General features: G+C 41.8%; 1 long non-coding RNA gene across 1 annotated transcript; it reads left to right on the top strand.

Annotated features, from left to right (window-relative positions):
- The first annotated feature begins 41,641 nt into the window (after positions 1-41,641).
- On the top strand, positions 41,642-55,532 carry LOC140706417 (uncharacterized). Its single transcript, XR_012086059.2, has 2 exons — positions 41,642-41,835; positions 54,838-55,532. It is a non-coding gene; the product is annotated as an uncharacterized LOC140706417 (long non-coding RNA).
- The last annotated feature ends 16,557 nt before the right edge of the window (positions 55,533-72,089 follow it).

The following is a 72,089-nucleotide window of genomic DNA, read 5'->3' as shown; positions in this document are numbered from 1 at the left end:
CCTCCTCCTCCTCCTCCTCCTCCTCCTCTTCTTCTTCTTCTTCTTCTTCTTCTTCTTCTTCTTCTTCTTCTTCTTCTTCTTCTTCTTCTTCCTCCTCCTCCTCCTCCTCCTCCTCCTCCTCCTCTTCTTCTTCTTCTTCTTCTTTCTTCTTTCTTCTTCTTCTTCTTCTTCTTCTTCTTCTTCTTCTTCTCCTTCTCCTTCTCCTCCTCCTCCTCCTCCTCCTCCTCCTCCTCCTCCTTCTTCTTCCTCCTCCTCCTCCTCCTCCTCCTCCTCTTCCTCCTCCTCCTCCTCCTCCTCTTCTTCTTCTTCTTCTTCTTCTTCTTCTTCTTCTTCTTCTTCTTCTTCTTCTTCTTCTTCTTCTTCTTCTTCTTCTTCTTCTTCTTCTTCTTCCGGCACCATTTTGACAGTATGGTGTGTGCATATAATCTTTTCCAGCGAGTCTTCTTTTCTCATGAGTTGGCCAAAGTATTGGAGCCTCAGCTTCAGGATCTGTCCTTGCTTTAGGATAGACTGAATCAGGGCCCCAGTATTTTCATTTGTACATTTCTTCACACCTTTAATCTAATATAGGCATTAGATACATGCGTGCATCAGCCACAGGCACAGTCCAATGAATACATTTGCTGAATTGACCAAAGCTTGTGAATGTTTTTCAAGTGGATGTTTATAGCTGTTTATATCTTCAGACATGCATCTTGTTTTGCACCTATCTTAGTTCTTCAAAGACTTTGTAAGCCTTGCAAAGGTGTGAATTCTCAAGGCAAAGATTAGTGTTTGTGTTTGTGTGTGTGTGTATGTGAAAAAGCCATCAGATACCAAAATATTTTTTTCTCAATCAGGGCAACTGCATCTATAAACTACAGTATTTTCCTCCAAGGGTTGTGGGAATTTGGTGAAATACAAAATGGTGGATCACAGTCACCCACTGCTATCACCATGCCTTCCAAGATCAAGGATGTCACCAGAACAAATAAAGGTCTCCACCCGTAGCTGCTTACCGATGGCCATCTTTTGAGCATCAAACAGGTTTAGAGAGTAGGAGGATGACTCTAGCATCTCCTCATCATCTCAAGCACCATTGGCTTTGCCAAATGCCCAACTGCTGGATCTGCTGGGGAGGTCCTCCTCCATGTCCCACCATTGAGAATAGTGGTTTAGGTCTCTGGCTTCAGTTCCCCACTGATCCTCCTTGCTAGGGGGCTGGACTTGATGATCCATAGGTATCTTCTAATCTCTGAAGTTCTAAGATAATATGGGGAAGGTCCACCCCTACTGCAGAATTCCCTCATCTCAGAGATTCAGCTGGCATCATTTTAGAGCAAAGTTGAAATGTTCTTATTTATTAGAGTCATTAGGGTATCAGGATCGTGGCCTGCACAGGATTTAATGCAATGGTTTCAATGCTTTAATTTTGTCTTTTAAACATTTTACTTTAAATTGTTTCATGGTCTCCTATTGTTTTATATGGGTCTGTAACTTACCTTGAGATCCTGTGATGTAGGGCGGGCTATAAATGTTTTAAATAAATGCCTAAATTAAAATATGCTTAGTCTCCTGCTGAGTATCTGGGCTTTTATTTTCTGCCAATAGTAAAGACTAACAAAGACTTAATGATTTGCAGCCAAACCATGGAAGATTCAAGCTGAACTGCTCTGTGGGCATCTACAAAAGTTCTGCTACTTTTCCTGCGTTCACCTCCCTCCCTTGCCCTCTTCCAGACCTGGACGAGATTTGAAGCAGCATTCCATCTGACTTCTGTGGCCATCCTTGCGTAACAAATGAACTACCTCCGGTCCTAATGTTAAAACTACTTACCTGTGTCCCTACTGATGTACCTTGCAGCAAATACACTTGTGCCTCAGACATTCATGTTCTGTTTTTAACCTCCGTAATCTGCCAGTTGACGGCTCTAGCCCCTCCCCTTGTTCCTCTTCTGGTACACTCTGCCTTCCAAACGAGAACACAGATGCCAAAGTCACCTCCTGATTTTGTGGATGCTTCGTATCAGATCTCAGCTTCTCGGAATCATCCTTAATATAACAACACTGCAAGTCACCATTCCAACGCATCGTTCAGCTTTGTATGTTCTTGGTGAGAAAGAAAGAAGGTGGGGCAAGCCAAATTCACAGCAGAGATACGGCCCAATGTTTTGTCCTACTCTCACACCATCCAGCCAGTCTACAGTCTGTGCAAGGACCAGAAGAAGAGACGGGGAAGATTTGTTTTCAGAACGGCAAGTCTCAGCTAGCAAACTGGTTCCAGAATTCCGGACGTTGTCCAAAATGCACATGTTTCTGATATGTGAATAAAACCTAGGCAAGATTAGAGGTGTGCCATTAGTTTCTTTCACTTGCCAAACCCACACCTGAAGACGGCCCGAGCAGGAAGCCTTCCTGGCACAGGACAGGCCAACCTGTGGCCTAGATGCTTTTTTAGAACAGGAAGTTGCCAAGCGCATTTCTCAGTCTATCTTCGGCCATGAAGGTTTCCAGCCAAGGCCTTTCTTCAGGTGGGGGCACAATTCAGGTGTACATCTGGCAAGTGGAATTCCCAGAATGGGATTTGGAAGGTTTTTTCGATAATAATAATAATAATAATAATAACAACAACAACAACAACAACAACAACAACAACAACAACAACAACAACAGAAACAAACAGCAAAATCAGTACTGTATATGGTACACATGGGCACTGCACTGACCTCAACAGTTACCTTTACTGAGTTGTGTGGAATTGAATAAATGCAAACAGGGGCACAGTTCAGACTAAACCCCACCTCTCATTCCAAACAGTTAGATGACAGAGTGCCAGATCATATTTTTAAAATTATTGTTATCCCCATCTAAGTGATCTACCAAAGTATATATCTCATAGAAGTGAGCAGTCATCAGGCATCCATAATTAATACAGTACAGGACTTCACTTAGAAATGTAGCAATGGGGAGCCTTCCAAAGCCTTCTTATGCCTATTCTGTTGTATACTTTTTAGTGCTTTAGGCTGTACTCCACTAAGTTATTCCTTTATGATTAGGCATCCTCCAGTCTCAAGAGACTAGGGTAACATGCTCTGAATGGAGGACTTAGAAACGAGTCTAGTGTGGCTGAGAAGGCCAATTCGAGAGTGACAATCCCTTCCACACTGAAGACAAGTCCAATCTGTCCCCTGTCCAGCTCCCTGATTTTGCTGCTTTTCTGACTGCCTCTTGGCCTCAGCCTGCTGGACAAGTGCCTATTCAAATTGGGAGAGGCCATGCTGCACCGCCTGCCTCCAGGCTGAATGCTCAGATGTCAGGGTTTCCCATCTGTTGAGGTCCATTCCTAAGGCCTTCAGATCCTGCTTGCAGATGTCCTTGTATCACAGCTGTGGTCTCCCTCTGGGGTGCTTTCCCTGCACTAATTCTCCATACAGGATATCTTTTGGAATCTGACCATTAGCCATTCTCACGACATGCCCAAGCCAACTTAGACATTGCTGTTTGAGTAAATTTATCCCTACAGCCTATGTAAAGTAGTTATTCTAGCCAGAGACAACTTTTCCTTCCCTCACAGATGTAGACAGAATTGTTCCCTGAACAGTCAGAACATTTGGAAATGTTCTTTGCTGTGACAACTGAATTATACTGTATCAGTTATGTCAGTGCTTCCCAACCTTGGATAACCCAGGTGATCTTGGATTGCAACTCCCACAAATGCCAGCCAACACAGCTGGTGGTGAAGCCTTCTGGGAATTGCAGTCCAAGAACATCTGGGCTATCCAAGGTTGGGAATCACAGGATTACATCATCACTACAACCACATTACAGCATAGACACAGAGGTGCCTTACTAAGTCAAAACGTTTGTCCTGTTTTGCTGTTATTTGTTGTCTCTTTAGCTGCCTAGGGTCCTTGTAAGAAGAAAGACAGCATAAAACTATTTTAAATACAATGAAATAAATGAATATTCTTACCAACAACAGTCTTCCAAGGTCTCAGACATGGGTCTTCTCTGATTCTCCTGCTCTCTTCCTGAAATGGAGATTCTGAGGGTTAATTCTGCCATTTTTAAGGCCTATGGTGGGGTAAATATAAACAGGATGGAGGAATAATTATAAGAGACAAGTTGTTTTCAATTATAACTTTCAAGATCTGAACCTTCTACATCAAAATTCAGCAAAATGACATTTTGGAAAATCCCTATATACCTTCCTAGCGAGCGCTCTTGACTTGTTTAAGGCCCCAGTGACTTCTAGTTTTGAAATTCACAAACCTGGGTGAGGGACTACCGTTTAAAAAATTAAAAATGGGAAGAGAGGGATGTTAGGAAGGGTCAAGGATGGCCCTTCATTGTCCAGGGGATGTGAGTGGCTCTGGAACTTCATAAAGAATATGCTGTGCCATAGCGCTGTGGTTCTTTCACATGCACACGATGCACGAAGGTCTTCAAATCCCCCAAAAAGAAAAAGATAAAAAGAAAATAAAAAGCTTCAAAGTTCCAGCATTCTCTTTTCCTTTCTGAATATGTAGTTAATAGAGAAATAAGCAGAACGGGTCTGATTTTTGTGGTCTTTGAAACACCATCCTCAAGTTGCGGGAAACCGATTTGCTTTCAATTAATTCTTTAATTAAATGTCAGCCTCTGTGGCTCCGTTTCCTTCCTGAACAGTGGCAGTTTATCAGTGTGTTCTCACTGGCTAATACAAATTAGAAGTGAAGAGGAACTAGAAACCACTCTAAGGCTTTAATTAAAAATAATAAAGCTAAGGGGCAGCAGTTCCACAATTATTATTATTATCAAGCACTGTGTGTCACCCGGTAGAGGCTGATCTGTCATGATGCAATCCAGGCTGAACACCATTTATTTTTACACATCGGCATGAAGACACAGTGTACGCCAAAGTGCTTATGGGAGCTAATCTTGCCTTTTCTCTGTGTATATATGGATTTCATAATTTCGTTTGACTTCTGTACTTACTACCTCTCAAAAGGTTTCCGAGCATTTTAGCCTGAGTTTGCCAAATAACAAGGCGCTATAGATTATATTTCACCACCTGTGTACACTATTCACATGCAACAGGATTTTTCTGAGCTCTGGGGTGTACACTAGAGATGGGATTATTCGTATTCGGCGGTGTCTTCGCTCTCCCTTCCAATCACTCTGGAGCTCACAATCGATTATCCATTCCTGGAAGAAAGAGGGAAGATGAGCCTCCCTGCCAGGCTGACGAGTGGATATCAGACCACGAGCTTTGGAGGGATTAGAAGGGAAAGCAGAGCTGGTAGTGACAGATACGTGAGTGGACGGACCCTTGTCACATCCAGCAGTGCAGGGACATTCATATAACCCCCATCTCTAATGCACACTCATCAGGTGCCAATGCTGGTAGGTGCCTCAGGTGACAGAGTACAGGAGGTGGCAAATGCACCACTCCCATTGCCCCAAGAATTGCTCCTTGTGCTTTCGTAAGCTGGCATTGTGGGCAGTTTTGCAGAACTCCTGAACCACCCAGCCTAGAAAGAATCATGCCCCCCCCAATTGAGTTGGAAGCACCCCTGCAAACTTCCCATATACTGCCACCACAGAAGATCAAGGAAGCTACGAAGGCTCCGACTGTAGTCAAAACCAGCTATTTTGTAAATGCCTGGTGCCAAGAATCCCTTGAAACCAAAGTGTTATGTGAAAAGTGACTTAAGAAATTGTGTCCTTTCTAATGCCTGTAACTAGAATGGGTTCTAACCAGCGATCTCTCTCCCCATTCATAAAACAGTCATGTGTAATAAAGCTGGGTAGTGCCTACCTCCTTCTTCTTCTTTGGTGACAAAGCCATCAACCACGGTTTGCTACGGTATGTACATACTTTGCTTCTCCAAAGGAAAAAGCAAACAAAGAAACACCAGTTTTCTACAGGGATAATTTGCACGAATTGGAAAGACCTCGTTGGAAAAAGAAATAACACCCTCAGTCTCGTCTGGAGATGAGGAACTTTGTGAGACTTGATTGTTCATTGTTGAGGTGTCGCATCAAACTGAAACAGCCCAAATGTAAGCAAAGAATTCAGTGGAAGTTTTCACATCCTTAGAACAGAAGGTGTTCAATATAGGTGGGCCAATAGTCTCATTCAGTAGACGTCAACTTCCACTCTTTCCCAGTTAAGTTATCATGGAAGGTTCAACAGGATATATGACTTCAGTCCTAAAAGGAGATGGCTCTTGCATGAATCCACTATAGCGCCAAAGAGTCACAGTTGGAGATGAGCACAAACCTGAAAAATTGTGGTTCGTGGTTGGTCATGAACCATGAACCGCAACCCATTACTAACCAACCAGAGAAACTGAAGCAAGGACCAGTTCAGTTGTCAGTTCATGCACAGTGGAGGGTGGACTTACCTTCTCCTGGTGTACCACCACCACACCGCTGTTGCTGCACCGATAGGCTGGGGTATCCAGGATGATGAAGATGGCAGTGGCAGAGAAGGAACAGGAGGAGGTGGTGGCAGGACCAAGGTAGGGAGCCAACGGGGGCAGCGAGAAGTGGGAGGGGCCATCCGTTTCACCAAAATGAAACACCAGATGGGGGGGAAAGTTCAACTTTTCATTTCAGCAAAATGGAATGCATGAGCCGAACCACCAACTGAACTACGAACCAGCCCGGTTCATGTGGTTGGGTCTTTTTTTCCCAGTTCATAGTTCGGTTTGTGCCCATCTCTAGTCACAATAGATGATTGCTAATTTATGCTTAGCAGAAAACCTCCTCTCCATCCTGTGTTTTTTCCTGTCTTCCTGCCCCCTCCTGCTTCTGTCTTCCGTTGTGATGGATGAGAGTTCAAGCCGTGAAACGTACTGTCAGACTAAAACTATTTGTCAAAAGAGTCTGGCAAGAGACTGTGTGCTGATCCCAGGACTGAGTCATGTCTTTCCTTCTGTCAAGGATGTCGCTGTTATTTGTCATCGTCTAGTTTATCCACCAAATCGGGTTGCGACTCTGCTTCCCGAGGTCAACGGGTAAGGGAAAGAGGCTGACCTCCAGGAAGACAATCAAATTACTGCCAGCGTCAAGGCAGCTGAAAAAGCAGTCTTTCCAGCGTTTGGAACTCTTGAGCCTGACTATGAGAAAATCTCTGGTGCACAGAGTCCCAATTAGCCCAACAATTCTTCAAGAAAAAGAGTGATGAAGCTCAGGATCTGGAAGTCAGTCTGGTCTTCTGGTGTGTGTGTGTGTGTGTGTGTGTGTGTGTGGGTGTGTGTGTGGGTGTGGGTGTGTGTGTGTGTGGGTGGGTGTGGGTGTGGGTGTCTGTGTCTGTGTCTCTGTGTGTGTGTGTCCTAGTCCCCGATTTCCCCTAATGGCTAATGCTCCTTCCCCATAACACAAATGTTCCCTGGCTTCACAGTTTTGATGTGTATTTTCCCCATCGCCAAAGGTTGAAGTACCTCTCCTAAAATTTAATTAATCAGGACTAAACTGAGGCATAATTTATCATTGTGTTTTTGCTGGTGGTGATTCTAAAGGGAAAAAGGTGCTTTTTCTCCCTGAGTGGTGTTTCTGCATCTCCGCAAAACCTGCAACATTTTAAAAAATGGAAGAATTCTTGCCTTGTTGAATAAACAAATAAAACTTCTACCACCAGATAAGTTCTTTATGTCTTTCTGATCATTCTACCTGTCCGGCTGTGTCTATGCCTGACATATGCTTTTAATCTTTTCCATGTTTTAATGTTCTAATCTTTTAATGTAATTTTAAATCATGTATTGTTTAATTTGTCTTTTAATATTTAACTTATTGTTTTTTTAATTGTGTGAATTTTAATGTTGTGAGCTGCTTTGGGTCTTTTTTGGGAGAAATGTGGCTTCGTCTTCTTCTTCATCATCATCATCATCATCATCATCATCATCATCATCATCATTATTGGCACTATCATTACCAGCACCTTCTCGGCAGCTGCCCCCAAACTATGGAATGCCTTCCCGACTGAAATTCATCTGGCGCTGACGTTGATGACATTTCGGTGCCATGTCAAAACCTTCCTGTTCCAGAAGGCTTTTAATTGAAATAATATTAGCTGTGGGTCCTGATGATGGCAATTTTAATTGTATTTTAATTGTATTTTAATTGTATTTTAATCATTTTATCTTTTATTGTATTGAATTTTAATTGTTGTAAGCCGCCCAGAGACCTCTGGGTAGAGTGGGTGGCATATAAATTAAATTAAATTAAATTAAATAAATAAATAAATAAATAAATAAATAAATATTATTATTATTAGTAGTAGTAGCATTGTTGTTGTTGTTGTTGTTGTTGTTGTTGTTGTTGTTAACAACAACAACAACAACAACAACAACAACAACAACAACAATAATAATAATAATAATAATAATAATAATAATAATAATAATAATAATAATAATAATAATAATAATAATAATAATAATAATAATAATAATAATAATAATATGCTTCAACAAAGGGAAAAGCCATCCATGTGACACAGAAACAGGAGTTCTGTGCTAGCATCTTGGCAGAGGAAACTTCACATTGCAGATTGGGGCAGAAAGCCACCTTTTTCTGTGCCCTAGGCAGCAAACTCTTCTGGGTCATCTCTGTTGTCCCCAAATGCACCAGCGACCATACTGTGGTTTCAGATGAAAGAACTTGCAAAGAGCCACTCTGATCTTCTTTGTTAGCCTTGCTTTCTGAACAGATTCTGCAAGCAGAGAAGCTGCTGGTTATCAACCGCGGCTGCAGTCCGACACGGCGTCCCCAGGTTCCACTTTAATCCCTGTTTCCTAATCTTCGTGTTAACCAAGGAGAGAACAGCAAATGGAGCCACAAACCGTTGGATCTTGTCCCATTATTGGGTTTATGCAAAACATGATTGTGGGATTTGGGGTTTTTAATCGAAACATTGGAGGATTTAGGGAAGGATTTATGTAGTTCCCTTGTTCTTCGGAGGCTTTGGTTGCATTTCCAGACACAAGCTCTGCAAAAATGGAAAGCTTTTGTACGGTTCTTATAACAAAAACATGCAGCTAGTATTACAATAACAGAAAGAGCAGCTGGATCCAGAAAGGCAGATTAATATGCTAATACCCAAAGAGTAGATAAACTAAATATTTAAGATCCATCAGAGATTTATTTGCTGGCCTCCTAACAGATTAGTTTCATGTGTTAAATCTTATTCTAGCTGCCTTTCAGTTCTCCGGATCTGCAAAACTTTAGCACACCTAGGTGACACCTTGGTGAGTGCCTCGGATATAGACATGGCCCGTTTCCAAGGATATGTGAAAAATATCCCCTTTATTTTGGAAGATACTTACGCTTCTCTGTGTACTGGCATATGATGTTTAAGATGCTTATCTGAGTTGTAAGCCTTTATTATTCCTTTGATTGTTAGAGGCTGCAATTCCCATTTGGAGGAGAAAGGCAGAGCATCGGTCTAGTAAAAGAAAATAATAAACAAACAAATAGGTTTCAATGCTGCCAAAGTACAGATGTGGGCTTTTTTATATATTTTATAAAACAAACAAAAGAAGACCTCACTTGCCATGTCTTGTTCTGAGGAAGATCCATGTCTTCTTTGCCTTCCTTGATTTTGTGTGTGTGTGTGTGTGTGTGTGTGTGTGTGTGTGTGTGTGTGTGTGTGTGTGTGTGTGTGTGTGTGTGTGTGTGTGTGTGTGTGTGTGTGTGTGTGTGTGTGTGTGTGTGTGTGTGTGTGTGTGCTGTCAGTAATAGAGCATACAACTGTGAATACAAACTGCAAATTAGTGGGAATTTACCACTATGATTCATGCCATTATACATGTATGTGTGTGTGTTCCGTGTCGTCAAACTGGAACTGACTTTTAGCATCCCTCACAGGTCTTCCAGGTAAGTGACATATTTAAGGAGTGGTTTTGCCTGTTCCACTCTCCCAGTGAGGTTCCCTGGCTGAATTTGAACTCTGTTGTACTAGTCTGTCACTCCATTCACGACACCATCCTGGGGATCCTTAGAAATTTCTGGAATAATTCTCATTATTACTGCTAATATAGTTGTTGTCGTTGTTGTTGTTTCCCTCCTCACTTATCCACCTCCGTCTTGTCTTTTAAGTTTCTAATCCCAAGGTCAGGAACTTTTTCTCTTTTTTACTTTTAACCAATCTAAGCTGCTTGGGAAGTTACTGGCTGGTTGAAAAATAGGATCAGTGTACTCGAAAGAAATAATAAGTAATAAATTAAACATCAAGTCATTTTGCATGTGCAGTAAATGGCATCTACAAGAATATGCTGATGAGCTGGCGCTATCCATCAAGCCATGCTAATTGATTTTTTTATTATTCAAGGCCCCTCGTTTATTAGGGAAAGGATCTGAATGAACTTAAACAAATCAGCTTATATCTTAATTGCATTCATTACCTCACTTTTCCCTCGAGATAATCAGAGCAGTGGATACTCCTCCCATCTTTAGTATAACCCTGCAAGGTAGACTAGCAAACTTATCAGCAATTGGATAAGCTGCCAATAAAGTTATCTAATGAATCTTAGGTTTGGAAGAGCTGGGAAATTTCTGGGCTAATATAAGCTGTTATACTCCCAGCCAACCCATCCCCAGTCACCACCTAGCTGTTACCCCACACATAAAAAAATAAGAAAAAGAAAAAGGGGTCGCTACTATATTAGCGACAAACCTTGACAGCATCTTAAAAAGCAGAGACATCACCTTGCCAACAAAAGTCCGAATAGTCAAAGCTATGGTTTTTCCTATAGTGGTATATGGAAGTGAGAGCTGGACCATAAAGAAGGCTGACCGCCAAAGAATTGATGCTTTTGAATTGTGGTGCTGGAGGAGGCTCTTGAGAGTCCTCTGGACTGCAAGGAGAACAAACCTATCCACTCACTACCTTGGTGCATGCGCTCATAATCTCGAGATTAGACCACTGCAATGCGCTCTATGTGGGGCTACCTTTGAGGCTGCTGCGGAAATTGCAGGTGGTGCAGAATGCGGCGGCCAGATTAATTAGTGGTGTGAAAAAATACCAACACATTTCACCCACTCTAGCCGCATTGCATTGGCTGCCCATCCGATTCCGCATCGACTTCAAAGTGTTGATGCTTACCTATAAAGCCCTAAATGGTTTAGGCCTTCTCCCACCAAGATCTACCCGTGTCACTCGTGCAAGCCAGGAGGTGAGGCTGAGGAGCCTAACGCCGAGGGAGGCCCGGAAGGAAAAGACAAGAAATCGGGCCTTCTCGGCCGTGGCTCCCCGCCTCTGAAACAACTTACCTCCTGAGACTCACGGGGCTCCCTCGCTGGCTACCTTCATGAACCAATTAAAAACCTGGATGTTTCGGCAGGCCTTCCCATCACATAACTCATGACCTCCTTCTTTCTCCCTTACTGTGCTATGTTTTGTGTTTTCCCATCATAATGTAGTGTTTTATGGTTTAGAATTGTTATTTACATGTTTACTGTACTATTTTTTAAGATTGTTAGCCGCCTAGAGTGGTCCTCGATTGACCAGATAGGCGGGATACAAATAAAATAAATAAATAAATAAATAAATAAATAAATAAATAAATAAATAAATAAATAAATTCTAAATGAAATCAAGCCTGAGTGCTCACTGGAAGGACAGATCCTGAAGCTGAGGCTCCAGTACTTTGGTCATCTCATGAGAAGAGAAGACTCCCTGGAAAAGCCTCTGATGTTAGGAAAGTGTGAGGGCAAGAGGAGAAGGGGACGCCAGAGCACGAGATGGTTGGACAGGGTCATCGAAGCGACCAACAAGAATTTGACCCAACTCCGAGAGGCAGTGGAAGACAGGAGGGCCTGGCATGCTCTGGTCCAGGGGGTCACAAAGAGTCGGACACGACTAAACGACTAAACAACAACATGAGAGGGCTGGAGAGGCGGATTCAGCAGCTATATGAAGGTTTGGTGGGAGAAGGAGGAGTCAGATAGAGATTGGGATGAGATGCAGATAGAGATAGGGGCTGGTTAGTCAGAGAGAGAGAGAAAAAACAGATACTGAGAGAGATAAAGCTGGTTAAGAAAATAGGAAGAGAAGGGGATAATGATATTGCAAGAGAAAAGTATGTACTGAGAGAACTGTTAATGATTTGCTTGTGTACAATGTCTATCTGAAGAACCTCTGTTATTATTAAATCTGCTTCACTACAATAAATAAGTTCTGTTTGTGTTCACAAGATAAGTGTCCTGACAAACATCATTTATATTGTGGATTGAAGTAATCCACTGGTGGCAGTGAGAGGAAAACGCGACGTGAGCCTTTGTGAGGGAAAGACAAGCAGGGGCCACAAGGGTGAATGCCACAGCTGGATTCGAGGAGCCATAGAGTCCATTCCAGTCCTGCAGTTCTAAGATGATGATGACGATTTTGGGGTGTGTGTGTGTGTGTCGAGGAGGAATACATGTCTACAGTTGCTATTTCTGTTGTCAATGGATGAAGCCAAGTTGATTTCCTCTTTGCCTTGGTCTTCATGCCTACGGCAGACCACGGGCTGCGTTCCTGATGTTCTTTCTCAGGGTAACTGGCTACTCTTAAAATTCTTCCAAAAAGATCAATGGAAGAATGTCATCAAGGTCAGGAAAAAGCAAGCCTGGACATTAAATGCAAACTGGGCAACAGTGGCACAGTAATGTAACAGAACTAATAATGTCTAAAACCTAACTATTGGCTTTATAAGCAAAACTCTTCCCAGTAATTAAATCAGCAGAGCAGAGAAAGTCAATTATGAGAATCTGTGGCCCGTACACTAAAGATGCCTGCCAGCCGGCCAGCTAGGACACACCAGTTCCCCTTTGAAGAGGGACCTTTTTTCATTCTGGAGGCACAGACGTCTCCCAGGGGGTGCAGCACAGAATGTATATCTAAGTTTTTTAGTCAAAAAGAAAAAAATATATATAATCTCAGCTACAATGAAGTATGCTGAACAGAACAATGGATTTCTGAAAATTTAACTGAAATGGACTTGTTCAAATGACTTAATGCACAGGAACTGACATGTCTAGGGTGTAATCCTAAGTAACCTGGTTGGTTGAGGGCTGGCTAATTTATTACTAAGCCAGCTGAGGCTAGGCTGAATCCACCCCCTTTCCATCCTCATCCTGGACATGCTGGAAGTTATTTACAACTACTTTGACCCTGGCCTAACTCTGACCCAGAAGAGTACCTGTTTGTTAGGGCTGAGAAGGGTTTGGATCTGACGTAACACACCTGTTGCCTGCTCTCCTCTTTTTTTTTGCTGTCCTGCCAGCAAATGTTCACCAGCCCAGCAGTTGTGCCAGTAGACCCAGATGTGATAACCAGAAATGGGCATAAAACAAATCACGAACCAAACCCCCATGAACTGGGCTGGTTCGTGGTTCATTTTGTGGGCAATTCGGGAAACTGCACTTTCATGAAGCAAAACGCTGAACTTTTTCATTGTTGCTATTTTGTTCTGCTTCATCCCCCCCCCAAAAGCCCCCCTTCAAGGGCCCCAGCACCTTACTCCCTCTGGGCCTTTTCCACTGCTGCTGCTTAGCTGAGGAGGACAGTAAGCTGTCTGGGACCAATCTCCTGCCCCCATGCTTCCTAGAGGCTTAGGGTATTATGTAGTTTTCCTACTCATTGGGCTATATATAGGGAACCCTCAAAAATTGCACTTCCCACAATAAGCCTCCCAGGAAGCAATGGGGCAGGAGGTAGGCTCCAAACAGCCTACCATCCTACCCAGTTGGGCAGTACAGTGGAGGGCAAGAGGAGGCCTGGAAAAAGTAAGATCGCTGCTGGGACGTATGAAACAGGGTGTGGAGCAGGAAAACCATAAAGGCTTTACGGCTTTCTATGGGGCTAATTATATAGAACACCCCTTCATTTAGAGATGGGTCTGTAGTAAATCAACCATGAATCAGTTCATTTTTTTAAAAAAAAAATCAGCACAGTTCGTGGTTCGTGAAAACTGATGAACCAAGAATAGACATGGGGACGAATATAAAATCGAATCAGGATATTTGTTAAATATCCCTGATCCATCAGCTATTCGTTGCTTCATATTCTTGGGGTCCAGAGACCCCAACAACTTAGAAGCAATGGATATAACCCTTTTATATTTGTCCCTTCATTCCCTATCTGCTTATGCCCCTGCATTCAGAGTCCCCAGATTCTATCCCATCATCATGCACAAAGGAAGTTCACTCATTCATTTGTTCGTTCGTTCATTCGTTCATTCATATATGTATTTATTTATGTGCAGACATTGCAATATTCACCATGGTAGTATTCATCATGACTGGTGTTACAAGCAGGGGCTGTTTGGCATATGCCAAGGATTAGGATGGAGTGGGATTGTTGGATTCAACAGTTGTGATGCAGACAGGTTTTTATCAGGTCCTAGGATTCATTGCAAGAAGATGTATACTTCCTATCAAGAGTCTATGCACTTGCAAAGCTTACAGGACATTTTGGATAATGGACCTTAATGAAGAAGCATATGCTTATCAATGCAGACATGTGTAAATTAAGTAAAATGACTAAATGAACACACAAATGCATGCATATTATTGAAAATAAATAAAATGCAATTATGGAACAGAATCTCAGAACCCAGTATGAAACAAGAAAAGAAAGAAAATGCAGGAGGGCATAGGAAAAACAAAGGGAAACCGAGTCTCAGACAATCTGTCCCTTTCTTCTCTTATTCCGTACTATCATTATATGCTCCCTCTCAGAGGATACATAAAACCACCAATGTGGACCAACAGAGAATCCCCCTTCATTTGCCTTATGTATTTCTTCTGGACAGTTATTCAAACAGGGTCCAGAGAAAAAGGGCAAAGTAGATGCATAGTAGATACAGAAGAGAGGAATAGGACCAACTGCTAAGGATCAGAGGGTGCCTTGCCCAAGATCCCCCCCCCGCCCCAATAACATGGAATTAGCACTGATTCTGGAATGGATTACCTGTTCCAGCAATGTGTGGAAATCAGCTGCTGCTGCTGACTTTAAAACAGAGGTAAAGCAATGGGACGTGGTGGCGCTGCGGGTTAAACCACAGAAGCCTCTGTGCTACAAGGTCAGTTGTTGTCAGATCGAATCCACATGACGGACTGAGCTCCCAACGCTTGTCCCAGCTCCTGCTAACCTAGCCGTTTGAAGCATGTAAAAATCTGAGTAGATAAATAGGGACCACCTTGGTGGGAAGGTCACGGCGTTCTGTGTCTAGTCACGCTGGCCATGTGACCACAGAAACTGTCTTCAGACAAACGCTGGCTCTAGGGCTTGGAGATGGGGATGAGCACTGCCCCCTAGAGTCAGACACAACTGGACTAAATGTCAAGGGGAACCTTTACTTTTATCTAAAACAGAGGTGGGGAAAACTTCAGGTTCTTGGGGCAAAACTGGTCCTCCTGGAATCCCAGCTCCTGGTGTTTCCAATACTGTCTTATTATTTTTCCTGTAATAATGCCCTTGGGCGGTTTTGCCCAGCCTGGTGCAGTTTCCTCCATTATTGTTCAAAGGTTTAAAGTCCTCTCTTAAGGCTTAATTGTTGGCAGTAAGAACTTTGGTCTATCCCCCCGCAGCATGGGGCAGTTCAGCTGACCCTCAAAAACTGATCTGAACCAACTTTGGCTCTTGGGCTGAAGGACATTTCCCAATTTTGCTATAAAAAGAAGGGTGTAAAAAGGGGGGGAAAAGATATTATCCAGACTCCTACTGATGATTTAAACAAGAAACTGTATGAGAAACATAAACTGTGGGGTCAAATTTCCACACATTAACAATCTGAATGTGGTCTTAGACACATCCTTGGTTGTGTCATTGGGTGCATGTCAAGGAATGCAACTGGCCATCTGTTAATGAGCATCGTTTGTTGTGACTTATGTGATTTTCCTTATATAAGAATAATTTGTCAATGCGATTCTGGCCAAATCTCTTGGTTTTTCAAGACAGCAAACATGGGGGAGATGTAATTGTTGGAATTATTGCAACTCCACATGCTGTCTTTAGTAGGTTTGGCATGGAGGGATCTTTCTGGGCTGCCATGACAATCAATCCAGCAGTAACCAATTGTTCTTTTCGTGCTTCTGATTTTCAAAGAGAGCCTTGCCTCTCTACTCTGTCTTTCCCTCTTTTCTTTTAGTCTGATAGCAGCTAGTCTGTAATCTAGAGTCTGTTAGGAATAGTCAGTGAGTCTGTTACTGTAAGCAGTAATGTTTGTTCAATATGGTTTTTGATCTGTACAAATGTGAGTAAATGATAATGTTTTGTTCTTTCTCTTACTAATGTCTCAGTGAGTTATTGAGACTGCAAGTGCCAGTTGATAAGACAAAAGGAGTGATCTATTCTGCGGACACTTGAAGCTAATACAGGCTCATGGCGCAGTGGTTAAACCGCTGTAATGCAGCCAAAACTGTGCTCACGACCTGGGGTTCAATCCCAGGTAGTGGCTCAAGGTTGACTCAGCCTTCTATCCTTCCGAGGTCAGTAAAATGAGTGCCCAGCTCGCTGGGGGGCGCAATGTGTAGCCTGCATAATTAACTTGTAAACCACCCAGAGAGTGCTTGAAGCGCTATATAAGCAGCACGCTTTGCTTTTGCTTTTGCTTTTAATATGCTCTGTGAATCTTGGCACTTCTGCTGCACAGCTAATTGAAGTTTAACCAGGAATTCAAAACTCTGCAACAGTAATGACATCTGCAGCTCCAATAAAATTGTAGATCCAACCACTTCTGTTCCAGAATTGATTTTGGTGTGTGAGTCTGTGTATGTGTGTGTGTGCGCGCATGCATGCGAGTGCGTGCATGCGCATACATGTGTGTGCACCCACCTCCGTTCACTGTGCGGGTTTGTCTCTTTCTGCATTTTGTCTCAAAATCCACAAAAAAGAAACAAGAAAGAATCTCCCTATACCTGACTCAACATAACCTCGAAAATGTTTGAAAAGCATGTTTCTTGAGGATGCAGTGAAGCACGATCCGGACAGACATTAGATCATTCCCGAGAAATAATTTTCCTATGTGAAAATCCTTTGACAAATGCAATGTTTGTTCATGTTGACACCATGAAATGAGTCTGTGAATTGGCCCTAACTCACTAAGTGAGAAAAAAAAAAAAGGGGGGGGAAGGAAAACAGATCAACAGAGAATGCAGATAAGCAAGCAAACCAATATGGTTGGGTAAGCTCCCCCTTGCCCTGAAGGATTTAGAGTCCTGTCTCTCTCATTATGAAACAACCATCCCTCAGTTCATCTCTACATGAGGCATATTTCTCAGGAGATATGTTTTCGGCTGTAAGACAAGAAAAGTATTGACCACTGAACAGAAATGTATAATAAGATCTGTAGTGCACTAACAAGGTGGGATTCTGCGGCTGCTTTCCATTGATTCTGGTTCTGTGAATATTAGGAAAGAAGATGCAGCCAAGAAGAAAGACTTAAACAGCACCTCTCCACCCCCAGACTGATTCTGATCTTGGATCAGACCCACCAAACCTCTTACCACTCCATTGAATTATGCCTGAAAACCAGAAGGGGTAAAAGGGATTCTGACAGGGCCAGGAAAGCTTTTGTTCTGACTTTTCCCAGAATGTTGTCCTTGCCTTTCATAGCAATGTTACTTCAGGGGGTATGGGACTTTGAGATACTGTATTTTTATGTATATAAGATACTACTTTTTCCTAAAATCATTACACTAAAAATTGAGGGTAGTCTTATATACGGAAGCAAACTTAGGAGAGAACAAAACGGCACTACCTTGCCTCTGCAAACAGGTTTCCTTCAGTCACAAAGCTTAGCTTCCTACAGTCATGAGCCTTATGGAACTGATGTCAGCTGATGCTATACAAACCATCTGGAACACATTGGAGGTGGAGCCTGTAGGCTCTGCTCAGATTCAACAGGGACTCCTAATGTCCCAGCGTTCTGAGCCCAGAGGCTGAATACTCAAAGCTAAGTTTTCTTAATTTAGGGTTAGAAAAGTGGGGGGATCTTATATATGGGGCATCTTATAGATGGAAAAACATGGTACTGTATATTAAAATAGCAACTTGAAGCTATGGATGCAAATTCTTGTTTCCCTTATCCTTGTATGCAAAGGTGAGGAACTACAAGATTAGTTTCACTCACCTTCCGGGAAACACAAAGTGTTATGTGTTGCTCTCGACAATAGATGAGAATGAGAAAGTTTTTAATTTTTATTTTCAAATTAAGTAAAATGGTGCAACCAATACATTAGTGCTAATAGTCCGAACTGCCGAAAGAGGCGCCGGCTTTCTTGCAAGGGTTGAAACATTAGATCGGCTCTTTGTTCAGAACAATCAGCTCCATAGCTCTCTGTGTTTGCAACTGTCCTAGATCAATGGTTCCAAATCCTGGGCCCCCAGATGTTCTTGGACTAGAACTCCCAGAAGTCTTCAGCAATAGCTGTGCTGGCTGGGGTTTCTGAGAGCTGTAGTCCAAGAACATCTGGGGACCCAAAGTTGGGAAGCACCTTTCTAAAAGCAAAAGATGCATTGCTCCCTTTGGAGGCTCAAATGGCTGCAGTGTTTGGGTGTCTGTTTAGGCAGATATGCTAAACTGGACTTACTCTGGCTACTTGGTCACTATGAAATTGCATTATTGTGATGTGCTGTTTGTGGGGCTGTCCTTATTGGTGATTTGGAAGTTGAAGCTAGTGAAGAATGCAAAGCTACGTTACTGACCACAGTAGTTTCCTCCATAGGTATTACCACAATGATGAAGAATCTAGACAAGCAGTGTGGTGTGAAAGGCAGCGTGATGTAGTGGATAGAGTGTTCGATAAGAACACAGCAGACTTGGGTTCAAAACTGAGTCGCTGTAAGCCAGAAGCAATTTGACAGCAGGTAGTAGCAACAAAGAATCTATACTATGTCATCCATGTCACATCCTGCAGATTTATATTTAGTCTTGCACAATACAGGCTGAGAAATCCTGGGAATTGTAGTCCAGACACTAAATTCCTCCTCCAGTTGTGCTATTATTTGCCCTAATTGCAAAAGTGGAGCAAATGACAATTGGAAGGGGTAAAATCCAGTTGAATGAACAGGTTAAAAGTATCAGTCACGGTACTCCACTGGCTGTCAGTCTTTTCCTGGGTGCAGGTTCTAAACTATAAAGCCTACACATCTTGGTTCCAAGTGATCTTAAGGACCACATCATCCTTTGTGAGCCTGCTTGGGTGTTAAGGTCATCAGGGGAGGCTTTTCTTTTGGTCCCACCACCTTCACTAGAGCATTTGGTGGGGACGCAGGAGAGGGCTTTCTCTGTGGCTGCTCCCAGAATTTGAAACTCCCTCCCATTGGAGGCCAGGCAGGGCCCATCTTTGCTGTCCTTCCACCAGCAGGCAAAGACCTTTCTCTTCAGGCAAGCCTTCACTCAGTAACTGGCTGTCAGAACAGGGTTGAATGGATCATTGTGCCTTACTACTCTGAATGTGGTTTTGAATGTTGCTTTTGTTTACCATTTTTTTAGTGTGGAATTTCTTCTTCTTCTTCTTTTGTATTTGCATACTTACTGTTTTTAGCTTTAATATGGTCTTTCAATGTTGTGAACTGCCTTGGGTTCTTTTTAAGGAGAAAGGCAAGGTGAAAAGAATTTAAATAAATAAATAAATAAATAAATAAATAAATAAATAAATAAATAAATAATCCTACATTGTCTTGTGATTGTCTTTCCCTAAAGTCAGTGGCTGGCACTGTACACTTTATAATATGCAAATTTCACACGCTGTATTGTTTGGCCATACATTCAAAGAGCAAGCCCGATGATTGCAATTAATCAATCCCATTTTATTTATTTATTTATTTATTTATTTATTTATTTATTTATTTATTTATTTATTTATTTATTTATTTATTTATTTATTTACCACCCATCTGCCAGCCAAGGCCCCTCTGGGCAGTTTACAACAAACAACATAAAACACCCAAGTAACAAAATAGCAGATAACAACATCCATACATGGGGATGGGGGGGGGGGCTGAGAAATCAAAAATCATAAAGTGCAGGAGTGCAGGGAGGATGAAATGACAATACAATAAATACAATTAAAAACATAGAAAACAATACTTCAAATAATCATATGAAAATAGAGATAGTAAGAAATGTTGTCCATGACACTGGCTGATTACACATCTGGGTGAAAACGGAAGTCTCCCTTTGTTGTCGTTTTTAACACCCAGGCAGCTTCATTCCCATTTATTTCCCCCCTTCTGTTTCTAAGACGGCAGACCTAATAAACAGAGGCTGAGTTTGTGCTAGGATTCACTCTCTCTGTATTATTGTTATTATATTTCTTTACCCCACCCCACCCACTGTTCTGTCGGATTGGAAATGCTTTTAGACAACAGAGGCGGGCCTTACAAAGTGCTTGCATTGTGTTCTGCTGGGAATAAAGAGCTTTAAATGATTATTTACTCAGCGGGATGAACAAGTTCTAAATCTGACTGTGATTATGACCTTCGGCTGCACTGGAGTGTTCTAAGCAATAGAAAAGTTCACATGCCTTTAAATATTTTCACAACGTGCCCTCCTGCCAAGTCTCTCCCTACTCCCCCCCGCCCACAAGGAACCCACCAGTGAATATATATATATATATATATGCATGAACTTCAAAGACTGGAACTTCTTTACCAACTGGATTCTAACATCCATTGTACAGAGTTGACATTGTACTCTTCTGTAGTACTGGCCAAAATCCAATGGGTATTGTATTGTATTGTATTGTATTGTATTTATTTGACTTATATATTGCTGCATAGTGGTAAATCACTCTCTGGGCTGTTTATAACATAATTAGACAAGGGACATTTTGCCCCCAAAGAAAGCTGGGTACTCTGTTTCCCAAGGCAGGCAGGCAGGCAGGCAGGCAGACTGAGTTGACCTTGAGTTGGCTACCAAATCAAACTCAAATTGTGAGCAGAGGCTTGACTGCAGTATTGCAGTTTAACAGCGCAGTGTAAGGTTTGCTTGACTAGTTGCGGCTAACAGATGAGTAGCCACAGCATATCCTGGTTATATGCTTGGTAATGCACCTGATTGCACATATGCTCCTTGGCCCTTTGTCAGTTAGCCACAATTAGTCACGACAAGTTACACAAAACTTACATGAAAACCAATATGATTGCAGCTGCTATGTTGTTGTTGCTGCTGTTAACCTAGGTAAAGGTAAAGGTTCCCCTTGACTATTTTTGTCCAGTCGTGTTCGACTCTAGGGGACGGTGTTCATCCCTGTTTCCAAGCCATAGAGCCAGTGTTTTGTCCGAAGACAATCTTCCGTGGTCACATGGCCAGTGTGACTAGACACGGAATGCTGTTACCTTCCCACCGAGGTGGTCCCTATTTATCTACTTGTATTGGCATGCTTTCGAACCACTAGGTTGGCGGGAGCTGGGAGAAGTGACAGGCACTCACTTCATTGCGTGGATTCGATCTTACAACTGCTTGGTCTTCTGACCCTGCAGCACAGGCTTCTGCGGTTTAGCCTGCAGCGCCACCACGTCCCTCGCTGTTAACCTAGTGCGGCTCTATATCAACTTCTTTCCATATAATTTGGTTTTGAGGAAGCCATATGTTCTTCTCTAGAGAGGATACTCTTATATCTGAAGGCATCCTTCCAGGGCTGCCCGGTGTCAATCAGGCTTAGAGATGAAGAATCTCAAGAAGAAAGAACAGCAAAGTTCACGACGGTGCCCATCTACATTTAGTTCTTGGACAGCTCAGAGAATGTCTGAGCAAAGTCCTTGCGTACCCACATTTGTATCTTCTTTTCTCCCTAGTTACCGCAATCCATTTCCTACGTATTTCATGGGAATATTTCAGTATCCAAGCCAGATTAGAGTTCAAAGCATAAGATCTAAATAGGTAACATAGGGTTGAATCCTGTTGCAGTGTTACATGAATGGCATAACTTTTAGGTGTGATTTGCTGTAAGGTAAGAAAGTGTCACAGGTATTATATGTTTCAAACCAGATTGCATGACTCTGTATGATTACATAGATTTCTTAACTTACAACGATTCCCTTCCAAAGGTTTTCTGCCATTTGTGTAACTGCATAATAGAATTGCAGCCTTTGCGTTGATCAAATTATCCCTTCCAACCTCTATCCTGGACAGCCACCGGCTAGAAAGCCCATCTGCCTTCTGCAGCTATGTGGAAGTAAACAATAGGATTAGCACAGGGACACATGTAAAAGTTTTGATTCTAAGATTATCCAGAATGGGACCGTAGAGAAGTAGAGGCTGCTGTTACTCATCCTTCATTATCTGGCAGTTGCAACACTGCCCCAGTAGTGAACAGATCCGGACTATTGCTTCATTCAAACAGTCTCCAAAGGAGATGGATCTAAGTGATAACAGTGTGAATATTCTAATATGTCACGTTCAGAGTTTAAAAACTTTACTTTTGTGTCTGTAGCTCCCAGAATCCCCAGCTAATAAGGTCACCCTCTCTTTTTAGCTCAACAAATCTTAGATACCTAACAGGTGGAAGGATGACTGTTTAGAGCAGTGCTAAGTCTTATGGATTCTGTAACAACTTCCCTCTGCATGTAGCAGCTAGGAGCAGTTATTTTGCAAGAGTTCCCACCTCTGTTGCATGCTCTCATGACATGATGATGTGGTCTCAGGTGGTATGTGTTTAATTATCAAATGTTTCATCATCTGTGTTCCTGACGAACTGTGTTTCTGGACATCTACGTGTTGCTGCTTAACCTTGTGGGGAATATTTGTCAAGATCGACTTCCACTGCAAAGGTTTTCCTTTGTTTTATGAAAAAGATTCCCCCTCCCCAAATCCTTTTCCATCATCCACAGTTTCGTTAATATTGTTACTCACACACATCCCCCTTTGCAATCACTTTTTCACTGCTCTGCTGGTGCTGCGGGGAAAAGCGCGGAAGCAAGTCCTTTTCTTAAGTGATTTCCCTCCCATAGGAAAGAAAAGTGAGAGACATCATAAGGAGTGTTCAGTTTTGTGAACTACATCACAAAAGGAGGCATGTACGGGGAAACAGAAGGAGGGGCTAAAACTCAGAATGAGCTCAGGCTTGCCACAGAGATTAGAAACAACAAAAAAAGGAGGGTTTCAGCTATGCTTGAAGGAAGAGGAAGAACAAGGAAAGCAGAGGTCCACTGCATGGAGAAGACAAAAATATACGAATGGATGAGAGAGAGAAGGCAGAACTGCTGAACACGTACTGTGCCTTTGTCTTTACCTCAAAAGGAAAGCAGTGCTCAACCTCCAGCAAATCTAATAAAGGAAGCACTGAGGAGAGTGTTGTCCAAGACAGGCAAAAGAGTGATAATGTGCGCAAACCTAGCTATGTTAAATGAATCCCAGCTCTTCAGGGTCAGATAAGCTAAACTCAAAGGGGAAAAAAAGGAAATTGCAGATGTAATCTCGGAGCCTCTGTCCATCATTTCTGAGAAAAGGTGAGGTCTCTGAAGACTGGAGGTGGGCAAATGTCAGCCTCATCTTCAAAAGCCACACTTCCATTTCAGCTTAGTAGAACCACTCAATTCTCAAAGCCTTGAATCTATTTTGTTGCCTTACCTCAGCAATGAAGTGCTTGGGAGACAAGCTGGAGGAAGCCAAGGATTGCAACGATGCGAAGTTTTTCATTCCTATAAATGCCGTCTGTCTTGATATCACACCTCAGCAATGAATGTTAAAATCCCAAGAGTTTTTCCAACTCCAGCCAAGACTGAGACAAAACCGTCTTTCCCCCTAACAAGGTCTTGGCAATTTGTACAAAGTATTTGTAGTGACCTTTCTCTCTCACACACAACTCAAGTACAGGTTATGAAGAAAGGGTCAAACATTGATGGAAACTGTTAAACAAAGAGGCAGTTTGCTCCAAATGACATATATTCGCACAAAAAGGATCATTCTTATCAATACAAGAGCGACAAGACATTCATCTTCATCCTTACCAGTGGGAGTGAAGAATGTTATAATTCCTCATCCTCATGTACAAGGGCAACACAATCAAGGACTTATATCCCTGGGCTTAGGCAGGGCACACCACTCTTGTTGTGGCACAAGGAACACACTGTAGAGCAGAGCAAAGATAAACATGCTCTATCTACCACCTCCATCCAAATGTTGAAGACAGTTTTGGCTGCTTGGATCTTCTTTTCTACTTTCGAGAGTTCCTCCTGGTCCCTGAATTTCCAGGGTTCTAAAATGGTGCGGGGGACTTTCCATGGATCGAAAGGCCCCTCGCCACAAATACTATTCCTTAACATGTGGAAGGCAACAGGAAAAGTGATGAAGGAGGCAAGGATGACTCAAGACATTTGGATAGCTCAGTGGTTTAAGTATCTTGCTACAAAGCCAGAGGCTGAGTGTTCAATTCCCCACTATAGATAACTGGACTCGGTTATCTATAGGGTCCCTTCCAGCTCTGCAGTTCTAAGATCATGAGGATGAGGATGGTGAGGATAATGATTTTGCTACCTGAGGCAACAGACAAATGGCGCCCAGCCCTGTTTTACATACACAGGCTAAGCATTTTGACAGTTAAATTGCACATGAACAGTAGTGATGGAACAGCTTATAGGGTGCAGAACAAGCCATCACCAGATTGATGGGGGTACACGACTATATCTGCCGCCTGAGATAAGAGCTTTACTCTTCCTATTCCATAGGGTTGACCCAGGGCTAGATGGGTAGAGCTAGTAACTTTACTCTGTCTCTTCCTGTTGGTAAATGTCTACCGCACCCAGAACAAGAAGACCTCAAAAGGATCATGGCTTATGTTTACATCTAGGCCTACCTTTTAGGATTCCATACAAGGGGCAGCGAGAAGAATTCCACAAAAGCCAACACTATAAAGCTGCTGTCAAGCATATCAATCCCAGCACTGCTTTTAAATGAATTTAATAATTAACTTAAAGAGCAATTTGCTTTCGTGTATTTATTTTGTATTATCAGTGCGCCATGCTTCCTTAACGCAGTTACTGTTGCCAAGCTATAAAAATCAATATGCTACATAATTCAATAAAGCCAAATGTAATCTCTACCCATGACTGCTTCAATCATTGTTCTACGTCCCAACCTCACCAGCCAGCTCCCATGGTAGGTGAAGCTAGTAATCCAGATTGCTCAAATGGAGAAATCAAATTAGTGACAGAGCTGAACGTTGTAATTACTTCAGTCGGTACATGAATTTGTTCGGCTCGTAACTCTTGGCTATGCTAAGAACTGAGCACCAATTCCTCTGAGAAGTTCTTCCCTGATCTGGTATGGCATCTGAAAGTGTGTCTCGTCCATGAGATGGAGGCCCAAAGCCATTTGCTTCATTGGCTTACGCATAGCAAATCTTTTGTGTAAACCTCTTTATTTGCAACACAGCAATCACTGATTCCAGTGAAATTAAGTGGAACGAAAATGAATATGTTGCACAAGAGTATGTGCGCCCAGGATTAGAATGCTCACTAGGACTGGGGGTAAGGTAAAGGTAAAGGTTCCCCTTGACAATTTTTGTCCAGTCATGTTCAACTCTAGGGGGCGGTGCTCATCCCCGTTTCCAAGCCATAGAGCCAGCGTTTGTCCGAAGACAATCTTCCATGGTCACATGGCCAGTGCGACTTAGACACGGAACGCTGTTACCTTCCTACCAAGGTGGTCCCTATTTACCTACTCGCATTTGCATGCTTTCGAACTGCTAGGTTGGCAGGAGCTGGGATAAAGCAACGGGAGCTCACTCCATCGCGTGGATTCGCTCTTACGACTGCTAGTCTTCTGACCCTGCAGCACAGGCTTCTGTGGTTTAGCCCACAGCGCCACCACGTCCCCATTGGACTGGGGAAACTGGTTCAAATCTCTTCTCAGTGAATATTCACTAGGTGGTTTGAGGCCATTCATCGTCAGCCTCATTTACTTTACAAACATGTTGTATGTGGGGGGAATCATAGGAGGGATGGGCCTCTCACTTCCCCTGACCCTCCACAGATGATCAGAGGAAGCATTTAATTGACACAAAGGTCAGAATGCCATTTGGGTGGGAGGAACATGCCACACGGCACATAACTATGAGCTAAACTAACCCTTTGCAGCCTGATCTAGCAAATACCAAAACAGCCAGTCTGGACAGGTGCAGCGTCTGATGGACATTCCTAAAGAACAACAAAGCTAATAGTTTGGGCTTTTTCTCCAATCTCATAATTTGGTCTTCTTCAGTTATTGTCCTACCCCAATAGTTAGTCTTAATGGGCAGGTGGAAGACATTATGTACACCTTAACCTCAGATGCTGTATCTAAAGGAATTTATGGTACAGTACAAAGGAAAGTGCAATGACATTGCGGGAATAGACTGTACTTTGTAATGTTGTTCTCTTCTAAACTAGCTGGACACTGTCTAATGGAAGCATCAGCTATTTATTCATTTGTTTCAATTCAAGGCCATCTTTCCCCTAGGCAGCACATAAAGATTAAAACAACTTAAACTAAAACCCCAATAAATTATAGAATTTTAAAAAATGAAACATGTAATAATAACTAAAAGGATGATCTAAACATTTTGAAACTTTAAAAACACACTCAAAAAGAATAGATCTCCAGTACCCAAGAGGAATGGAGTTATTAAAAGCCTGAATAGCAGGCAGGTTTTTAACTGTTGCAGAAAAGATAAAAGCAAGGAGGGCAACTAAATCTCCACAGGGAAGGCATTCCACAACATGGGAGTCACCACAGAGAAGGCCCTCTGTCATGTTCCTACCAGATGTGCCTGTGATGGCAATGGGATTGAGAGAAAGGTCCCCTTTGAAGATCTTAGGGGCCAGAAAGGCTCGTAGGTTACCTTATGTCTCATTTATCATCAACTATGATGATAATCCCCCCTCCATTGTTGCATGTAAGGGAAAGGGCACAAGCCTTTAAGCCCAAAGTTATTGCCTGACAGAGATGGGGAAATCTGTCAATCTTCTCCATTTACCATCACCACTGGCATTCTATTATATGTCTATACTGGTTTACAAAGAAAGAGGATTTTGCCCTGCTCCCACATGCAATTTTTGTGCTCATATTATGGTATACACTTTTCCCTCAGTGCATTTTTGTCCGTAGCTTTATTAATAAGTGCATTTTTGTATACCTTTTCACATTGACTACAGAATGGGACTGCACATTGTTCAAATGCATGCATTTTTAGTCACGCACACTGTTCAGTGGCTTTGCATTTTGATTGGTTGGTTGGGTTCGGTGCCCAAAATACAATGCAAGCCCTTGTAAACATACAGATTTCCGAAACAAGATGTCTTCCATTCCACTAGCACTCATGGGAGATATACAATGGCATTTCCACTCCGAAACCAAAAACTGACATGTTTCTTTTCTATCTCTGTTAACTGGTCACTGGAAAAAAAGAATACTTAATTGCTGGTGGCTAGATTCCACCCAGTTGGATCCCTGACTTTCAAAGTGACTAATAGATGCTATTCCATCCATACAGTGCAAGAGGATCAATTTTTTGAAGGCAACCTGAAATAAACGCAATATTATTTCACAGCTGTGTTTCTCTCTGCTTGGTCATTAGAGCTTTATTCGGTTATCTGAAGAGTCACAAAGGGATGCTCTTCCTTGGGAGCCATAAACAAAGCAAGGCAGATGTCACCGTCTTGGCTATGCCTATGAGGAAGTCCGTCTCCATGGCAACAATAACCAGGCCAAAGCTCACTTCAATGGGAACGTCTTTGCCACCTGACATGCATGTCTCTTTCACACTTTGCATCGCTGAGCAGTGCCTCTCACCAAAGCTGAGCTGGAGGAGTGGGTTGGAGTGAATGGCAGTGAGTAGAAGCAGAGTGGGTTTCTGTGTGATACAGAAAATACTGCCTTTTCCCACCCTGAAAAATCTCTTTAGAGGTGTTAACCGAGTGGGCAGTTATCTCTGGATATGGGCTCTAAAGAGGAAAGTAGCTCATATTTCAGCAATGGGATAGGGAAGCAATTTTGTTGTGATAACAAGAGTCTTGTGGCACCCTTTGGGCTGATATGCAACAGCATCTGAAGCAGCGGGCTACGATCCACAAAACATGACACCCAACAAAATGGGCGCATCTTAAAGGTGCCATAGGGCCATTGTTGGTTTTGATGCAGGAGACTAATATGGCCACCTCCTTGGAAGCCGTTCTGTTTCAGTTCCGTAAGAATGTTCTTCACGTTGAGGGGTTAAAGAAGTCAAGATGGAAAGGACCTGAGAGTAGAAAACGAATGCACAAAGCAGAACCCATCATCGTTAGTTGAACGGCAGTAATTCTGGGGTGATTCCTTCCTATTCTCATGCTCGTCTTTTGTCAAGGGTGCCACAGTAAACGTCAGCCTCTCACATGGTGAGGATTTATTTTACTTCACTTCACCTCACTTCACATCATGATACTTCACTTCTCTTTTTTTTGTTCCTTGTCTTCATATATAAGTGCAAACCCGATGGAGTATTTGATTCAGCCCAGTGGGTGGGGAAACCTTGGAAAGGGGATGTGATTCTTCTTCTTCTTCTTCTTCTTCTTCTTCTTCTTCTTCTTCTTCTTCTTCTTCTTCTTCTTCTTCTTCTTCTTCTTCTTCTTCTTCTTCTTCTTCTTCTTCTCCTCCTCCTCCTCCTCCTCCTCCTCCTCCTCCTCCTCCTCCTCCTCCTCCTCCTCCTCCTCCTCTTCCTCCTCCTCCTCCTCCTCCTCCTTCTCCTTCTCCTCCTCCTCCTCCTGCTCCTCCTCCTCCTTTTTCTTCTTCTTCTTCTTCTTCCTCTTCTTCTTCTTCTTCCTTGGACAATAAAGATAACTGGGTCTTTACTCCGGACACATTTTGCTTTACAGAGTCAGCTGCAGTGCTTCATGACTTTGCGTACCTTGGCTCAATGTTCTCTGACCCTCTCTCCCTAGATGTCGATCTGGACAAATTCATTGGCAAAGCAGATACCATGTTCTCTAGATTCACAAAGAGAGTATGGCTCAATAAGAAGTTGACAGCATATACCAAGATCCAGGTCTATGGAGCCTGTACTGCAGCGAGTCCTGGACCCTTTGTGCATGGCAAGAGAGGAAGCTGAACACGTTGACTTACAAACGGCACCTCTACATATGAACAAAAAACAGCCGGAATGGATTAATCAGTTTTCAATGCATTACTATGGGAAATGCTGATTTATGAACTTTTCAACTTACGAACACCTTCTGGGACGGATTAAGTTCGTAAATCAAGGTACCACTGTAGAAAGTACAAAACTGTATAGCACCAAACATTGAGGTAATAATTTATTTATTTTTAAATGGAAGCAAGGTCTGGTCTTTCTCCTTCCCACACTTATTTCAGAACCCGGAGTTGTTCCAAAATCTTTGACAGCCAGTTTGAAACCACTGGCAGTAGCTGCCAATTATGCAAAAATGAGTAATTTTGCAAACATGTCACCTGTAAGGTTTTTGCACATGACTCCTAATTTTTAGGCTTGGACATTGGGTTTATCTCCCTGGTTTATTCCCACCAATGCTGAGAATCAAGATGCATATTTATAACAACAACAACAAATCATGTCAAATTACTTGCCATCTGTATCGATGCATGGTAACTTATAAATCTAAGTTACAGAATATGAAAAACAAAAAAATAGTTTGAACTTTATTTTATTGTTTTGACTCCTTCAAACTTTTCAGGGTGAATGATTTTTTCCCCCCAGAAAGTGAACTTTTCGAATAAAGTGGGATGTCTTGAAAAATAATTTATAGTATCAGAAAATACTAGGATTCATATGTTTTTTGGGGATGACAGTTCAGAGTTAAACTCATATCAAACCGTAACAAATCAGTGGTGCAGTCGTCAATTAAATGTAAAGTTCCTCGGTCACCTTCACTCTGAGTTCATTATTAAAAATGGAAACCAGCAAGTCAAAAGCTTATGAGTAAGGAGGCCTGCTTCTTTTTAATTGAATTTCTGAATGCCACAAAGGTGCGTCCAAGAAATGGTTTGTTATCAGGATTGTATATAAGGTCTTTTTAATGCCTTGCTGAATATTAATAAAAATGAGTCATATGCATTTTCTGCAGCCAAAGCCACAATAATATATTATTATGTGTCATTAGAGGCTTCCAAAGTACAGCTCGAGTAATTTTCAAAATAGAAGTCTACAGAGTAGAAGGCCAAATACATTTTTATACCTTTGGGAGCTTAATAAGGTTTGCCAGACCACTTCTCTTGGACGTGGGAAATCAGCAGGATGTTCCTCTCTTCAGGAGCTTGAACGGTTACTATTTAAAAAGAATTAAAGTTATAATTCCTCGTACTTACGATTTGTGTGTACACCCAGTTTCACCATGGTTGTTACACAGCACTCCATTATTTCTGACTTATGGTTATTCTATATATTAATGTCCTCCAGAAAGTCACATCATTAGCAGCCCTGCTTGGGTCTTGCACGCTAATGTCTGTGGCTTCTACATGGAGCCAATCTATCTCATGTTCAGTCTTCTACTTTTCCTACTGCCTTCCACTTTTCCTGGCATTATCGTCTTTTCCAGTAACTCTTGTGTTCATGGAGGTTGTGGGACAGAGACCGCTACTGCCATTTAAATAGCTAGCTTTTTACAAAGAATGTAAATCCTGAATGCATTCATCCTTCCTTGGCAAACAATACAATACCAGGAGGAGGAGAAATGGAAGGGAAGGGGAAGGTTTTCTCCCTGTCATAAAGGCAAATGGCAATGGTCACATCTTTGTGACCCACTTCCTGTCCTTCTTGCTCTCTCCATCCTTAGGTATATATTGAACATAATCATTATCTCTTTCCATTCACCTTTTATCTTGGCTCACCAGGCCCAGCATTTTCGGCACTCACTTCCCTAATCTTGTCTTGGTAATCTTGCCTTATCTCTTCTCTGAGCGCAGACAATTAAAGATAGGGTTTTTTTGAAGAGGGCATTGCTGAAGCTGAACTCTTGATTTATTGTGTTCTCTCTCTCTCTCTCTCTCTCTCTCTCTCTCTCTCTCTCTCTCTCTCTCTCTCTCTCTCTCTCTTGAGCTTTCTCAGTAAGGACCATGGCAACAAGGTCTTTGTTTGCAGATGAGAACACACACACACACACACACACACACACACACACACACACACACACACACACACACACACACACACACACACACACACACACACACACACACACACACACACCTGAATCTTCTCTTGACATCTTGAATAAATTAATAACATTCATTGGGTTATTTAGTACAACATCAAGATGGATATTTTAAAAAGGATGGCCTTTCAGGAGAGTTTTGCACTCCCCAAAATTACGTTTTGCAAAGTTTCCCGGTTGTTGTTTTTTGTACATGACACATTTTTTGTAGGAAAGAAAGCCCTTTGTTGCACAAAGTCCTGTCATATTTGGAGTTGCGCAGATTGTGAGGCATGTGCAAAGTTCACCCAAACTAGGATGACTCCTACTTTGTTTAGAATGAGTTATATACATTTTTCTTAACAGACCAATCTTCTGTACTTGTTGTGTGTGTGCTTTGTTTCTTAGAAGGAAAGGAATACAACAACAGTTTTGATTGATGATTGCACCAAGGTATACAACTGTTTCAGTGCTATGAAGGAGGGCAGATGAGGATATGATCCAAGTCCTCCCCACTCCTACATCAATCATTACAATCCATGTGCCTATCACTGGACCCTGAATAAGCATGTCAGATATTTAGCAAATAACATAGAGAATATTTGGCCAAAAGGTTTACAGGAATGGGGTGACCTTGTGTAGTTGGGAAGAGGGAGAAGTGATAGTGTTGTGTCAGTTTAAATTAAAAGTGTTGCTGTTTCAAATACACAGCAGCAGTGATGCTTTTCAGGTTGGCTATGGTACCAACAGATATTTCCCATGAGGCATTAAGCAAATTGAATGGCATTGAGCCATATTCACAAGGCCTACAGTCTCTGTAATGAGGGATGGAACAGACCCAAGAAGCTTACTGACTTTGAGAGAAGTGACCTGTGTCAACAACTGTCTCTTTTCAAATGTCAGTGGGCACTGCCATGAACGAGGAGAGACGTATTTATAGTAGGTAGAGTTCTCTATCACGTAGAAGATACTTTCTCCCCTGAAGCTTAGAATGTTGATTAGGACAGGAGACAATGACCTGATGGTAATATGGCAATGTTCATCCAAAGTAAATCAAAATTAGCCTCAGATGAGTTGAAATGACCAGTGTAGGCCATCAAAAGGATTTGCTCAGGCTTTTGCTGAATTTGACATTAGCTAAATTCCAGCTTCCTATTTCCATCAGATGCCTCACAATTAGAATAGGAGGGGCAAATTACCCTCTGTTACTCATCTAACATTTTTAGTATTGTGTCTCTGACTGGGACTGTGGAGAACACTTGCTAAATGGCTCATTCTCATGACCCTGCCTTGACACAAGACAAGATAAAGGAGAGATTATCTGTCACTGTGGTTGTCATTAGCTGGTCTTTTGTGTGTAGTGATCCCCGGTCCTTGTGGCTGGGTAGAGTTCGTTGACCTTTTGCACGCTGTATTCCTCTTTTTTGTTGAAGTTCTGCTAGTGCTTGTTGATTTCAATGGCTTCCCTCAACAAAAAAGAGGAAAGTTTGAAACTCAACAAAACATGGCTCCCAGATCTCAAAAATACAGTGTGCAAAAGGTCAAAGAATTCTACCCAGCCACAAGGACCAGGGATCACTACACACAAAAGACCAGCTAATGACACCCATCAACCACAGTGACAGATAATCTCTCCTCCTTATCACAACAATACACTCACAACAAGACACACTAATCACCCATCCACAGAAAAAGACAAAAGCCCATCTCACAGCCATAAATACTCCCCTCCCAAGCCAACTACACCAGAGCACAGAGTGCTATTGCTTCTATTGCTTCTAAAATAGAATCTAGTCCTTACCGCACGAGCTCTTTGCCTGTTTACTCATTTATAAATTCTGTTGAGACAATGATAGGTCAAAGGTGCAAAAGATGGCGGACTGAGACTACAGTCTGGCTGATGCCAATTGATTTGGGATTAAGTTCCATTGAAATAAGTGGAATTTAGTTCTCAATAATTTTATGCTAGGTTGGGCTTGGGTGTTTGGGGGCTGCTTTCTAGGGCTCCTCTATATGTATGCTCACAGGCACAGAACACATTCCCTCCTGAGGCCGACTAGTTATAAGTGGGATAAATATGGCCATGCAGAACTTTAGATGGCGAAGAGAGGGAGGAAAATGTCACGAAGGCCATTATGGCTGATTGGCAGAGAAAGCTTTAATGGATTTGAGAATTTAGAACCCACAGAGATTACGAAAAAAGTGCACTCTTTGGACTGACAGAAAGAAAATGTTCCCGGTTAAGTTTTGTTTAGCATCTGCTTGTGGAAAAAGAAAGCAAGATGGAGTTCATGCCTCAGTGAGCCACAGCTAAAATCATGCATTTATGAAAGGTTATAAACTCGTTTTCTCCCATTCCCGATGAAATCAAAGCACCACTACTCCCTTCCAAACCCACCCACTTCTGTTTTTCTTCTCAAATGAACCGCTTCATCTCCACCAAAGCAAAGAAAAGCAAGTGGCTTGTATGTGTGCTTCTCAAAGATTGCTCATCATTCCATCTGGACAAGGTGGGACATGCAACAGATGTTGGATTATATTGGTAAATATACCCATTGCTGCCCAACATCGTAGGATGATATCAACGTGTATTCAGGAGAACTCTTCCTTGGATGCTTGATATCTCAAGCCTTTACAAGGTGAAACAATGGCTGTACAGCCTTGTACGGCCATTGTTTCACCATGTTTAGTCTTTGTTTTGGCATTTCCTGAAAAGGGGAAATAGGTAGTAGATAAAGAAAAACCTGAGGAGATTATACACGCAGCAGGGATGGGGACTCAAATTGTGGGACTCATAGTCAAGCTGGACATATGTTACTCTGGTGACTCAACTTGAATATGACTCAGGTGTTTTTTCTTCTTCAATGAATCAGACTTGACTCGGAACTTGGAACCCACCCAGCCTTCCCTTTCTTCTGGTGAAAAAAAAATCATGTTTTTAATATGGACTTGGTACTTGGTACTAGGTAACAAAGACTTGCCAAGACCTCTCTCTCTCTCTCTCTCTCTCTCTGTCTCTCTCTGTCTCTGTCTCTGTCTCTGTCTCTCTCTCTCTCTCACACACACACACACACACACACACACACACACCACACACACACACACACACACGTGTGTTCAGTGCACTTGCTACAACTGAAACGGCCAGCAAATGAATCAAACATTTTATTTATTGAACAAAGTGAGGCTTTTTTTGTCGGATCGGGTTTGTTGAGCACGTCACTTTGTGTGCTTGATTGTTCATTTGTAGAAGGTCACTGGAAGAGGGAATAAACTTCCAAAGTCTATTCAGGACCTAATTCAAGGCGGCAGTGGGGGGGGGAATCACAACTCTACCCTTATAATTTTTTTCTAGAGTCTTGAGGGAAAACATGCAAAACGTTTGGGAAGAGTGAAATAAAACAGGATGGTGGCTATGTTAGGGCTAATGATGTGTTTATCTGCCTTGAAAACGGTCTTCAAAACAAAACATGTTGCCTGACAATGATCAAGCTTTGTCAATGTAGCAAAAAAAAAAAAAGGATAAAAATCATAGAAGTGGTAGCATTAACCATTTTGGAACAAGAAAACATTGTGACACAAAGCTCTTAGGAAAAAAGTATAATCATTTAAGTGAGTGATCAGATGATGAGACGGGTGCACACCTGGTGGCACCACCCGTCTGATGAAACCACAAAGAGTTGTTTTAATGGGAACAATCATCCAATGACTTTGATGAGGGAGTGCAGGGAATATTGATCAGTGTTGCAGATGAAACAAAATTGAGTGGAATAGCCAATCCTTTTGAAGACAGGAACAAAATTCACTAGTCCCTCTCTATTCAGGACCGGTTAGACATCACCTAGAGTACTGTGTCCAGTTATGGATGCCACATCCAAAAAAGGATGTCAACAAACTGGAGCAAGTTCAGAGGAGGGCAACAAGGATGATGCAGGCACTGGAAACCAAGCCCTGTGAGGAAAGACTGAAAGAACTGGGCATGTTTAGCCTTGAGAAAAGAAGATTGTGGGAAGGTATGATAGCACTTATCAAATACTTGGAAGATTGTCATACAGAGGAGGGGCAGGATCTGTTCTCGATCATCCCAGAGTGCAGGACACGCAATAATGGGCTCAAGCTACAGGAAGCCAGATTTAGTTTGACTGTCATGGAAAAGTTTCTAAGGGACTTATAAGACCAAAAAACAACAACCCCTTGCTCAGTGCTTGAATGCAAGTCAAAGCAGATCTGACAGATATTTGTCCAATTTTTTTTTCTTGAATGCCTCCAGAGCTGGAATGCTCAGTATCTCCTGAGAGATTGGTTGCATTGTTGTGCGGCTCTAACGGTTAGGAGGTTTTTCCTGATATTCAGCCTAAATCTGACTTCCTCTGACTTAAGTCCACTATTATGTGCCTTGCATTCTAGGGTGATCAAGAACATGTCTGCCAACCCTGTTCATCTGACAGTTGCAGCACCAAAGTCTTCCCTCTGCTGCTTCCTGCCAGGATGATGCACAGAACCAGTTCACTTTCTCCTTTGCTAACACAATAATGGTAACTTTGGCATTTCCTATGAATGGGGCTTCTAAAGCAATGGGGAGCAAGGCCTTTAGCAACAACTCACCATTAAAAATGTATATTATGGCTTTGGAAGATCATCTATAATGGGTGGTCATTATAAATCGTTATGTGAACACCAACACGTACCACTTATTTATTAGCTGTTTGGGCACATGCCATTCCCACCCCTGGATACAATGTGTGCTGCTCAGAAAAGATTTACTCACAACCTCCTCTGGAGCCCAGCCTCTTGCAAAGAAAGAGAGAAAATGAATTATAACAGATACTGATAAAGTGCAGCAGTGATTCTCCAGCGGCCCTGTGGGAACCTAAATAAATGAAGCGCTTGAACATCCCTGCTTATTGTTCCCTGTAATGATTGTTATGCCCTTGGTGATCTTTGTTACCCCAGATGCCTGCAATAAGATTTACCACCTTATTAAAGAGACCAGATCGACAGATGATCAAGAGAAACTAATAGCGACAAAGAGCTGTAGAGTAAATTGTTGCCTCAGCCCAGTGCAAGCCCAGCCTATTGAATGTTGCGGCATGATGAATGGGAAACGGCTGCATTCAAAGGCAAATGCTGAGATGCCAATTTGTGGGGGAAACAAGGCTTTTGTGCTGTTCCTCAACACTGCAACAGATTGGTATCAAAAGCCATTGTGAGCATCCCTTGGCGGTACACAATGATTTGTGAGGGAATAGGCAAAGTTGTTGTCTGGCTTTTGAAAGAAAGAAAAGAAGATATACAACAACTACCTTGAAATGGAAAGACAAACTCAACAATGAATAATATGGAGAGTGGAGGTTTTGTACATGGTTTGGAAATTTAATAGGCTTGGTCCTCTATTAAACACAGAGAGAGAGGTGGGGAGGCAGGGAGAGATCATACTGACTGGTGCATCTGCTGAAGCTGAAAACACTGGGGCCAAGATCCTATTGCTAACTAAAGCAAATAGCATAGTGGTTTGGTCATAGATTATTGCAAGTTTCCAGGTGAGTAAGGAAATTATCTGTTGCAGAACAAGTTGTTGTTGTTTAGTCGTCAAGTCATGTCCGACTCTTTGTGACCCCATGGATTGAAGCACCCCAGGCCCTCCTGTCTTCCACTGCCTCTTGGATTTGGGTCAAATTCATGTTGGTCGCTTCAATGACACTGTCCAGCCATCTCATCCTCTGCCGTCCCCTTCTCCTCATGCCTTCACACTTTCCTAACATCAAGGTCTTTTCCAAGGATTCTTCTCTTATGAGATGGCGAAAGGATTGGAGCCTCAGCTTCAGGATCTGTCCCTCCAGTGAGCACTCAGGGATGATTTCCTTCAGAATGGAACTATTGTTCAACTCAGCAAACAACCAATAATATCTACACTGACTCAATAACTCACATAATTCATTATTCACCACCAAATGTGTCATTTGAGTCACACTGGGAATAAGATTTTGGCCTAGTTTTGTATGATTGTTTTCTAGAAGCAATGTCTGTGTGTTCTATGCTGTCAGGTCAAAACTGACTTATACCAACCCTAATAGGGCTTTCAGGGGAAGTGAACTAAGGGTTTGTTTTACCATTTCCACTTGCACAGTGAGTTTCCATGGTCAAGCAGGGACTGGAACCCTGATCTTCAGAGTCCTAGTCTATCACGCTGTCCAGTACACCACACTGGGAATCCCTTCCACTTCTTCTTATGAAAGTTTCCTGAATGCTATTAATTTCTTTTCCTTTGAAATCGAAAAGGAAAGAGTAGCCCTAGAACGAGCTGGAATCTTTAGCATGCATAGATTACTGAAACAGCAACGTCTACATTCGCTTGGGCATGTCATGAGAATGGCTGAGGGTCGGATTCCAAAGGATCTCCTGTATGGAGAATCAGTGTAGGGAAAGCACCCCAGAGGGAGACCACAGCTGCGATACAAGGACATCTGCAAGTGGGATCTGAAGGCCTTAGGAATGGACCTCAACAGATGGGAAACCCTGACATCTGAGCGTTCAGCCTGGAGGTAGGCGGTGCATCATGGCCTCTCCCAATTTGAAGAGACCCTTGTCCAGCAGGCTGAGGCAAAGCAGCAAAACCAGGGAGCTGGACAGGGGACAGATTGTATTTGTCTTCAGTGTGGAAGGGATTGTCACTCTCAAACTGGCCTTCTCAGCCACACTAGGCGCTGTTCCAAGACCTCTATTCAGATCACGTTACCCTAGTCTCTTGAGACTGAAGGATGCTTAATCTAATCAGGAATGGGGAAAAACTCACCCTTACTGGGAGGTAAATAATACATGGAACAAGCTGTAACTGGCAGATGTTTGTTTTGAAACCTAAGATTTTGAGGGCTTTACTTTCAAAAGTTTGGAGCTGAACTTCTGTATTTCAATTGCAGTGGTGCTGAACTAGGCTTGGTGTGTTTTAATGTTAACACACGCATGGCAGACTGGGGGAAACATGGTCCTCATTGTGCTAGGAATAGCTGGATCTCTCAAACCCGAAACTGTTAGAACAGTACGACAGTGGAACCAGTGACCTCGGGAGTTGGTGAGTGCTCCAACACTGGAGGCATTCAAGAAAAAAATAACCACCTCGCAGATCTGCTTTGATTGTATTCCTGCATTGAGCAGGGGGTTGGACTTGATGGCCTTATAGGCCCCCTTCCAACTTCACTTTTCTGTGATTCTATGATTCTAAGCCAGCCCAGTTTTGTTCAGGGAAGCCCTTGCCCTTAGTGAATGGCAGCTCCTGAGCTGTAACAAGGACGGGGCAGATGGGTCTTTGTTCCAAAGTACCAAAAATTCAGTGGGTGTGAAAATGTGCTGCTGAAAGGAGATACATTGTGCCTTTGTACCTGCTGTTGGAAGGGTAAGAATTTGTGCACCCCAAGCTTATACGCCACCTCCGGCTGCTCCTCACCTGGCAGAAGGAAACCCAAAACAGGCAGGCTCCGTGTGGAACCAGTACAGCCATCCTGCAGAAGCAAAGTCCTGGGTAACAAAGTTACTAGTTACTAGGCATGGCCACAAACTGGTGGTTCCTGATGGTTCGTGGGTTTTGTCTGAACCACAAACCATGATGAACCCCCCCCCCAAAAAAACAAACCAGTTTGTGATTTATTTTCCTGGTTCATGCGGTGGGGGGGGTGGCAGTGGCCCGCTGTCATGGTGGCAGTGGAGGAGATGGCAGGAGCAGGCAGACAGGCAATGGGGGCAGTGGGAAGGGGGGGTATCTCCTTTTGCTGATCAAAACACAGCAGCAAGCATGGGGGGGGGAAAGGAAGTTTGACATTACGTTTTGCTTTGGCCAAACAGGATCTCCAAACTGGGTCATGAACTGAACCACAAACCAGCCCAGTTTGTCAGTTTTTCCCCCCCTGCTTTGTGATTCAGTCAGTACCCATCTCTACTAATTACAATTCTGGTTAGCTCTCAGGCTCTTTTAAATAAAGGGGCAGAAATTACCTTTTCTGCAAGGAAACGTGAACAAAAGTGTGGCAAAACGGGAGCTGATGAGAGGTGCAGACAAGGAATTCTGATTATTTTCCCCACCTTCCTCCTCTGCAGGAAGTTATACCACCTGTACAAAATGCCATCAAATTAACAGCAGACCCCAAACACATATTGTAAGTTCCACTTCTCAAACATACAAAATTAGATCCGCCTGTATTTGCCTGGCTTATACATGAATAATCCCCTTGTCCAAACCCCTGTTACTGATGACTGACAAAACTTGTTTCCACAAACCAAACTGGAAAGATCACAGATTATGTGCTTTCCAAAAGCATCATGAAGCAAAACATGAATTCAACAGAGAGGCAGCGAAAGATCTGTCTGGATATTTTGCGAATGTGCTTCAACACTTCTCAGTAATACCTTTTTTCCCCCTATTGCTTTTGTAGAGCTCTGGTGATCAAGCGTTCGTTGTGATTATATTTAATGCTATCACTTCTGTTTTTCTCAAGAGGCCTTTCTTCAAATGTCACAGCTATCCAGAGTCCTTCATATGTTCATTTTTATGTTTAAAGTGAGCTATAAACATAGCAGTCTCTACTGAGAGCAGAGAATGTGTAAATTCCACAGAGGGCAAATACAGAATGAAAAGAGGGTCTCCTTGCATCTTGCACTTCTTCTGTTCCTTCCTCGTTGTCCCATGGGAAAATATTGTAGAGCTATGTTAATTTATTTTCTAACCCTTACAAAATTATTTTTCAACAACTCCTTACAAATTACCTAACTCGCTACAGTAATGTGAATTTTTTTTTTAAAAAAAGAAATTTTAGCTGTTGATGTCTTAGGATTGATCCATCCTTTTAAAACAATAGTGCCACAAACTAGCAGTTTGATCAATAGATTACTCTGCTCTAGTAACAGAGCAATCCAAGTTCCTATGTAGGAATGGGCAAAACTGGTCTTGTAGTATCAGAAATTGCCCCTAGGGGGCGTGTGGTCTTAGAGATTTGCTGGTAGATGGTCTACTAAGAATAGTAGTAGTACTAAGTACTAAGAATAGTGGTAGATGGTCTACTTTGAATTGTGGTGCTGGAGGAGGCTCTTGAGAGTCCCCTGGACTGCAAGGAGAACAAACCTATCAATTCTAAAGAAAATCAACCCTAAGTGCTCACTGGAAGGACAGATCCTGAAGCTGAGGCTCCAATACTTTGGCCATCTCATGAGAAGAGAGGACTCCCTGGAAAAGACCTTAATGTTGGGAAAGTGTGAAGGCAAGAGGAGAAGGGGACGACAGAGGATGAGATGGTTGGACAGAGTCACCGAAGCAACCAACATGAATCTGACCCAACTCTGGGAGGCAGTAGAAGATAGGAGGGCCTGGCATGCTCTGGTCCATGAGGTCACGAAGAGTCGGACACGACTAAACAACTAAACGAACGAACAGTCTACTAAGAGAACTGCTGGCCTAGCTAGGCTCAACCAGAAGCAAAGTCAATGATTGACAGGGAATGAGGAACTAAATTACGATGGATTGAACCTTGCTCCAACCCAGAGAAAGAGCCATCTTGCTAGCATACAGCCAGGCCAAGTTGAGGGTCACTCTTAAGTAAATTCTAGACTAGGAAGGGCTTGAGTTCAGCCCATTAAGCTGACCTCGTGTCAACTCATCAGGCCTTCAACTGTCTTGGGTTGTTAGAGCTCTAATTTGCACTGAGTTATGGGATATGTGGCAATTCGATGGAATTATTTATTTATTCATCATTTAAAATATTTTAACCCAGCCTTTCTCCTTGAAAAGGACCCAAGGGAGCTTACAACATTGGAGGACAATATTTAAAGCTGAAACCACTGAGCATACAGCAGTGGATTACATCATTAAAAGATCATATTTAAAGGTAAGAATGATTAGTATGAAGAGACAGCTTACATAATTAAAAGGCAATGTTAAAGCTAAGAATAAATATACAAAATATTAATGGGGGGAAAACCCACAAGTGCCACTCTGAGAAATGGAAAACACAAGTAGTGCTAAAAACCTAGTCACGGCCGTAATGCATCTAAAAATCACACACAGGTAACTAGTTACTGAGGGAAGTCTTACCTGAAGAGAAATGCCTTTGCCTGAAGAGAAAGATCTTTGCCTGCTTGTGGAAGGACAACAAAGATGGGGCTAGTCAGACCCCCTGTGGGAGGTAATTGTTCCAGTATGTGGTTGATTTTAGTGCTTGTTAGTCATTGTAATCCCTCTGTTTTCTTTTATTGTTATTATTACCACAGTTGAATGGGTAATTCGTTGATGTTTTCTGAGCAATCTTGAGAGATGTTTTTGTGCAATGAACAATATTCATCTTTCAATGAACAACCAATCAAAACAACCACCACCCACTGAAAACTGGGACATGTACATTCTTTCCCACATGAAGTAAAATAAACATTTTTTCCTTACCAAGAGGTGGCCACCATGAGTCAGCAGGGAATCAAGATCGTGCCTCCCTCAGCTTTACTTAAGACTGCTTTGCCGCACATGGTGCAATTTTTGAGAAAGGGCAGCTCTAGGAGAACACACTGTCTTGCTTTTTCAAGTTCCATCCATGGAGAATAAAGGAGCTTTCCTGTCTTCACCTACTCTCAAGAATCATCTAACCCAGGACATTGACTGAAGAGGTTAGGGGGACCCTGGAAACAGATTAGTATGAAATGCAGAAGGAGGAACAAGAGTGGAAACATCTCCCTTTACATGAATGGAGAAGCAGCAGCCATACTGTCTTTTTGTTATGGAAAACAGAGGTGAGGCATCAAGGTTGGGCATTTGTTTGGACCATAAATGGTGATACTGTTGATAAACTAGCACTTAATTTCATGGCACTTGTACTGAGGTTTCAGTTATATGCAAATGTGTTTGCCGTATTTTTCCATGTATAAGACTAAACTTTTGTCTAAAATCTTTAGATTAAAAATTGAGGGTTGTCTTATACATGGAAGTAAGCTGAGGAGAGGGGAAAGCAGGGATCAAAACGATCCTGTAGTGCTTTGATCCCTTTCCCCCTACACTTGCTAAGCCCCACTTAGATTTCGTAATTTTAGATTAGAAAAGTGGGGGTGTCTTATACATGGGGGTGTCTTATACATGGAAAAATATGGTAAATTTGAGATGTTAATTGACACGCTGATTATCATCTCAAGTTAATCATCATCATCATCATTATCTTAGAACTGCAGAGCTGAAAGGGACTGTATGGATCGTTAACTGATGAAAAGGGAGTCACCTTCTGGGATTTTCCCTGCTTGATGTCACTTTGTGAATGTCAATGAGCACAAGAGGGTTATCCTGTAGACCATCTTGACTGCTACCATTGGTATTGTCAACTTTCAGGCTGCCCTTTGCTATGTAAAGTTTGGCATCCTTTTTCCTGCTGGCATCGCAGGCATGATAATGTGCAGCAATATTGGGCCAGTTCCTGGTGTTCTGAATTGTTGATACAGAATCATAGTACTCCACATTCATACAGCAGAGGGTTTTTTGAAGAACTTAATCTCTCCCTGTAACTATCTGTTTCTAGCATTCCTGTGGCACCTTTGAGGGTGAACAACCCTCCCTAGATGGCAGATATAAAGAGTGAAATTTAGCATATAATTTTAAAATGAATTCAATACTATTCTAAAACTGCATTCTGAAATGCTTTCCAGTCTACATGAAAAACCAACTAAATAACCATCAAACATACACACAGAGAACGGGGCAGAAACAGTATAAATTGTTCAAATTCAAGGCAGCATCATTAATTAAAAGGAAAATGAAATGGAATAATCTTCAAGGATGATGAATCCAATTAGATCTCCTTTGTCTAAGTCCATTGCCTGAAGAGTGCTCTCTCACTTATGCTAGCCAGTCTAGTTCACCTTAAGAAGGTGTCGTTGACCTTAAGCCCACGAACAAGGCCTCCAAAGCCAGGTATGTCAGGAAAAGCCTGTGCCTGAAACCCTCGAGTGCTCCTGCCAGTCAAAGCTGACAGTACTGATCTGGATGGACTAATGTTCCCATCAGGTATGAACAGCTTACTATATTCATCACATATATCCACCTTCATTTAGAAGAGAGGAATCCTCACAATTTATGCTGTCCTAGGATGATGTTTGGGAAGTAGAATCGTGGGAACAACATTTTGTGTCTCTTCTCCTTGCCCCGTTTTATTTTCATTGGTTTTCCAGGATCTTCAAAGAGTGGAAGAGAACACCTAGGCGTTACTTTTTCCCTCATTAGCCTCTTAAAAAGTTATGTGTCTGTCTATCTACCTACTTATTTGTCTGCCTGTCTCTCCTTCCTTCCTTCCTTCCTTCCTTCCTTCCTTCCTTCCTTCCTTCCTTCCTTCCATTTCATAGACTTGCATACCACCCAATTAGTGCTACTCTGGGTGGTTTGTGTCAAAAGAAACGATTAGCAAAACATGATATAACAAACAAAAAGACATTGTATTATCAAATTAAAAACAAAAAACAACACAACAGTGCAGAAGACTGAGAACATCTAGGCGTTACTTTTCCCCAACCTAAGCAACAGCAAGATGGTGGCGAAAGGCAGGGAAAAAACATGTTATCAGTGGAAGAATAATTGTGAGGGACATGAGCTTGTTTTGAACTCAGCCTCGGCTTTTTCCACAGGGCAGAAAGACTTGAGGTGACATGTGTCGGGTCTAATCATCGCCAGTGGAATGTGCTATGAAGCAGCTTCCCGTGGTGTGAATTCAACCAGTTACCCCATGCAGAACAAGAATGATAGCAATCCCTAGATTCCCCTTCCTCCTTCTGTCACCTTTGCCGTGGGACAACTTTGCACTCTACAGCATCTGTCAGGCCCCTGGGGATTTTTACAACACGGACTAACGGTTGTCAGAGATGTTGACGGTAGAGAGTTGGTTTGGTGAAGCTTGGAAGGGTTCATGTGCACACCCTTTGGGTAAATGCATAAAATGGAAGTGAAGTGGGGTGTTTGTGCATTTCTGAGGCAACCACTGGACATAGCAAAGAGCCCAAAGGTATTAATGCGGTAGAGCACTACACCCATGCATTCTGTGTATTAAACCAGGCACCATGATTAGAGAAAGAGAAAGGAAGAACTCGGGAGAACAAAAGGAAAGTTCTTTATACACCTTTCTTGCCCTTATTCCTACAAAGTGATGGATTAATTCATGACTCATGGACCAGGTCTCCTATTATGAGCTTACTTGGGAGAGGCCTTTCTCTCGGTACCCACCAACTTCACAGGTGCATTTGGTGTGGGAGGTAGAAGAGGGCCTTCTATGTTACTGCTCCCAGACTTAGTTTATTTAAAATATTTTTAACCCATGATTCTCCTTAAAAGGGACCTAAGGTGGCTTACATCTTTAAAAAGCAATATTTAAAGCTAAAACCGATAAGCATACACGTACTAAAAAGGTTCAAATGAACACCACACTAAAACATAGTAAACAAAAGCAACACCAACACCAATCAAAGCAGTAAGGCACAAAATCCCGTTAAAAACTCCACTTGGGCAGCCATTCACCATCAGAAAGCTTGACCAAAGAGAAAGGTCTTTGCCTGCCAGCCTAGCATCCTGTGGGAGGGAGTTCCAAAGTCTGGGAACAGCAACAGAGAAGGCCCTCTCCTGTGTCCCCACCAAACACAGCTGTGAAGGTAGTGGGGCTCATAGTAAAGCCTCTCCTGATGAACTCAACTGATCTTCCAGTCCTGGCAAGATCTCAGGCTTCTCTGCCCCACCCCTCATGGCTGTTCTCCCACTCAGACAAAATGGTGGGACAGAGGTCTGTGCTCTTGGTTCTGAACGGGAGATTAGGCGAGGAGATGGAAAAATGCAAGCCATCTGGGCCTGGTGAGTGGCTGATTGGCTGAGGAGGCTGGGGGAGGGAAGCAGTAGCATCTGGCTTGTAGCCTTTACAAACTACCATGAACTGGGATGAATTGGCTTGTGCCCATCTCTACTCCCACTTTCATGTATGCCACAGGAAAACAAAACATTATACGCTTTATGGTTTTCTAGTGCAATTTAATGGGAAACCGGCAACCCAGATTTACAAGTTGATTCAGATCAGGGGTCAAATGTTGAATTAGAAGGGGGAAGAAAATTGCTCTGGGTTGGCTCAGGACATGAAACAAATTGGGGCACCCACAAATCTCATCAACATCCTAACTTTAATTTTTTTTTCTTTATAATAATATAAAGAATGTAATACTTTCCAATAAAAACCATCAGCAGGTTCACATTGTCTCTATTCTTGGTTTACTTGGTAGAACCTAGCCAATGTTTCAAACCATTTAGTCAGATGGTAGAGGAAGGACAGAAAATCTGTGAACCTCTAAGTGTTGTTTGATTCTAGTTCCCATAGTCCCTGATGACTGTGGTTGATAAAAGCTGAAATTTCAACCATAACTTGGAAGATTCTCACTTTTAGGCTATGGGTTCATTGGAGTCCCACGTGCACCCTTTTGTAAAACATATAAGCCTCAGCAGGTAAATGAAACTATTAACTCCTGGTACTTGAATGAAAGAAAGCTATTGGAAACACTGATGTAGAGAGAACGATGATGTAGAGCAGATTGCTACTGTCATTGCTTTGTGGGGAACACGTTGGCAAGATGAATTTGCCAGATTCACTTCCTCCCGTGTTCAAATTATTTTTAATCGCAAGTTAGTTTCATCCCTCATTTTTGTAAGGTCTTATCAAAAAAGCAATCCAAATGCTATCCAAGCTATCTTAAGGACTGCATCTCCCTTTTTTTTGAGCCTATTCGGATGTTAAGATAATCAGGAGAGATCTTTCTCTCAGTCCCATCACCTTCACAGGTGCATTTGGTGGGAACACAGGAGAGGGCCTTCTTTGTGGCTGCTCTCAGACTTTGGAACTCCCTCCCACAGGAGGCCAACCTGGCCCCATTTTTGCTATCCTTTCACTTGAACTTTGAAATTCTACAGGCTACTTCTGTATTGGTGTCATTGTCAAGGGACTTGGGTGCACAAAGTGTAGCGTTTTGTTGTTACCATCGTTGCTTGTGTCTGTTATATAACCGTAAGTAAGAATAGACTCATTTTCCGAAATTGTGTTTGCAAAGTTCATTAATGGATACCTAAGTAAATGAATTGCCCCATAGAACTTAAAAGTTTTCCACTTGCAGATTTAAAATTTAAAAATGCTTTTATACGTAGACCTTTGAAGCTAAATTTTGTGCATACACTTCCATCTATATAAGTTTTACCACGCCTCCAAAGTTCATGTACATCAGTACTAAAAAGAAAAGGAAACGGAAAAAGGAAAACCAACATTATATCTGTTTTTGTTTTCCAGTGCAAGTCAACAGGAGGGCTGGAGTTCAATCTATTCAGATCCAGAACAGAAATCAAACTGGGTGGCTTGGATTACCAAAGATCCATTGAGATCCATACCAAATTGCTGAATTGGCTTGAGAAACAAATCAGGGGACTTGTACATAACTAGAGTCACCTACTGTCTAGCATGACAATCATGGTGGAATATTCAAGGTTTCAAAGCTAAATCTTAAAGAACTAAGACATTTGCTTGGATTGACAAATGTCCACCCTATGTCTCACCAATATTTAAATGTTTTAAATCTTGGGTCCTTCCTAGTCTTCTTACTCAGATATATGCAAATTCTAGCAAGTTCTAACTTAAGTGGGGGAAAGAAAGCCAAACCAAGTTCTGGCCATGCTGGTTATGAATTTTTGGTGTTGTGTAAAAATATGACTTTTTCAACCTCTGTGTATGGAAAGCTACAGAACTAAGTAAGTAACTTGTCCTTTCTGATCTCTAGAACAGAATTTTCAGAAATCAAATTTCTTCTAATCTGTCAGATGTCAAATTTCTTAACATGATCTACTGTGAATGTAGACCAGGCCTAAGGAGCCTTTTGAAATCTGGCAGTGTCTCATGGATATGAGATATGAACACTTGAGTCAAGAACAGGCAGTAACATTTTATTTATTTATTTCCAATATTTTGTGCTTCAGTATTTTGATCATTATCTCCAAAGCCGCTCCTGCCAAAACTAGGATGAAATGCAAAATAAAACAAATTAACAAGGATTAATAAGCATTGACTGAGGCAAGAGTGCAATGCTTTAAGACTTGCAGGGGGAGGAAGAGGAACTCTTGTTTGAATGACATGAGGCATGTGTCTCTGAGTACAGAGTCCTCCTGGTTCTGTTTATTACCTAAAAAGGGATGTTGTATCTAACAGATTGTGCTGGCAACCAGCAAGCTCTTGTTTGAATCCTTAAGTATCAAACCAGAAAACATTTCAAGAATCACTGGGTTCAGGGAAGCCTACTCCGACCACTGAGACACACTACCCTGGCTGTCCTCAATTGGGTGAAACTAGGAGGGCCAAATGTGCTGATGGCTTGGGAAATATACCTGCTTGGCATCTTCGCAACACTTTAATCTTACCCAACTAAGCAGTGCTTCAAGGGAGTTCCCCAAATCCACAAGGTTAAGTGCTGTGGTTTCTTTGCCAGCCCTGCACAGTAGATACACTACTACACTCAGACATACAGGTTCTCACTAGATGATCAAGACAAGGCCTAGATTTACATATCACAAGCCTTCTTAATCCAACAACTCAAACAACAATGTCAAATTTTATATTTTATTAAAGACAGGGAAAAGAACAAAAAGAGCAGAAACATTTCAAAAACAGTCACAACAATTGCAAATCAATTGCAAATGATTTGGAGGAAATTATCCATTAAAAGCTTGAGGAAGGAACCAATTCTTTGCAAAACAATTTTTTTAACAGCTGATTGGCAGTTTCAAAATGGCTGCCGGGTGCTTAAAATGGCTCCCCGCTGTGTTTAGGGATGGATTCCTCGCTATACAGCCAGCGAAAATGGCCACTGTTTGGAGGATCTTCGCTGGTCGGTGAGTTTTTACCCCAGTGGAATGCATTGAATGGGTTTCAATGCGTTTCAATTGGGTTTTTAATTTCATTTTACAATGTTTTCGCTTAATGGCGATTTTCATGGAACGGATTATCGTCGTTAAGCGAGGCACCACTGTATGCTGTTTATATGCTTGCGCATAGCACTTAAAGTTCTCTCTGGGCAGTTTACAATTTAATTAGGCAGACTACACATTGCGCGCATCCCCACAGCAAGCTGGGTAATCAATTTACTGACCTTGGAAAGATGAAAAGTTGAGTGAACTTCAAGCAGGCTACCTGGGATTGAACCTGGGTTGTGAGCAGAGTTTTGGTGAAGTACTGCAGGTTAACCACTGCACCACAAGACTCCTTAGGCAGCTGTCTCTGAGGAACTCCCATTGTAGTAGAGAAGGTGGGTCAATAATCAGAGGAAATACCCATTCCCCTTCATGTCTAGTTTCATTTTCAGAGAGAAGCCCCAGCATCGAAGTATGTGAGCCAACAAATATCTAACATTTTTTTCTTTTGTGGCATGCCTCTTTGAACCACAACAAGCGTATTCTATTTAATATTTTCCTGTATACACATAAGCACATTGCTTTGTAGGCATTCTAAATTAATGTTTCCTTTTGGATTAATTTCCCATCTCCTCCTCTGGGCTTCCTTTGTAACGAGATAGTGAGCTGTGCTTGGATGTGGCTTATACAGAAAGCATATCTTTGCCGTTGAGGCTCTTAGAAGTGGCTTACCAAAGGCGTCTCTGTCACACATCTGGAACGCCACTATTCTCAGCAGCTGTAATCGAGAAAAGGAAAATGCTTCTCAGTTCATCCTGCTTTGCCTGGCTTCTTCCCTTCTGCATGCATTAATGATGATAGCACTGAATTGGAAATGAAACAGTCCCTTTGTATATCTTGCCCCTCAGTGATTCTGTGAAACGAATATGGGACACCTTTGTAAATAAAATGTAAGGCATTTCTTGGAAAGCTGGTATGATGGAATGGATAAGAGTATAAAGTATAAACCAGCTAGTTCCTTGTACAAATCTTTTCTCTGCCGTGTCCTCAACAGGCCGCCTTAAGGCAAGATCCTCTCCTCCACCACCTAGTACAAAATGCACTCCTCTCAGTGCAGTTCGACAGCCATCCCATGAGCCTGAGCCAATTTTGGACATGTGGGGGGGAGCATGGGAGTTGTAGTCAAACATTCAGAGGGTTCCACTTTGCCCATCCCTGATGCAGATAACACTGATCAAGATCAATTTGTGGATCAAATGGGAGGGGGCTCACCCAGAATTTAACCATAGGTCATATCTCACACTGATGCATTCATGTAGTGCAGGGTTGTTGTGGACTATACACCATGATAAGGCATGCAAAGAGTCTTCCATGTTCAGATGATCTAAGTAGTAATAGCAGTGCCAGCAGCCAGCAGAGATGGGGACTACAGTTGCGGGAATCCCTGTCAAGTAGGTCTTAATATGCACCAGTGACTTGACTCCGACTCCAACTCAACTTACTTTTTTTTCTAGGAAAAAAGCTTATTTTTAATAGAGACTTGACCTTAGGGCTCAGGACATGATCCCAAAGACTCAGACCCTGGCAGCCACATTGCATAAACTCTGCCCATTAATCCACAAGGAGCACACAGGCATCACAGGAACGAATGAGCAGAAAGCAGCGCATGTATATGCACATACATCCATATGCACGGATGCCTACCTGTCTGCAGTTTGGTAGTGATCATCCATTCTGAATGGTCAAGCACATCTCTGAGTTTCATGCATTTCTGCAAAACACAGACAAACAAAAAGTATGGAGGGTCTTCATGCAGGGCTAATAGGAAACTGGAAGATTCAGATGATTGGAACTTGGTTCAAATTTGGGTTCCTGATTGGGCAGGAATGAATTTGGACTGAGTCCAGACAGGGTGTAAATCAATTCATCAGACATCAAAATGAATTGGGTGAAGGGAGCTTGTACTGCCCTAATTATGGCTACTGCTACTATTTGAGAATCGTTGCAGTATTATATTTGTAGGCATCCTTCAGTCTCGAAAGACTACGGTAACGTGGTCTGAATACAGTATCTAGGGTGGCTGAGAAGGCCAATTCATATCAGTATTAGTATTATATCTAAGAGAATGAATTATGATCCAGAACATCCCTCTTAAAAACTTCCAGAATTACTAGCATGTTCAAGGGCAGTGGTTCCCAGCGTTGGATCCCCAGATGTTCTTGGACTTCAACTTCCAGGAATTCTGGCCAGCACAGCTGGTGGCGAAGGTCTCTTGGAGCTTTAGTTCAAAAACAACTGGGGACCGAAGAATGGGAACCAATGTTTTAGGAGTTAATAGCAAAGGAATTTTCCCCATCTCTGTAACAGAATTTCTGCTAGACGCTCTTCTAACGGCCTCACAGTAGTAAGTTAACTTTTTTTAAAAAAATTGAACATATTGAACTTTCTTTCCTGAGAAGCTTTCAGGAAATATAATCAAATCAATAAAAACTACTGGCATCTTAGTGTCATTACATATACACATGGTATAGCTGTGTATGGGTATTTGTGTTCACTCCTCCTCAGGAAGGTTATTCTATATCTAGGAATGAGCAATCAACAAATTAAGGAGACTCAAGAAGCCTTTGGAAGGGGAACAGTAAGAACATATTGATCATATTTATCTTAGAAAAATAGGCATAACAATTGGGTTTTTTTATGCACAAAGACTCTTCTGGCTTAGGGACCTCTCCTTTCTTCTCCACCCTGGTGTCCACTTAATTACATCAACAAGACTTTTTGATCCACTGCTCTTTGCTTCTGGAATTTGCCTTCTGTCCAACACTGATTCCCCAGATGTTCTTAGACTACAACTCCCAAAAGTCCTGGCCAGAACAACTAGCGGTGAAGGTTTCTGGGTGTTTAAGTTCAACAACACCTGGAGACCCAAGGTTGGGAAACACTGCTCTAGGTCAATATATCTGTTGGATTCACTTTCTCCTATATTCAAATATTATGAATCTTTGTGTCACATTTATGAAGAAATGTCCATGTTTTGGAATGTTCTTCTCAAAAAAAAAAGCCAAGGAAATTATCACTAATCCAGAAATATGCTCTCTGTGTTCCCTTTCATTCCAAAGAAATATGACAAAGAAATTGAAGTGAAGCTTAATTACTGATTTTAGAAACAGTTAAACCACTTTGGTTTTGATTGATAGGCACTTCAGAAAAATGGGGGAGGAAAGGTGAAAAGTTTAAAACATATCCTGTATAGCAGGAGTGTTTCTGGAGTCTACGAGGGTCTCCTTAGGGTACTGTAGGATGGTTTATTATCCATTATCTCTAACACAAAGATAATGAAAGTGGTTCTATTGTACTAAATCTGAAACCCATAGGAATGCTGGGGTTTGGCAGCCGAGATATATCTCACTTAGTTTCCACTGTGTAAACCCATCACAAATCGTACAGCCGACAGTCTGTTGCTTAAATAAGTCTACAAAGAGAGATGATGGAGTTCTTCATTTATCTTCATTGAACAGCTTTGGCTGCTGTGTGGAGTTGATAAAATGAATGTAATCCTAGTCACCATCTTTCCTCATTCCCTTCTTTCTTCCCTTGCCAATTCTATCCAGTTTGATTAGATCTTCGCTGATTAGATTTCCATGAGGATTCTGTCAAGAAATTAACAGGAAGCAAAGGATATGGTACAGGCAATCACAGAAGGAATGGAGAAATATATACATATCTATATTAAATAATAGTGAAGCAAATGCACAGCTGAACAGAAAAGCATGGCTTTGAGCTTGAATTATTCTAATTGTTGAATTCGTAGAGGAATGAACTGATATTTGAGCTGATTAATTAGTAAGTGGTAACTGTAATTGGCGTGATCTGTGTAAACTTTTCCTTGTTATTCTAAGTTCTAGTTTTATTCTAGTTCCAGTTCTAGCCGCCTAGAGTGGTCCATCGGTCCAGATAGGCGGGGTATAAATCAATCAAATAAATAAATAAATAAATAAATAAATAATTGGGGAGGTTTTTAGAAAAAAAACTCTGTTGACTTGTCTTGGTTCTAATCAATTCCTGTAATAAATGATGAGGGTAAGCTCACTGTCAGCCACATTGTATACTCACTGTTGTTAGTTTGAAAACCTTCTTTGTATTGTTGTAAGCCACCTTGTGTCTTTTTTAAGGAGAAAAATGAGTTAAAAATATTTTAATTTTTTTTAAAAAAAAAAGATAGGAAAAGAAATATAAAATATGGCCATGTTATTTTTCATTTAGTTAATTTTAAATTATTTCACACATCTTCCAATATCTCAAAAAGTATCTAGAGTTAGCAAATGCATTAAAGCAGAAGCTAGAAAATTTTTGTCGTACAAATATAATATAGGACCTCAATGGCCAGAAGCCCCAACCAGTGCAGGGAATGTGTGAGTTCCAGTTGGGAAAATCTAGCAAGTCAAAGGTTTCCTTTTAATTCTTTATTTAATAAAAGCCTTCAATCATTTGATGGGCCTCAGAGCCAGATACAGCTTGTTGTAGACTTTGGATGCAAAGGCATTTCCCCCCCCAATGGGCCAGTGTCAACATGTGTGACGTTTTTTCGTTCTATGAGGCTGTTTGCTTACTTAGATATCTGCTGATGAACCTTGCAAACACAATTTCAGAAAATGAGTCTCTTCTTATTCACAGTTATCTAACTGAGAAGTGATTATAAAAACAACAGACGTGACAATTTGTGCCCCAAGCCCTCGGCAAAAGCACCAACATGGACATTACAAAGTTCAGGTCTCCTTTTGAATTTCAAATTCAGAAGAAAATGCAAGACGTCTTCCTCGACTGGGTTGGATATCCATAACACCGAAGAATCGGCTCCACTCGCAGAGTCTTCAAAAACCTAGAATAAAATATCAACTTGGTTGCATCTGCATGAATTCACTGTGTAGATTCACCCCTCCAACACAAACACAACTAGACCAAGTTGGCAAGGGCCTTAACAGTTTAAGTGGCAACAGCAACTCTGGCTTCTTCAGTTCTCCCACACTTTCTGATTCAGATCTCTTACGCAGAGTCCTACTCATCCTAAGGGCTGAACCATTTTTTATAGGGTTACACGAGCACTTTGGGGACTCCACTGAGTTCTGATGGCTACCACAAAACAGTCATGACTGAAGTGGGGCAAAGGCTCTACACACCCCAAATCTTGGAGTGATGTGCTCCTCCCCATCAGAGCATTGATTCTAGCACTTGCCCTGTGGGAAACTGGGTCCTATTGATTTATTGGTCTCTGATACTGAACAAGATAGACTCAGTTTCAAAACTTGTTCATGCCCAAGTATGTGCAGCTGGCATCCTGAAACAATGCTACCTTATTTGCCAATCAGTCTCACCTTGCCAACAAAAGTACGCATAGTCAAAGCTATGGTTTTTCCAGTAGTCGTGTATGGAAGTGAGACCTGGACCATAAAGAAGGCTGACCGCCGAAGAATTGATACTTTTGAACTGTGGTGCTGGAGGAGGCTCTTGAGAGTCCCCTGGAGTGCAAGGAGAACAACCCTATCAATTCTAAAGGAAATCAACCCTGAGTGCTCACTGGAAGGACAGATCCTGAAGCTGAGGCTCCAATCCTTTGGCCATCTCATGAGAAGAGAAGACTCCCTGGAAAAGCCCCTGATGTTGGGGAAAGTGTGAAGGCAAGAGGAAAAAGGGGATGACAGAGGATGAGATGGTTGGACAGTGTCATCTAAGTGACCAACATGAATTTGACTCAACTCCAGGAGGCAGTGGAGGACAGGAGGGCCTGGTGTGCTCTGGTCCATGGGGTCACGAAGAGTTGGACACGACTAAACGACTAAACAACAACAACAGCAATAACATGTTATTTCATAAATATTTATTCTGACTGGAATGGCATGAATATCACTGTTCATAACAGGGGACTATGAATGAAGAGTGTAAACAGAGACCTGAAGAGACGTGAGGTGGGGTCACAGAAGATGTTGAAAATGTTAGGAGTGAAGGGTGGGCGGGAAGGGCAAGGGAGCTCAGATATGTCTCCAGAACCAAATCTTGGAGAAGTGACTTTTAGAAACGCAACTTCCAGTTTTCTTCAGCCATCATGATCACATTGATTGGGGATTATGGAAATTGTAGTCGAAACATGACCTTTTCCAAACTCTGTTCAAAACTAGCCTTTGGTGCTCCCAAAATTCTGCTGACTAGGTCCCACATTCAATTATTTAGATTATTTTAAACTGTCGCTATAGATTTAGTAGGTACGGTACTCAGGATTCTTGAATTTATTCTCCCGTTTGCTCTGAGGCAGTACTGGCCCTGTGTTCCTTCATTTCCATTTCAAAATCGCATCTTCCTGAGCTGTTCCGAGCCAAGAGCCCCGAGGGTGTCCTCCATCCCCATCAAATTAAATTTATTTAAACTTTGAACATTAGAGGCACTGAGAGACAAGCTCATAAACAAGGGCAGAGGTGTCAGCTGGACTCATCCTGCTGTGGTTAATGAGATGGATTCAGTTTGGAGACCAAACGGGGAAATAATAAACTAAATAAAGGGAGCTACCTTGTGAATTGAGCTCCTTTGTGGCTGGTCAGGTTGCTCCTAGGATGAACGAGAGCTTCCTTTTGGTCATGCTGAGAAGATTATGTACCTCCGAGTGAAAGCAGTAAGTAGGCTTAATTGTATTATAAATATTTCTATGAGTTAAGTGCAACAGTATATCCCCCCCAGTTGCAGACAGAAGTCTTCCTTGGAGTTACAGTAAAAAAAAATGTAAGTTTTTCATACTTCTCTCTCTCTCTCTCTCTCTCTCTCTCTCTCTCTCTCTCTCTCTCTCTCTCTTTCAGGTAGTGTTTTGTGATCGGTAGAATTTCCTTTGTTGTGCTGGCCCCTCTGGAAGCAATGCATTGCACCCAATGGTCCTGGCACCCCCACCTGGCACCCCTACCCACAGGCTGTGTCACTTCCCAGTGATGCAACACCTACCAATGTCTTTAAAGCTGTTTGCATAAGTTTACCAACATAATGACACTCCAGGTGCAGGGGGAAAAAAAGAATAAATAGAAAGGCAGCCGGATGGGAGTAATGGCAGCTGCCTTCCTCAGTGAATTTGCTTTGAAAAAGTATTGGTAAGATTGTATGCACACACCATACTGTCAAAATGGTGCTGGAAGAAGAAGAAGAAGAAGAAGAAGAAGAAGAAGAAGAAGAAGAAGAAGAAGAAGAAGAAGAAGAAGAAGAAGAAGAAGAAGAAGAAGAAGATTATTCCTGGCAAGTGGAACTTAACTGCACTTACACTGGTGGCCTGTACAATGAATTGTTAATGGTTATGCATTATATGACCACCAAATTAAGTTGCAATCTAACTTGGGCATAATTATCTCATGTGACCATGCCCCCTCGCCTCTCTGTGAGACAGCTTTAGCACTATACCAAGTGACATGATTGCCCTGACTTATATATATATATTCTGGGAGGTGGAAACAAAGCTGCTTTTAGGCCAGATGGGCAGGGTATAAATCAAATAAATAAATCAATAAATAAATTTAAAGAATTAGAAGCATCTAATGGGTCGTTTACATTTTTGGGATCAACCAGCCAGTTGTGCTCATAATGGATGTACTTCTTGCTTCACAAAAGGCAAAGATGCTGATTCTGTACGAGGGCATTTTATGAAAATTGTGGAAACCGAAGTGTGGTGGGGGGGAAAACACTTGTCTTGTTCTTGTAGTGAAGTGAGAACTTTTGCAAGGGCAAAAAAAATCCTCAACGGTCTGTCTCAAGATTTCACAACAGCCTGTTTTATCACTTCTGAGAAATGTTTACAAGTATGATTTGTCTTCAGATGCTTCAGAGCCTGGTCACATAGCCTAAAAAACCCTGGGATTTGACCCAAGTTAAAAACTGGGCTTAGTTTCACATTCACACAATGACATCCAAAGTTTATTTTCATATTTAACGTCATATTTATTTTCCTCTGACTTATTTTCTTAGGAAGAAAGTTAAAATAAACGGCCATCAGAGGGCTGTTCGTTTTAGCAAGCTGTTTTCTTAATAGATTTAAGCCCATTGTGAACCTTACAGCTGGATTTTAAAGGGAGCAGTTCAATTACTCAATAGGAACTCAGGAAATGACTCAAATACCACATGACTTGAGTCAGCTAAAATTAAAATGCTGCATATTATGAAGTTTTTTGAGAGATGTAAACAGGCTCTCCATTTCCATGTAAGCAAAGCCGTGATGGAGAAGATGAGGCTATCATCCTGCCTTCTTTCCCATGTTCTTATTTAGATAGTCTGAACAGGGCTTTCCCCACAAGAGGAATAACCTGTTCTGAAGTGTTTCCTATTCCAGAAACCAGTTCAGGCAGTCTAGTTCTCCCTTATTTTCCCTTTCCTTCCCCTCTCTCCTCCCATTTCTATTTTTCTATTTTCATTTATACCTGGCATGGAGCACCATGTGGCTAATAGGAGGCCACTAAGCACACCCAATATTCATTACAGTGGAGTCGGTGTAGGTGGGTGTTTAAATGTGTTGAATATCTTCATAACTCAAGATGCACCTAAGTATATTTACAGATCCCTCTTCTTTATGGTCCTATTTCAACAGAACTATTAGCATCTGACTAATCAAACTATATTTTAGAGGGAATGATTCCATGCTCCCCCCTCCCATGAAAAACGAAAGGGCATCTAATAAAGGGAGAAGAAATAATTGCCAAGCAGAATGGCCAACTCTATGGCAATACTTCTTATGATGGGTACAACATTGCTGGCTGCTTCCTCTGTTATCTCCCCCTAAAATGCTTCTTTGAGATGTCTGGCCTCAGCTCTGTTACCTACATCAAGTGTGGGAGACAGAATGGGTCACAGTGGAAGGAATATTCCCCATGGACCAATTCATAGGGTTAGACGACCTCATGGGGTACGATCATGCCTACATTCCCCACTTCAGAAGTCCTACCCCTTGATATCATTAGTTGTGCAGGCAGAATCCTAGAGTTGTGCATGAAGAAAGGCACCCACCTAACAGATAGCACTAGAAAGAGTGGCACCACTAAACCCTGACCAAGCCATGTGCTACTTACCCCAACTGGAATGGATGAATGAATGGCAGGCAAAGGAACTGGCTGGAAAGTACCTCGCTGGGTACTTTTAAGAACCAACTAAAAACATGGATGTATAGGCAGGCCTTCCCTTCCAGTTAATTCCTGACCTCTTTCCTTTTTTCCCCTCTTTATTTGATTTATTTTGTATTTTTCCCATCTTGCAGAATCATTTAATTAATTAATTGTTATAAATTTTTCTTGAACTTGTTATGCTTTATGTTGTAAGCCGCCTAGAGTGGTTGAAATGACTAGATAGGCGGGGTATGTATAAATAAATAAATAAATAAATAAATAAATAAATAAATAAATAAATAAATAAATAAATAAATAAATAAATAAATAAATAAATAAATAAATAAATAGACCTGAAGGCTCCAGTCCTCTAGGCAGGTACTGTGTCCCCAATCAGTTGTGCAACTCCTGGGCCTAACCAGCAATGAAGGAGAGAGAACTAAACGCAGACACACAGTTTTCCTTAATGTCATGGGTCCCTAGATTGCAAAGCATTTCTCCCTTTTACATGATTCAAGGAAGGGAAAGCTAAGACTTGTCCCACACTTGCCCAGTCTACCTTCTGAGGCTGTGGGCTTCAGTAATGAGATACCTTGGTATGTCATTTGTGTCTCAGAGCCTGGAAGTTCTCCGGTCCAACACAACACACACACTTGCTGAAGTCATCTATGGAGGCCCAAACTCTGGTAAGTGAGTGAGTGAGTATTCAGGAGGAGAAGGCCTTTTCTCTGCCATCTCCCACAAGGCAAGGAACAAAACGTTTGTTGTGCTTCCTCGGTGTTGAGCTTCCAGTGACAATTTTTAGTTTATTTTATTTATTTGATTTATATCCCGCCCATCTGGTCTATTCGACCACTCTGTGAAGTCTGTGTCAGAACCTTGCTTGTAAAGACTCTACTTTTCCTGTTCTCTCAAATTTCTCTCTTTCTGTGACTCAGGAACCTTTTTTTTTCTGGTTTTAGTTTACAATTGATAATTAAGAGTTTTCATTTTCCTGATTATTAAACTCCCTCCAAGGACCTTTAACTCAAAAGTCAGTATACAAATATTTCAATAAACAACCTCAGTAAAGAAAAGCTGACATCTGAGAGGATGGTTCGGATTTTGTCCTTTGACAGTGCATGCTCCCCTCTCCATACACACTCCGGAACATGGATTCTATGGCATTTAAGAATTCCAGGAAATATGAAAAGCTTTCTGGGGATTGCCAAGAGTTGGCTGTAGACAATTCTGTTTTGCCGAGCATGTCTGCAGATGTGTCAGGGTTTCTTATAGACAGTGGGACAGTAGCTGGGGGGGGGGGGAGGTGAGACACTTCCTTTTGTATGCGATTCATCCAACATCCATTAGCAGATGGAGTCCAACAAAGCTATTTGTTCTTTTCTCCTCTCGAAGAGACAAAACAAGGCCACACTGATCTTTGTTCTCTCTGTTTGAGAGGCTTAGTCAGAGAGGGAATAACACTGTAGATCCACACAGGCCTTGATACGTGTTCTTTTGCTTCCCCTCTGATAAGCCAGGGGAGAGGAAATGTGGATTTTCCCCACTTACTTTTAATTAGAAAAATTGCAACAGAATGCTTAGCTGTATTTCATCCACTGGCTTCCCACTTGGCTAATAAATAAAAGAGCTCATTACTAGGTAAAGCTTCCCCTTGACAATTGGTCCAGTCATGTCCAACTCTAGGGTGCGGTGCTCATCCCCATCTCCAAGCCGTAGAGCCAGCATTTGTCTGTACAATTTCCGTGGTCACGTGGACAGCTTTTTGGAGTACAAACCTATACATGAGGAACAAGGCATGCTAGCTGCACTTCTTTCTCTGTGAACGTTCATGTGTATGAAGAACAATGAAGTTGAGTCTTCTATGCATAAAGCAAAGGTGTATAAAGCAAAGGGGAATAAAGAACTTCTACACATAGATAAGGCTCTCTTTAGATCATTGTTCTCCACATGAGGAAAGCAACAACAGAGAGGGCAGGGCTCAAATGTTCCCTTCCTGGCATGCTTTCTTTTACTGCATTACACAATGCCCACTTACAATCATGCTACAGAGCATCCAATAGGCGAATGAGCATTTGTTGAGCTTGTAATGGTTTCTGAATGCCTGTGATTTTGCAGTGTCTCCTGCACTGCCCTTAATTTTCATTAAATTGAAAGGAAACTTGAAGCATCATTTCAGACAACACAACTATCCAAATCCTCCCGAAGGCTCAAACCAACCCACAATCCCAGTTTTTGTTTGAATTTGATTCTTTTGATCACAAGTATTCTGGAGCGAGATTTGCAATTAACCATTTTGAACTCCAATTTCCAAACAGCGTCTTTCATCTTCGGTAATTTCATCACTCTAAACAAGCATTTTTTCCAGTGAGAGTTTTGTTGTTTGCTAGCTAACAAGTATCTGTTTAAGCATTCCTAATCATAACTGTTCTTATTATCATCCACTAGAACTATCCTAAATGCCTATGTATGTTAGAGGGGGGAGTAGAATCAATGGCGATCAGCACATCCTAAGCGCTGCTGATTCAAATCGGTCCCTCTTCCTTTATACTTCCCAACCCGTCATAACCAATGGGAAACCAATGGGAAGGAGACTGTCCGATTTTGGCCTGATGTTGTGGAACAAGGGGAAAAAATTGATCCTATAAATCTTTTATGGCATGCTCCACCCCAAATGCCCTTATTGGGTCTCTCCTACCAGCAAGAACATTGCCAGGAAAATCCCTACATTCAGAGTAAATTATCTACCAAGACAACAACATCCAGCCTTTTCTTTGCCACCCCAACCCCAGAATAAAGACACGAGACAGTAAATTGGATTAAATGCGGGCCACACTTTATTTAAATAATGAATTCAAGAAAAATTGCCTTTCGGCCAGTAAAATAATATGGGGGCCTGCTGTAGTGCTTAAAGCCGGTTAACGGGGGGGTATTCCCATACCCCCTGATCAATAAATGTGCGGGTCCCTGGCCCCCAAGCTCTGGCTGTCCCGAGACCACAGGATCCTGGCTAGCCGCTAATAAACACCCCCAGACCTCAAGACATCTTTGACTGATGACTGTCGGTCCGGGAGTGGCCCAGCGCATCCTCCCCCCCACAGGCACTGTAATCGCACGATCCGCAGCACCGGTAGGTCAGATGCGCTGTTGGCTTACCTGATTTTACAAATTGGGACACACCAAAATACCGGTTATTTCCGCACTACCTGCCAGTGCGACCAAATTACTTTCCACCAAAAGCCAACAACCCTCATCCAGTATGGGATAGGCGAAAAATCCCCTCCATCCACGGCCAATCAGGATGAAGGTCAAAAATTCCTATCCGGCCCCGAATGGCGACCAGAAAAACTCACACTAGATTTAGGGAGGGCGGGTGGGTGCCTGGAAAAAAAAGGACAACGTGCGCTGGGTGAGTTGCCTAAATAGGCTCCTCTCTCCACCCCACCGACACGTGTCCCTTCGAGTCTCTGCCTTTTCTGGGGTGGGAGGCAAAGGACACTCCCTTGCTCAAAGTCATTAGACTTAGCAGCGAGCTAGATCTTGTGTGTGTACGCAGGTGTAAGATTGCCCTGTTCATCTCGCCTGAAAGACATTGAACATAATATTACCGGATGAACAAAAGGTCTAGCATTCTGATAAATGGAGGGGAAGGATGCTCTGTGTACCTTCTAGTAATTGTGTGCCATCAACTGTGGATACATAGAAGTGGTTTACCATTCCCTTCTTCTGGGAACACTCTAGGACTGTGCAGCTTGCTCAAGGCACAGTGGGCGAACTGATCTCCCAGCTTCTGGCCCAGCAGCCAGATACCTAATCCTCTGAGCTATCCAGCTAGCGTATGTCCTAGTAAGGATGTGAAAAGTGCTCACAAATACTTTCTCATTCTCATTTATTTAGGTTGCCTCTGCATGAACTGACCCCTTGACAAGGAATATTGAGACCCTACAATATTCCTCACCAGCAGTGTGAAAATGAGGGAGAAGAGCTTTCTCCCTCATACCAAGGTGTCTACAATTTGCACAGTATATAATGTACAAAACTAGTACACTTTCCCTTTGAGGAGCAAAGCAGGCATACAAATAGCAAGCACTGAAGAATGTTGTCACTGACACACACACACAAAAACTCAGTGCTTTTAATTCTTCAAAGTTCATGAAACTAAGTGTCAGTGGCTTTGCCAATTTGCATTATTTGATGTGGTGAGGGAGAAAACACGAACCAGAGAAAACTCTGATCAAGGCCAACAAAAAATACCTCAGGCACTCCCAGGTGAGGAGAAGGAACTGTGTGGTTTCTCATCCTGGTGTATGAGAATTTATACCCCTGATTTCTATACACCGTGGGCAGGTTCTTATGTATCTCGCCTTCAGAAAGAGCTTAAGAACACCAGGCCACAGGAAAAAGAACAGAAAAGGCTCATATCATTGGTGGCAAGCATGAATTAAGCCTAATAATTAACTAGCAGGACATTGAGTAATATCTCATGTCTTCCATTAGTACCACCTCCAAGGCCTGAATGCATTGTGGTAAAATAGCAGGTTCTCCAACTGTCATAATTTCAGTGGCCAGGATGAGGGGGAAAATGTGGAAAACATAATAAATCATTTGCACTCTCAGCTTTTTCAGGCTCTTGGGTGAGGTTGATTCTCGTTTGCATTATACATTTTGCAGCTCTTAAAATATTTGCATTTTTCATTTCACCCAGCCTACCTAATATCTGATTTCCAAAATGTTCCTGTCATTTTCAATTTATCATTCAGGCTATGTCCGGAATGAGAGGGGTGTGTGTGTGTGTCCCTTTTCTTCACGAGACCCTTCGCTTCCCTTATACTTCTTTGAGTATCCAAAAGAGGTGTTCAGCACATTTTCAAATAAATAATTTCTTTTAACAGCCAAAGCCGTCAAGGCTGGTAAAATACCTCCCTAATGAAATTTCATAAACCTCTCACAGAACTACATAATTATGCACCTCTCCAGTTCCGCTAATGGATACAAGGTGGAGAAATGACCTTTCTTGTCCAAATTATGCTGGGATCACATTCTAATAAATTAAACTATAAAAAGTCAAGTGAACTCTCCCGGAGCTCTATTTACCCAGAAATGTCTCATATATGGAAACTCTGAGGCACAAGAGGATAGAGAATAGCAGATCATGATGAGCGCACCTTTGCTTGGTAGCCTATCTACTGAAAGATCAAGGTTATGTCTACATAAGATGATTTAAAAATGCTTTTTATGTTGTAACATTAAAAAAACACCCTCATCTGTTCTCTCTGTCGGTAGCTGCCATTATGTGACAAGGTTTGGGGGCTGGCACTCACTTGCCCTGTTCACAACTTCATAGCCTATGAATCAGAGCCCCTCTGCCCCTCTTCTGAGGGGTGTCGTGGCAACTTCTGAAGCAAGGATGTGGATCTCACAGCCTCTCAGTATCAGCAAGAAACCGAGAGGCCACAATGAGATTTCTCTCCTTCAGATATTTTACAACATTTTTTTTTGAAGCTTCTGTTCATCTTCCCCACTCTGCAGCCTCAGAAAAATAATCAAGCTAAGTAGGACTCTTACAATCCCTACACCCTATAGCATTATTTCTGCCTAAGATTCTTCAGAAAGTGCATTAAGCTGTGCAGAATTTGTCGATTTCCTGTATGAAACAAGAGAGCAAAGGCAAGTAGAATGGGACATGAGTATAGGGTCTTGTTTTACTGGGAACCTGGAAAGCTTGCTGGTGCAGAGGGAAGTATCACTGGGGAGACTTGGCATAATAAAACTTGAAAACCAGCAGGAAAGAGAAATTCTTTGAGTACTCATTACATTTCTGTTTGGAAGTAAAGGTGATCATTATGAAAAGTTCCCACAGCCATGTCTCCAAGGAGAAAATAACAGTCCAGGCAGCTTTGTCTTCACGGGGATAGGGAATTGCCTCCTCGGAGCTCCATGAGTGGGGTTTCCAGGAGAGCTTGGGCTTTTTCATTGCCACATGTGCTGTCATCCTTCTCTTTTGGCCTTCGTAGTCATTCTATTACACCACAGCATTCTTTTCACTTGCTGAGAAAATAGAAGTCAGTACTCTAACTCACAAAGCACTGAAGCAATATTTGATGCGTCAGAAAAATCAAATCCAATTTGACCACTATTTTTTACTTCCTTGCTTCGTTTCCAATCAGCTTGTAAAATGGCAAATATTTTTGCTTTCTGAACCCAAGTCATATCCCTACTTAGAACACAAGAATGTTGCTGAGAAATTCATCTTCCCTCCAGCTACTGTGAAGATTGCAACTAAGTTCAGAGGAAAGCTGGGAAAACTGAGGGTAGTGTCTGATGATGCAATGATTCCTGCCAAACTAAATGTCTTAGTGTTCTAACCCTGTGAATCCTGGCTCCACTACACCACTGTCACCTCCATAAAACAGGCATTAAGGAAACCATCTAAAGAGGAGAACAGGCTGTACCACAGGATATTCTGCATGTTTTATAACTCTACATAGTCAGAACCGTAGGTCTATATGTACCCACTACAGGTAGAGGAGAGTGCTTGAGCACTCACATCCCATAAGATGATTGTGGAAATCAAGGAGACAGATCTAGCACCAAGGAGATTAAGCACCAATAGATAGAAGATAGAATAGGCAATATATGGCACAGGGAGCTTAAATACCCTTTTCAGACCTTTTTCTGGCAATCTGCTCATGCTCGGTGGAGGGAAAGGGAGTTGATGGCAGAGACCGGACAAGTTTTTTTTAATTGCACTTCCCAGAATATCCATGCTGGTTGGAGTAATTGGAAATTGTTTAAAAAACAAAAGAAACAAGAAACCACACAAAAAGTACCCTCCCCCCTTTTTTGATAGAGATGTAAAGAAAACAGAGAAATTGGTGCAAAATACTGCCGTCTTCTCCTGAGACACAAAGAATTATAGAGTAAGCCTTTAATTATTTACACTTCTACATCACCTTGTAAAGAGCTCCCAGACCAGGGACCAATTATGTTATGCATTACTGTTTTGACTGGATTTTTAGTACTATTTGTGTTTTCCATTTTTGTGTTTTTTAGAGTGATTTTTTTAAAAAAAGTATACTTATTGATCTTTTGCCTTAATATTTACCTATTTAATGATGCAAGATGCCTCTTTCTTTATTGTTTGTCCTAGTAATTATTGTCTTTTCATGAAGTTAACCACCATTGTATAGTCATTGCATTCATCTTTAAATCTCGTCTTTCATTGCTATAAACTGTCTTGGGTCCTTTTGAAGGAGAAAGGCAGGGTAAAAATATTTTAAATAAATAATAAAAATAAACAATAAAACAAGGCCTAACATTACAAGTAACAAAAATTTAATAAATAATGAAGGCAAAAGCATCATCACCATCATCACCATCAATCAAAATGACAGCTAAAGCCAGCTAAGATACAGAATTTAAAAACCTGAGAGAGGGGGATGAAAGAATGAGTATTAGGCGAATCCCCATAGAAGTCCATATGCCCATGTGGAGGGCAACATATATGTTTTTCTCCTAAGGTCCTTTCATTCTTTATAGAGGGGATTGGGGACAATTTTGCGCTGTTTTGGTCTCCTGTACCTGTTTTAGCCCTGGAGAAGAGATGATGATGATGATGATGATGATGATGATGAGGAGGAGGAGGAGGAGGAGGAGGAGGAGGAGGAGGAGGAGGAGGAGGAGGAAGTCACTCATGGTCTTGAAAATAGGGTCCTTCCTTGACATACAATAAAAGGTTCATGGTGCTCCGTAGGCAATGTGCTGATGGAGCGCAGGAGCATTTCAACAATTCCCATCTGCCAAAAAGTTTACGAGCCATTTTCAAAGTTTTATCTTTTCAAGCATTTTTAAGAGTCGTTTTCAGAGGAAGTTTTTAATCAGAGCCCTTAATGTGATTCGAACAGAAGGCTAACTTAGCACATAAAGCATCCAAATGTACATTGTAGTCTTATCCCGTTGCACATAATGTGGTGTCGCTAGACAATATCAAGACTTTGATGTGTGATCAGATGTACATAGGGCCGCACGTCAAATTCACACACCCCGGTTACTGATCCAGCAAGCGATAACACAAGCACACACACAAACCCGGCTTACATTTGCAACTCTCTGCAACAAATTCAGGATCTTTCTGTTCTACCGTTTGGAAAACCAGCTTTGCACAGCATGAAGGACTATACAGAGGTGGAAGCGGCTAACATTTCCTCATTATCAAACCCCAGAAAAGTAGGGGCCATTAAAACAAAACAAAACAAAACAAAACAAAACAAAACAAAACAAAAGAAAACAACAGCAGCAGCAGGAGCAGGAGCAGCAGCAGGAGCAGCAGGAGCAGGAGCAGCAGCAGCAGCAGCAGCAGCAGCAGCAGCAGCAGCAACAACAACAACAACAACAACAACAACAACAACAACAACAACAACAACAACAACAACACTGTTCCAGTTCAATGTTTTGGATTATAACCATTCTGAGGCCCAGCTATTATGGTCAACAGTCAAAGATAAAATAACCTGGATAACATTGTCCTGCCTACCTCTAAATCATACCAAATCAGAACAATAAACATCATTCCCATACGCAGGAGTGTGATGTTTTCACTTGCTTTTTGGGGTTGCTAACAGATCCTAATCAAGCTGAGAGTTTCTGTTACTGCCAGACTGAATTTTTATGTATTTTTTGAGAATCCCCTGGACTGCAAGGAGAACAAACCTATCAGTTCTAAAGGAAATCAACCCTGAGTGCTCACTGGAAGGACAGATCCTGAAGCTGAGGCTCCAGTACTTTGGCCATCTCATGAGAAGAAAAGAGTCCTTGGAAAAAACCTTGATGTTAGGAAGGTGTGATGGCAAGAGGAGAAGGGGACGACCGAGGATGAGATGGCTGGACAGTGTCTGCGAAGCAACCAACATGAACCTGACACAACTCCGGGAGGCAGTAGAAGACAGGAGGGCCTGGCGTGCTCTGGTCCATGGGGTCACGAAGAGTCGGACACGACTAAACGACTAAACACACACACACATTTAATGTATTTCGGAAGGCAGAGTCAGAAAGCAATTGCATGGGCAAGGCATTTCCATGAATTTTTTTCAAAATACCAGGCTATTGCTCAGTGCATTTAGTGAGTTAGATACCTGGCTGCAGAGCCAGAGATTGGGAGATAGATTCCGAAGTCTACATCCTGGAAGAACAGCCAGCCTGTGTGGCCTTGGGCGAGATGCACAGTCTCAGAACAGCCCTAGATGAAGAGAGTAGTTAACTACTTTTCAGTGTTTCTCTACCTAGAAAAACCTGAAAAGCGTTGCCATCAGTCAGAATTGACCTGATGACACATGATTATTACAGGGAGGACAGCACTCTGTGCTCTACACCAGAGCACAGAGTGCTGTCCACTGAAGATGCCGGCCACAGAGACTGGCGAAACGTCAGGAAGAACAACCTTCAGAACACGGCCAAAGAGCCCGAAAAACCCACAACAACCATTAGATCCCAGCCATGAAAGTCTTCGCAAATACTTTTCTTAAGTCTTAGACTAAACCAAATATGAATTTTTAATCCCAAAATGATAACTGGAAAATTTTAAAAGGGCAATGACAATTTAAAGAGAAAAATAAAAATTCTGACTGTAACTCAAGCATGCCGATACATGTATCTCTGATTTCATATGCATTGTTTAGTGCAAAGAAAGAAAGCAAATAAACAAATGGATGAATGAATACAAGGGCAAAGGAAAAAGACAAATATAAACACAAAAAGCCTAAACGCTGGCAGCTATAGTTTAATAAATGGTTTTGCTGAACACTAACATCCTTGTTTATTTGAAAATATTAATGTACGCCTCTGGTTCTTTTTCTTCTCATTTCTGTTTCGTTGCTGCCCATGGCCATCATCCCCTCCATTAAAAATACCTCAGCTTCCTACATTTCCTGCAACGCTTTTGCTGCTGGGAGAAATTCGATGGAATGAATGGCTATTACAAAACAATCAAGAGACGTTGTCTTTTGAAATTATACTGTGTCACATATGTGCAACTACAGAGACAAGGAAACCCAGTTTGCTTTGAAGTTTTTCAGATTGGATCCCTGCTGGTTTCTGTGAGAGAATTCACTGTAATCATCCACACCAATTATTGTGTTGCAGGAATCTAAAGGAGCGGAGTCAGAAAGCTGTAAAAGATAGAGCCATTTTATTCTGAGGCAGGCAATTTGCACCTAAACTCCTTCCATTCATCCTCTTTTTTTGTATTTTTTTAAATTTTTCCAAAGTGACATAGCACTTCTCTGGTACAGCACTGTCTTTGGCAAGTATTATACAGTATATATAAACCCACATTATTTGAAGGCAGGGAGACAACAAGGTGTTCAGTTGAGGGGAACCAGTGTACGTACTAGCATGTAAGCCGCCCCGAGTAGACGTTGTCTAGAGGGGCAGGGTAAAAATCAAATAAATAAATAAATAAATAAATGAAATAACACTGACATCCCTGTGACTGACAATATGCCAGACACTCATACACATCAGAAAGCAGAGAAAACTGATGTTGGCTCAATCAGAGTAAAATAAACTACCTCCTAAACAGCTGGAAAAAAAGAGATACTATTCTCTAGTTAAAAACCACCTGACTTCCCCAAATGTAGCTTTATGTCATGTAGGTGCAGGGTTTTATTTACTTCAATTTTATCGGCGCCAAATCCAATGTAAACAGTGCAGCGAAGAGCCAATGTAATCAACCCCTGGGTCCCTTTTGGTATTGAAAGTAAAGTGCTTATTGAGTGTCCAATGGAATCAGTAATATATACATTACTGAAACAGTGCCATCTACATTGGCTTGGGCATGGCGTGAGAATGGCTGACGGTCGGATTCTAAAAGATCTCCTATATGGAGAATTAGTGCAGGGAAATCACCCCAGAGGCAGACCACAGCAGCGATACAAGGACATCTGCAAGCGGGATCTGAAGGCCTTAGGAATGGACCTCAACAGATGGGAAACCTTGACCTCTGAGCATTCAGCCTGGAGGCAGGCGGTGCATCATGGCCTCTCCCAATTTGAAGAGACCCTTGTCCAGCAGGCCGAGGTCAAGAGGCAGTCACAAAAGGAGCAAAACCAGGGAGCTGGACAGGGGACAGATTGTATTTGTCTTCAGTGTGGAAGGGATTGTCACTCTTGAATTGGCCTTCTCAGCCACACTAGATGCTCTTCCAAGACCTCTATTCAGAGCACCATATATATATAGAATGAAGGATGCCTATATACATGCAGGAATCAGATCAAACTTTTTTTCACAATCAGGTGTTGCTTTCCTTGAAGGCAAAAAAAGTGCCTAGAAGCTGAGGGTCAAACTACATTCCACATTGAAGGCACAGCATGCAGGTTTTTATACTCTTGCCCTCCTGCCCTCTTCCCTGGTACCGATAGAATTTGACAGGATTTTTAATACAGGGATGAAGGAAGGTTGAGATGCATTTCTGTTAAAACAATAGGCCTGGCCCAGATTGCGGGGCGCATGCTTGTTTGTGCATAAAATGGAAACATATTTCAGCTACAGTAAACACTAGCCTTTCAATCTAGGATCAAACAGCATCTTGATGAGAATGTGTATCCATTGTGTCATTTTGGAATGAATTTCCTCCAAAAACCTGTGTCTCAATAATCTCACCTGCAAATTAAGACCCTGTCACATAATCAGTCGTAAAAGGAACATGTTCAATGAAAGCTAGAAGAGGAAAATCATATGCCAGGACAAACACTACTTGAGAAGCACCTGTGTAAAAAATCATGAAAACACATCCCGTATGAGGCACTCATAGGGAACGTGGTGGTGCTGCGGGTTAAACCGCAGAAGCCTCTGTGCTGCAAGGTCAGAAGACCAGCCATCGTAACCCACATGACGGAGTGAACTCCCGTCTCTTGTCCCAGCTCCTGCCAACCTAGCCGTTCAAAAGCATATAAATGCAAATAGATAAATAGGTACCACCGCGGTGGGAAGGTATGAGTAACAGTGTTCTGTGTCTAGTCGCGCTGGCCACGTGACCACAGAAACTGTTTACGGACAAAACAATGGCTCTATGTCTTGGAAACGGGGATGAGCACTGCGCCCTAGAGTCAGACATGACTGGACCAAATGTCAAGGGGAACCTTTACCTTTACCTTATGAAGCAGTCATACACCTTCTCTATCTATGTGTATTCTTGCCAAAACACCCTCCATCTTTAAACACCAATACTAAACTTGAGGTTGCCATTTAAACTTTCTCCAGGAGTAGTCTTCTTATGAACACAACCAAACAGTTAACGTCCCCTTTTACATCTTTGTTTCAGCTCTTCAACTCGACACTGCCCTTTTAAAAATAAAAATTGCTTTTGACAAAATACAGCTGTATTTACTTTGATGACACTATAGAAACCATGTGTCGGGGCACTGACAAGTGATGCATACGGGTGTGATATCTCATGACGGCTATCTTAAAAATAATAAGCAGAGTCTGCAAATATAAAAAAAGTTTTATTTTAAAAACATGTAGGAATAAACCAAGTTCAGTGAGCAGGTAAAAATAAAATATAAAAATAATATTTCAAGTTGTCACTTCCTTCCGTCTACAACCATAAGCCGTTGTTTTAGTTCTTTACAAGGGTGAATATTTTCTTTAGATAAGTAAGTAGATACTTGCTTTGACATAAGTATTAACAAGACCACATTCTTATTCACAGCCTGTTCATAAACTACTTTCATTCTTACTTCCCACTCTAAGTAACTCTCAAACATGGTGCTAACAAGAAACTCTAATTGACATTCTCCTTCACACATCTGCTATTTACAAAACAGATCCTGTCCAGCCTGGAATTGCACAGACTAATCCCTTTATAGTTACAGGCACAAGCATTCTTTTACATTCCTCGACTGTTACGTTGCCATTTCTGCCAAACATCCCCATCAATTGACAGTCAGCCCCTGTCACTCACCATGCAAGCTGATACAAACCTATATGCAGGCTATATATATATATGGTGCAAGATTTCTACAGCCTAATTCCACCAGGATTATCACGTCAGCAATATCCCATTCCCTAAGATTTTAAAGCCAAAGCTTCAATAACCACTAGAAAATGGTGTGTGAGTGACAGACAATTTAGGGACTCAAAGTTACTTTAAAGGTCAGTGTACGAATTCTAGCAACAGCATTCAAGGGGGTGAAAAAAAGACATTGATGCTTCTGGGCATGTTTAAACGGCAAGTCATGATGCCATGAGATTGAACAGCAAAACTTAGAATGGCCAAATCAGCATCCCATTGCCGAACATTTGACACTCAAAGCCTGAGATATGTAGAATAGACCTAAAAAAACTGAGCTACAGAGCTAGAATCTGAGATATGGTACCCCAGCTTTTAACTCATACAGTTTGGTTTACCCCAGAGTTGCCGGAAAAGGCATTTATGTTGACAAAGTTGGGCTAAGCGATGGAAGACGAGACTGTATGAAACAAAATCATAAAGCATGTTTTTCTCTCTGGGCTTTTATACCAAATGGATCTGATAAGGCCATGGGTTGCATCAACACTTCAACAATGGAATCAAACATTAAAACAGTGGAAATCTGCAGATGCCCCCATAGGCAATAATGTCAGTCACCAATGAGAAAGATGATAAGTTTAAAGGTGTCCATGAATCAGAAAGAAACTGCACTGGTGGGTCATTTCATTTTTCTAGTTTTCATTTTCCTTTTTGCCAATTGTCCTTTTTTTCATTAGTCAATTTTATCCTTTTGAACTGAAAGGAGCATTTCGGAATTTACTCTGTGATTTATTTTACCTTGCCTTCATACTCTCCGAAAGGGACAAAGTCGGTGGCCCTTTTTGCAAAATCCAGAAACTAAGTGAGTAGTACTCACTTAAAAGCCAGTTAAAAACTTGGTTATTCAAGAAGGCCTTCCCTCCAGTCAATTAAGTCTCTCTCTCTCTCTCTCTCTCTCTCTCTCTCTCTCTCTCTTTTTTGGCTATTCCATATTGGTAATCCTCTCTTTAAATTAATTGTTTTAAATTGAAATTTGTAATTTTATGATTTTATTTTATTTTTATTTATTTATTTATTTGATTTGTATCCCGCCCATCTGGTAAGTCGGTACCACTCACACTGTTTTATATATTTTTATACTGTTTTGTTTTATTCTGTAAGCCGCCCCGAGTAGACATGGTCTAGAGGGGCGGGGTAAAAATCAAATAAATAAATATAAATATTTCATCGAACCACTGAGGTATCAAAAGCAGGCAAGTTTGCTAGTCCCATAGGACTCTTCATTTTTGTGGGTGCTGTGAGGGTTGATAAAGGAGAGAAAAGGTCCCAAACTCATCCTTGTTGGATGTTGAAGCTTCGGGATCTGTAGGAAAGTCCCAAGCTGGGAACTGCAAAGTTGGGTCTTGACTTGGGAGCTTCCGCATTCAGCTGGGCTGAATATCCTGATGTTTTCCAAAACTGCTTTGCAATAATCAACCTCAAAAAGAATCTTACAGAACTTGAATGCTCACCTGTTTTTCATATTTTATGTCCAATGGAGGTACTACCTGCCTTTATTTTTGACTGAGTTTGGAATGTTATGGTTTAAAAGGGAATCATCATGTTGTTTGTGACAACAGGCTCACAAATATTGTTGCTCTGATTGAATAATGCATAATGCAATAAATTATACAAAGTGTTGTGTTGGAATTGCCAAGGAGCCAGAAAAACAGGGAAATGCTCTCGGATTGCTTCAGACATCTCACCTTGCAAATGTTTGCAATAAGATAAAACACAAAAACAAAGGGCATATCTGTTTCGACTCAGGACTGATAAAAGAGTGGCATAAAACCTGAAGACTTCTCAAAATGCATTTTAAGTTGCTTTGCAGTTCCATTAAAAATAACTTTGGAAAGTAACTTGAACATGTCATTGGGTACACCACAAGTAACACTGTGGCTACAGTACATGCTACATTGCTTTAATTTTGTAC

The sequence above is a fragment of the Pogona vitticeps genome, chromosome 4 (assembly GCF_051106095.1).
Source record: "Pogona vitticeps strain Pit_001003342236 chromosome 4, PviZW2.1, whole genome shotgun sequence".
In the NCBI taxonomy this organism is placed as follows: Eukaryota; Metazoa; Chordata; class Lepidosauria; order Squamata; family Agamidae; genus Pogona; species Pogona vitticeps.
This window is presented reverse-complemented; position numbering and strand designations above follow the sequence as displayed.